General features: G+C 37.6%; 1 protein-coding gene across 2 annotated transcripts; it reads left to right on the top strand.

Annotated features, from left to right (window-relative positions):
• The first annotated feature begins 2,043 nt into the window (after positions 1–2,043).
• Positions 2,044–53,558, top strand: LOC131166396 (uncharacterized). Of its 2 annotated transcripts, none has more exons than XM_058124912.1 (9): positions 2,044–2,401; positions 4,060–4,121; positions 5,737–5,869; positions 18,241–18,502; positions 21,096–21,224; positions 21,304–21,353; positions 34,788–34,885; positions 34,972–35,259; positions 52,867–53,558. In XM_058124912.1, exons 2-9 carry the CDS (start codon positions 4,071–4,073, stop codon positions 53,353–53,355), a joined length of 1,500 nt encoding a protein of 499 aa, XP_057980895.1. In that variant the 5' UTR covers positions 2,044–2,401; positions 4,060–4,070; the 3' UTR covers positions 53,356–53,558. The 2 variants fall into 2 exon arrangements, with proteins under 2 accessions (XP_057980895.1, XP_057980894.1); XM_058124911.1 differs by having other exon boundaries at positions 2,060–2,401; positions 4,063–4,121.
• Positions 53,559–62,761: the final 9,203 nt, after the last annotated feature.

Below are 62,761 nucleotides of genomic sequence, written 5' to 3'. Positions count from 1 at the left end.
GAAAACCTTTTTATCTTCTAACCATTAATCTCATATTATAAGACTTTTCATTATCCATAGATAAGTCATTTCATTTTCCTTATCATAAGTCATTTCATTTATCATATGTAACACTTATCTTTCATGTGTTATTCATGTGAGACATATCCTTTGGGATATAATCCAACATTTGGTTATATAGTTTATATATCTGCTCCCTATTTTAGTTTGTTTAAAGAGTAAAGAGGTATTAATGAAATTAAATATTAAGTATTAAATATTAAAGTGGTGGTTCGGAACATGGATTTTGCGGTATGAGTTTGGACTTGTGTGGATTTAGAAGAAATTCAATATAATTTTGTATTGTATTTTATTTAAATTCACACAAAGTCAAATTCAAGATTCGAATTCTATATTCCTAAAATGCAACTCTAAAGTTATAAAAGTAAATCTTGAATAAGAGATAATGTCACCAAGTTGGTGGTCCAATTAATGGGTCATTAAAATTTAAGAAAACATATTAAAATCTAATATAAACTTAATATAATCTTCTACATATTATTAAGACAAAAAATAAGATGAGAAGGAAAATGTTCTAATTACCATTCAATCCACGCTTTCAAATTCTTACTTTCAGATTTACTAATTTATAAATTGTTTGGTATAATATAATTGTCAAAAACTATGAAAATGAAAATCAGAAACAAAAATAAATTTTTTTTATTTTAAAACTAGCAACTTCTTGTTTGGTTAATACTTATAAAACTAATATAATTTAAAATTTTATTGAACAATGCTCATTTTTGTCCTCAAATCAAATAATAACTGAAAAATATGCTAAATAATAAAAATAAAAAGTAAAAAGTTTTAAAATTTAAAATATTAAAGTTTATTAATATTTTTATTTTAGTTATATTTTATGTTCACAAAATCATTTTACTTGTTTTCAATTAAAAATTATGTATAAAATGAATAATTTAATATATATAATAGTTAATTTTGCATACTAAAGTTTTTGTTAACATGTTGGTAAAATAATTGAAAATTATAATTTCTTTCGAAGATTGATGAAAACTAGCAACATAAACAAAAAATTGGTGATGTAAAATAGAGGTATTATCATAATATGTTTCTTCATTATACAGAAACAAAAATAAAAAACTAAAAACATAAATAGACCTTTAGCTTTGTTTTATGATTATTTTTTGCAACAATAATATGAAAAATTGAAGAGGAAATTGAAACAAAAAAGGGTTAAAAAAAAATATTAAGGAATGGTGCCAAGTGCGAACCTATCATACGCATGTAGCTCGGTTAGTCTTTTGAATTTGATTTGATTTGACTAAATTGTATTCACTTTTTTAGGTTGGAATCATGTGGTTTTAAGGTTGGTTCATAATACATATTCGATTAGTCATTGAAATTCAATTTTTTTTTAAATAAATAATAAATTAATAAAAGGACTATGATAAACCACGGCAACTAAAGTAACTCAACGCCCTTACTCAGAAAAACCCCATTTCTTTTTTAAAATTTAGGAGGATTCTCACTAAGAAGATTCAATCTCTGGTTGGACCTACCAAAAAGGGCGAGGAGATGAACTAGGCCAAAGCCCAAGTTTTTTGAATTTTAATATTAAATTATTTTAATCCTTTAATAACTTATTATTAAATATACCAATATGAACAAATTTAAGAGATGAACAGAGGTATGGAGTATTGTAAATTTTATAATTTTTTTAAAGACAAAGCACTTAAATAGATTTATTATTCCATCAAATTTAATTGATACCAAATAACATATTTGTCAAACTTTAGACTCTCTTGATTAAAATATCAGGATTTGAGTTTTAAGAATTATAACTTTTTATTTAAAATTATATATTGATATTTAAATGAAAAAAGATAGAGGCAATCAACATTGAAGGGCTTGGATATCCATTGATTTTAAGAAAAAAGTTATAAATATATATAAATATATATTTGATATATATATATATATATATATGTATTTGTGAAACAAGGAAAAATTTTAAATCAAGCTTTAAACTACAAAATGGTATATGTGCGAAGTGGCGGGTGTATTTGCTTCTTTCCACTTGTTAAGGAGCTTTGATTCTTTGAATGGTTTACGCGAGTCCCTTAAAACGACGCCGTCCGATTCACAACGCGGCAACCCTTCTCTTCCTGCGTCAATTTTCTTTTTCTTTGTTTGCGAAGCTCTTCCTGCGTCACCGGAGTCGCCCGTACTTGGCCGTTGGCCGTCCCCCTCTCTCTCTCTCTCTAAAACATGCGCACACATTCCCACACAGGCGCATTCAAAACCCTAATTTCTGTATCTTGAACGTTTCTGAAATCTCTGGCACTTGCTCGTCGGAATCGAATTGTGCATGCCGTTCATTCACACTTCGCAGTTTTTGCAGGTAATACCTTCAGCAATTTCTAATTTTACGTTTTCTGTGTGTCGCGAACTGGCTCCTTATTTATATTCTTATCCCTTATGCTAATTTCATGAGAATAATTAATACTCTATTCCGATCGTTTATTTCGTTTGTGAAAAACGGTGAGTGCAAATCTTTTTTTTTTGGTTTCAGTTATTAGGTGATGTTGGGATGTACTGAAGATGAAAATTGTTATGTTATTATCGTTCTCTTTGTAGGGTGTTGTTTCATTTCTTTAAACAGTATGAACTGAATATTTCAGAGCTTTTGGAATAAAACTATGGTTTGAAAATAAACTGACGCGCTGATTAATTAGTTAGCCTGTTTTAGAACAACGGGGTTTGGCAGATGGTCTGGAAACATGAGGCTGATCTCTTACTAGATTAATTTGGATACCGTTTAATTACAGCCAGCTATTTGAACAAATTAGTCTCATTTCCAATTACTTATGTGCCAAAGACGCCCAAAATTAATTATAGATCGTTAATATATCAAAGAACCAGTTGTATGGTGTACTTATGTTTTTATTTTCCCTTTTTTAATCTCAAAGTATACAAAGTTGTTTCTACAAATGACGCTTTAATAAGTTTTTGACATCAAACCATCAACTGGCAGAAATTTCTTCTGCACATTAAATGAAAGTCAACAAATCAACTCCATGTGATCTTTGTTGACTTCAATAGAAGTCAAAAGCGTTAGCTATAGTAAAGCTGGGGAATGATGGAATGGTATGGGTGTGTCACGAGTGGACTTATTTCATGTAATCGTTCTTTTTTCTTCTTAAGAGTGGATAGATGATTTAGTTCCTAGGATGAAAAATGAGGCTTTTTAAAGGTTTTCTATTAGGAGATGTTATGCTCTGGAGTAACGAAACTAGGGATGGGTTGGATGTGCAATTGGAGCAGTTGTCAGAATTTTTAGGAGCAGAACATGTCTTTGTAACCAACAAAGGCAAAATTATATAAGCTATGCAAGCACTTATTTGTAGATTCTACAGTAACAAGGAAAATGGCTAACTCAGTAGCAGTTTCTGCAGCTACCACTGTTGGAACTGATAAAGCAAATGATTTTCCCATCTGATCATCTGAAGAAACAGCTATCTGAACGAACAGGAGAGGGGTTCCAAGAGTTTAGGATCTAAGTTTTTATTTTCAGAGTTGGATCAAGATAAGAGTGTACATTTTGCAAATTTAATTATTATTTACACATAGCAATCCAGATGTCTCTGATTCCATAATTATCTTGCAAAAATAATAATTTTTAGATGCTCTTGTAGCTAATGGTTATATGTGCACTTGGCTTGAAATAACTATATTGTATGCTATTATTTGGTGGAAGAGAACATAATCATATAACTTCATGTATCAAAAGCTATGTTTTATTATGGTTCATTACATCTCTTTATAGTCCTAGTTCTTTCTTTTGGCATACTCTTGTTTGATCTAGTTCTAATGTGCCGTTTATAGTTATTAATATAATCAAGCCAGTAAATTGTACACGAATTTAGGTTAAATATATGAACATTCACATCTTTCATTCCATTTGACAGTTCCATTACAACCTATCTATCTTTTCCATCTTTTTAATGGTATTGAACATACTTGTTAAAAAATCATCATGTATTTGCTTGTGGCTGTTAGAAGTCAGTTTTATGATGGAAGCTGAAAACCCTAGAAGCGAAGAATCAACTGCATCATTGCTGGTAATTCTACATCCTTTAATCTTCTAAAAGTTTCTTTCTTTTAGGTTTTTTTCTAAAGCATTCTACTTTTATTGTGCTTATTTATATATTATTATTATTATTATTTAAATGATACATCAGAATGCTCATGCTTTCAATTAACGTCTTCTGCTTCACTGGTTCATGTAAAAAAGCTAGTGAACTTGCTTTTGAAAATTTCATTATGAGTTTCCATGTGCATTTCATTCTTACTGATCATCAGTAATTTGTGAATGAATCTTCATGTTTACACTTTACAGTAATCATATTAGTGGGCTTATGTGAACATAATGGAAGACGGTGGAGTTCAAGCACTCTTTGAATGCTTCCCATTAGATATAGTAGTTTTTTGGTGATAATTGCTCAAAACCATTGCTACTTGAAGAAAGGAAGAAAACATGAAAATAAATCTTCTGCGTCTAGCATGGTCGTAAATTTCTACAATGTTGTGAACATTTCATCAAAATTTTCGCCTTCCACCAGCTTTGAAATTGAAATGACAATCAATTTTCTGTCTTACAAAATTTCCATTGAAAATTTTCACAAATGCTTCAAAAGTTACAATCTTGAAATTTCAGAATTTTATTTTGAAAATTTGACAGACAAAATATCTGTGAAATTAAATTTGAGTTATATATATATAAAAGCTAATGATTGTTGCAAGAAGGATATGATTGATAAGTTTTTAAACTTTCGAAATTTTATGCAAAATTGAACTTAGATTTAGATATACCTTTTTCTTCAACCTTTAATGTCTAAATTAACTATATTTGCATAATAATAACTAATATTTAATTGATTTATAAAGTTCATTAATATTAAATATGATTATTGTATTACAAATTGTTTGAATTGAATATATGTAATATGATTATTGTACTGCAAATTGTTCCCTATACTACACATGCCTTTCTTTGATGCATTTTATTTACAATATTTAGTTGTAAATATTGAACCATTATGTCTATTAATACTTTTTCGAATTTCATTAAAAAAAAATCTATAATTTACTACCAATTTTCATCAATTTTAAAATCAAAATCTGTATTGACATCTGAAATTCCATATTTTTCAATCCTTGAAATTTTTGTTGAAATTAAAAGTTAAAACCTTGGATCTGAGGAGAGTAGCAGTGTGGTATTAGAGATTTTTTTTCATGTTATATAGAAAAACTGAGAGGTTCCTCACTGTTGGCGAGCAAATATCAAGTGAAAATAAGATGAGGTTTGGCTACATTGAAGAAGCAATGGATACACACACACACACACACACACACACACACACACTTGTAGGAGAAGAACTATTATATTCGGAAATGTTTATCTAAAACAATATAATATTCAGAAATATGATTTATCACAGTTATATTGTAACATTCTGAAAATAATCCTTTTACAGTTAGTCACACTGTTTGTCCCTGTGAATTAGCTTATGAATTTTGCCCTAGTGCTTCTTTCATGTTATTTTCAGTTGTGTGTGAGACAGAGGATTGGGGGAAACATAGCGAGGGAGATCTTCATTTCTGTCAATTCTTGCTGAGCATTTGATTTCATAGTACTTAATACCATCAAATCCTTCAATGGATGTCTTGTTACAGGCACACAATGACAGTTCAAGAAATGATGGGCTCATCCCGCAGATTTTTACCTCGGTTCCAGCTCTGAATGAAGCTGCTTCTTATCTTGCAGAAACCACTTCATATATTACCCGTTGTTTCTCTGAATTTCCTGGTGAGTTTCCTTATACATTTAAAGTAGAAGCCTTTTATGGGAAGAAATTGTATCCTTATCATTGTATTTGTTGAATATATCTTGTCACCACTTTACATAAGTTTAAGCTGTTAGGTTGTGGGTCAACAATGTATATCAAGCATTCACTCGCTTGCATGTGCATTCCAATGGCATGTGGAGAGATAAACAAATGAGAAATCAAACTTATTACGGGGGACACAATAATTTTTAAACACCACATTATAAACACGGGCGACAAGACTAGAACCCAAGACCTCCTAGTAACCAGCTCTGATACCATGTCAAATTACCACTTTAACTAAAAGCTTAAGCTGTTAGATTGTGGGCCAACAATGTATATCAAGCTTTCACATATCTATTTCTGCAGCATAATGCCTAGAGAAATTTGAATCTTCTGTATAGTTACAGTACTTACAGAGATAACTCTTCTAGAGTGAGAAAGAATTTCCTGAGAAAATTATTTTCTTCAATTTTAATAAGCTTTTTAGTTGAAATAATCTTTTTCTATGCTCTTTTTGTGCAAACAGTAAAGTGGCAACATAAATATTTTTCATCAAATAGTAAAGTGGCAACATAAAGCAATTTGAAATAAAAAACATGTCCTCTCTAAACTGGACAAAGGAATCAGGTTGTCACCAAAAGAAACACTTCACGAAAAAATGTAACATAGGGATGAGAGAAACATTTACTTTTTAATTTCTCTGAGGAAGAATCAACACCATCAAATGCTTGTCTGTCTCCAGAATCCAGATTAGCCAGAAAATAGGTGAGGGAACTGCATCCCAAAGTATCTTGTCTCTCTTGCTGCATAGAGTCTCACCATGCATCATCTCCTGTATGACCTTCTCGGCCACCACCTATTTGATGCTCAAAGTTACATGGATCAAACTCCAAAAGCCTTCTCCTGCTTATTATTTAAAAGCAGTTGGCAAACTGCCTATTATGTCTCCTTGCCAAAACATGATCTATTTACAGTAAACAGGCATTTGTTTTAATCAAATTATCAACTGTTAAAATTATACCCCAAGTTGCCTCCTAAGAGAAAAGGCAAATTTTGAGGGCACCCTGCTTTTCCATGTTTCTTTCAAAGGAAAGTTATCATTGCCAGCCTGCCCTCTCTCCAAGAGAAGCTTGGAATATTAAGAATTGGCTGTGACACTCTTCAACTTTGAAAGAGTACTTTCAAATCTTATCATCCCTCTTCCCCTCACCCTACTGCCTTGAACTAGGCTCGAAAGACTAAAGAGACTTTCTCCATATCATTAAGATTCCTTCAAGTCTGAAGTCCTGCCTGCATGCATCCCTTTCCAAATACAACAGACTATTCTGTCACTTGTGCTTGATGCCAGTCTGAACATCCCTGGGAATTGGTCCTTCAAAGCTGTTCCATCACCAAACACATCCTGCTGGAAGTACATATAACCACCCTTTCCCAGTTCAAATTAAGTCTTGAAAACAAATCCCTTCACCCTCTTCTAATATCCTCCCAAAGTTCAACTCCATGCGGTTTCCAGCTCTTGTTTACCATCCAACCAATATAGGTCTCACCCTACTTAAGGTTCACTGCTGTTCTCCAAAGATTTTCTTTCTCCTACATATACTTCCACAGCAGCATAGCCTTCATCATGGTTTGAATATGCAATAAACGCAACTCCATTTCTTATAAGGGAGCTTAACCAATCTCCATCTTATCAGATTGTAATTAGGGTCTTCCTCACTTTCTCCCCATAGGAATCCTTTTTGTATATTTTTTCCGCCTTTTTGGCCCTTGAAGCTCGACAGGAAAGATCAATAAGTAGTAAATAGGTACGTTAGACACTTTGCTTTCCAACAGAGTTAACCTTCCTTCTTTTGACAAAAGAAATCCTCTCTAGCCTGCTGATCTCCTTTCAAAGCTCTCAACAACTAGAACTCACATCATCTTTTCCTCAAGCCTGGTTCCTAAAGGATGGCCCAGGTACTGGCATACCAAAGGGGAAGGGATACCAGAGCCCAATATGCCTGCTAGACACTGCTCATCATTTTCATTCCCAGCTAGCACAATGATGCTCTTTCTCAAATTCATTTTCAACTTTGAGACTGCTGGATTTCCATTCACTAGAACTGAAAACTCAGTGTAGTACTGCATCTTTTTAAATCCACGGTCCTCATCTCTTACCAAATTCCACATAAAGAAGGTATTCCCAATTCACATGATCCAAGGCTTTCTCAATATTCAGTTTACAAAACACTGCCTGATTTTGTTTCTTCAATCTAGCATCCACAACTTCATTAGCCTATAGAGCAGCATCTAAATGTTCCTCTTGTTCACAATTTATGCTGATATCTGCAAACTACTTCATCAATCACTTCATCCTATTTGCCAATGCTCAGGTGACAATATATGCACTCCCGCTAGGCTGACAGGCCTATAGCTCCCCTCTTTTTGGAAACCGGACTTAGGTCAAACTCGCAAGTGGTGTGGAATTCTCAAAAATTCTCCATCACACCAGCTTTAGTGTCCCCAATGATGTTGGGAAAAAGCAAGTAATCCTGTCAAGCCCCGGAGCTTATTTTCATATAACTCCTTTGGAGCTGTTACCACTGCCACCACCTCTCCGTCCTCCTCAAATGGAATCTCTAATGCAGCTGCTTCCTCAGTTTCAAGCGTAGCAACCTCCAAGTCATCCATTTTGGGTATGTCAATAGGGGGTTCTTTGAATAGCTGCTCATAGTAGTCACTTATCCTCTCCCTTATCTTCCCTTTAATGGAAGATGTACTTCCATAAATCTCCACTAAATCAATAGAGTTGTATCTTATGTGACTGTAAGCTACTAAATGGAAGAACTTTGTATTTTTATCCGCCTCTTTGAGCGATAAAGCTCTTGGTTTTCATCTCTAGAAGATTTCTTCCATTTCATTGGTTCTATCTATTTCCCTTTTTTAAAGTTACTCTCTATTTTTTTTCTTTTTTTCCTTTTTTATTGGGCCCCTTTACGACTTCTTCCGCATTTAGCTCGCTGATACCATCCAATCAATTACTTATTTTCTGATGATAACATTCCCAAAAGTCTCCACTTTCCACGATTTTAGTGTTCCCTTGAGGAGACTTTGTTGCTAGTATAAAAGTGGCTTTACTCTCCTTATCAATTGGCCCCACCACTCTTTAACCAAGCTCCCAAAATTCTATACCTGGAGCCACATAACCTCAAGTGGTGTTGATAGCTTCTATAAATTTCTTGTATACTTTGTATCCAAAAGGAGGTAATAAGGCCTAGAAAAAGTAGGTCTTTCCCTAAATGTTTGACTAGGTGAAACACTCCCCAACCTATCCTTAAGTGGAAGATCTGTTAAGGCCTATCGTCACGAGCTAAGCTTGTTCAGGGCATTATGCTTGTTGTCACCGCTTGTGTTGTGTATATGGTATGGGTAACCATCATGTAAATAGTAGTATAGGTTTTATCCATTTAGTGTGAGAATGCCTTAGTGTAAATGGGATTATGACTCGTCGGTTTGATGTTTCCTAGTGTTAGATCTAGAATAGCATAGAAAACTCTTTAGGAGAGGGTGAGTGTTCATCAGTCATTGTAAAACTTACTAGCATTGTAAACGTGTTTAGCCTACTTGCGTCCCTTGCTACAACACGTTGCATACTGAGGTGCTAGTAATGAATTGCGGTGCTTTAATGTTTACTATGCGACTCTTGTCTACTTAATTACTTGTTTACTGCTTTTGTTTAACTTTGTATTTGATGGTTAAAAATTTGTTCATATGGTGAAATTGTAGTATGCTTTTGGCTGACTACTTAAGAAAGTGTTCTATAACTAGTGAGACAGCCCTTCACAAGGTTTAAACTGTTCGGCGTGTGACAGTTTGTATCAGAGCCTAGCTAATTGCTTTGTGAATTCAACTGCCTTTGTATTGTTGGATTGTGTGAAGCATTGGTAAGAGACCATGCCAACCAGTATGAAGAGAATTAAGGCTAGAGGCAAAGGATGAGACTATGGCCATGGAGATGACCAAACTTGTTAAACGTGTTGACGTACTAGAGGGATCACAGAAACATCAACAGGGTTCCATTGTGGAAATGTCAGAGGACTTTCTTGCTATGGTAGAAGTTTTACATATTCAGATGGCAGATCTGATTGCCAGGATGAACCTGGTGGTTCATGCTGTTTGGAATTCCAATTCTATATTGGTCGAGCATAAAAAAACATGGGTTCCAGAACCTTGAGCATATGGGGATGTCGTAATGCGATGGAGTTTGATAACTTTTTATTTGACACGAAACAATATTTTTGTGTGACGAGGACCGACTTGGAGGAGGCAAGTATCCATGGCAACAATGTACTTGAATGGTGATGCTAAGTTGTGGTGGCTTACCAAGTACGATGAGATACAGAATCGACTGTGTGCAATTGATAATTGGGTAGACTTGAAAAGGGAGCTCAAGATCCAATTCTTTCATGAAAATATTGAGTACAGTGCTCGATGCAAATTGCGAGACCTTAAACATATTGGTACTATCAAGGAATATGTGAAACAATTCTCTACTTTGATGTTGGATATTTGGGACATGTTAGAGAAAGACAAGCTTTTCTATTTTTTGAGGGGTTGAAATCGTGGGGAACTTCATTGAGAAAGAGTTCAAGACTTGCCTATTGCATAGTTTGCCGTAAAGTGCTTGATTGACTATGCTAGAGAGAATTCCACAATGCCCAAAGAGAGTGGCATGTTGGGTGGAAGCAACGAAAAATATTTCAAGAGGGGCAAACCCAAAAGTGGGGGGAACTGACACCAAAGCATCGATTTCAAAGGAAGTTTCATCCTTTGGTTCTTTTAATACAACCGCTGGTAAGGGTAAGCTAGCATGCTTTTCATGTCGAGGCCCTCATAGAGTTGCTGATTGCCCTCACAAGTTGTTGCTCAATGCCTTGTAAGCTTCCATTGCAGAGGGGGCATCAGGAGATGCTAAAGGCGAGGAGGAAAACTTTGAGGATGGGTGCAATACTCAATGTGTTGGAGAGGTAGGCAAAAAAAAACCAAAAGTTACCCCAAGCAACGAAGTTAATGTTTGTGGATTTGCAGAACAATAGGAGGAGCACTTATGCTATGGTGGATGCTAAGGCTACTCATAACTTTGTCTCATAGGTGAAAGTGCAGAGACTCAATTGGAACTTGGTGGACTTAGTATGCATGAGGGCGGTTAACTCCACAACTTAGCCTACTTTGGGAGTAGCCAAGCAAGTGACTATGAAACTTGGATGGTAGATAGGACATGCGAATTTCACAGCGATGTTGATGGATGATTTCCTTGTGATACTTGGGAATAAAATTCTTAAGGGAGACTGAGCTGATACTGATGCTGTTTGTTGGTTCCTTTTGTCTGATGGGAGACCACCCTTGCATGGTGCAAGTTGTTGCGAAGAAAGTGGACGACAAGAAGTTCCTCTCAGTCTGCAACTCAAGAAGGGATTGAGGAGGAGTGAACAAACATATCTTGCCACGTTGGTGGTGAATGATGAAGTAGGCCAAGGTCAGGTGCCTACTTGCATCCAAGATGTGTTGGATGAGTACCAAGCTATGACGCAATAAAGCTACCGCATAAGCTGCCTCCACAGTGGAGTGTAGAGCATGAGACTGAGTTATTACCCAGGGTGAAGCCTTCTACTAAAGGGTCATATTGGATGGTGCCTCTAGAATCAGCAAAGTTAAGGAAGCAACTTGATGAGTTATTGGAAGCGAGTTATGTGCATCCTTCTAAAGCATTGTTTGGAGCGTCAGTGTTGTTTTAGAGGAAACATGATGGGAGCATGCAGATGTGTGTGGACTACCACATGCTCAACAAAGTGATGTGCGCAACAAATATCCCCTTTCCACTGATTGCTGATGTGCTTGAATGTGAGTTCCCCCCTGGTATCTCCTCTCTCCTCCCTTCCCTTTCGTTCCTCTCTTCTATTTCTTCTAAATTCTCTGATGGTTGAAGAAACTTGATGCTGCCCCTGTATCATTTGGTATCAAAGCCCAACCACGATCTCTTTCTTCCATTTCAATTCCTCCATCTTTTTCCTTTCAATCTTCTTCTACTTCCTTTTCTTCTCTTCTTCCTCCTTCCACTGTTCTGCAACTTCTATCTCTCTCTGCTGCTGCTTCTTCTTCTCTTCTTGTTGGTTTTCTGCTCTGCCTCTGTTCTGTTCTCTCATTCTCTGTTTTGTATCTAACCCTCCCTTCTCTGTTCTGTCTTTCTTTCTTCTTCTTCTTCTATACAATATTCGTTCGTCTTTCCTCTCTCTATTTCCCTTCCATCATCCTCTCTTTGATTCTTCTCTATTCTGAAATTTCAGTTTAAAATAAAAATAAAAATTGAAAAGCAATTCTGCAGTTTCTGAACTTTTCATAAAATTCCAGTCGTTTTCCCATTTTTCGAAACCATGATTTCCAACCAGATTTTGCAACACCACGCACGCCACCAAAAACAGAACCCCCACGAAACCCTTCCCTCAAAATTTCATCACCATCCAGCCATCGGAGGAACCCCCATGCGCTGGCCAAACATACTCCAGCCGTCAGCCTTCAAGAATCCCTAGTGTCTTGTGTTTTTCTCATCACACCACCACCACCACCACCACTACTGTGCTCCCCGCCCACTGATCTGCAGTCGCCTCAAATTCCATCGCCGGAATATGGCCGGGGACTCACATGCCCCACGTACCGGCGAACAAGGTCTTAAATTTCGATTTCGAATCAAATTTCGAAGCTCCAAAAGTACGGAAATTTCAACAGAAATTTTGATTTCGATGTCAATTTTGATTTTGTTTTGAAAAAATAATAGAAATTAGTAGTAAAGCATGGAATTCTTTGTGAAACTTTAGAAATAGTTAACATACATAATAATATAAGTTTTAGGACTAATATATCACAAATTAAATACATCTGTGTTTTGTATGAGGTGGAAAAGTTGTAAAATAGTATGTGTATCAAACATATTTGTAAGATAATGTACATTAAAAATATTTAGCTAATACAAATGAAATTCATAAATCATTTAAATATCATTTATTATACTAATAATGATAATTTAGACATGAATGGTTAAATAAAATGTTACTATAAGTTTATTTTTCATATAATTTCAAAAGCACTTGTAATAATATTTCATTTTGATCAAATAAATTAATATAGAAATTTCACTTCACTCCTAAATTTCTCATTTGAATTCTGACGAAATTTCATCGTATAGTTAAAATTTCGACAAGTTTCGCTAAAATTTCAAGATTTTGATAAATTTCGGATGATTCGTTGAGATTTCGACGGAAATTATGCAAGACGGAAATTGAATGCCATTTCGATTTTGAGGATGACCGAAATTGGAAATTTCGACAATTTCGTGGAAATTTAAGACCATGCCGACAAAGTGCTTGAGAAAGTCTCCCAGAGTCTTCTGCAATTTCCTGTCTCATGAGAAATTGCCTGCAGCCACAATGTTTTGAATTTCTCCACAATAATTTGATTTGCAGTTTGATATTTTGATCCCGGATAAATTATATTGTAAGCGCAATAATTTGGCATGAAACCCTAGAAATTGTCACTGCCAGCATCAAAAACCAGGTTTTGTTGCTGTAATTTGTGAGTTTTCTATGTGAATTTGTTTCATTTCAGCAGGACAATCAATGTCAAGGTGAATTAAAGGTTGTTTTGAGAAAGTGGGAGTAAGGCTTGTGGGACATTGTGTTAAAGGGTTGTGATATATAGCTGCAGCATGTATATGCATAAATTCAGCAACATGGTGACTAATTATAGGAAAAAGGAATGTCATTGGCCAAACTTTGGGCGCAATTTCAAGCTTTCTACACCTTTCTCAAATGCGGAGAAAAGGTTTGCAAAATCATCATTGATGGAAGATGTCCAATTAATGTGGTTTCCATAAATGGAGTCACTTGAATGCAGCTTCATCCAGAACCTCACCCAGAGCCCTACGTGGTATCTTGGGTTGATAAACCTACTATACATGTTTGCGAGAGATGTTTGGTTCCTATCGAAATGGGTGAATATTTGGCTAATGTTTCGTGTGATATCATACCAATGAAGATTGGCCATGTACTCCGTGGTTAGATGATTTGGGTGCAACTCAAGGACATGGGAACATATATGTCTTCCACTACAGTGGGAAGAAAATCATTTTGAAGAGGTTTATGTGTAATTTCATGTGAAGAGCTTTCTTATAAATTGCATGTGAAAGCCATGTTGCAGGTGGTTATTGATGAATGTGAATTGGAATTGAATGTGAACCCCCCCCCCCTCCGGTATTCCCTCTTTCCTCCCTTCCCTTTTCTTTCTTCTATTTTTTCTAATTTCTCCCATGGTTGAGGAACCTTGATGCTGCCTCTGCATCACGTGGTGTGGAGCTTATGAATTCTTGGTGATGCATTTTGAATTGACGAATGTACCAGCAACATTCTGCACACTCATGAATCAAGTGTTTCATAAGTATTGTTAGATTACCAATTTACCTAAAAGCTTAAGTTGTTAGGCTACAGGGCAACAATGTATATCAGGCCTTAACACTCCTCTGCACGTGCAGCTTGGCAGCATGTGAGGATATGAATCATGATAAATAACACCCATTACAAAGGATACATTGATTTTTTTAAAAACAACACAAATAAACACAGGCAACAAGACTAGAACCAAGACCTTCTGTGAACCAGCTTTGATGCCACATTAGATTATCACTTTACCTAAAAGCTTAAGCTTTTAGGTTGTGAGTCAACAATGTATATCAGGCCTTAACAAGTACCTTGGCAAGTTTGTTGTGGTATTCTTGGATGACATTGTTGTCTACAATTCCACTCTAAAGAAATATTAAGTGCATCTATGAAAGGTGTTCTACAGGCCATAGGAGAACAAACTTTACAGGAAGAGAGAAAAGTGCTCTTTTTCTCAAAGGAGTATCAAATTCCTTGGTTATGTGATTGAACAAGATTGTATCTAGATGGATATTGAGAAGTTGAGAGTTGTTCAAGATTGGAATATTCTTGCAAATCTTTTTATGGTTTTTTCATTAGGTCTAATTCATCTTTTCCTCTCTATAGATCCATTTGGAAGGCCAAAGTCTCCTTTAAAATCAAGGCTTTTATCTGGTTGGTTGTACTCGATAGAATTGTTACCAATAACTCGCTGCAGGTTAGGAGACCTTTGAAGACTCTATCTCTAGACGTCTGTGTTCTTTGTTTTAACTGTTCAGAATCTGCATCACATTTGTTTATTCATTGTGATTATGCTTGGAGGGTATGGAATAAGCTATTTGGTATTTTAGGCGAATGTTAAGCGAGTTCAGAGGCTGTGGAGGACTTTTTGGCAGCTAATTTTGTAGGTTTTGGCAGGAAAAAGGAAAGGCAAGCGCCCTGAAAATGTGCTTTCTTTGCAGTTTTTTGGGGGTTGTTGATGGAGCATAATGTGCGTATTTTTCTGGTTTGGGAAAAGATACATTATTTGGCTTCTCTTTGGGCTCAGTAGGGGAATTTTAAGGGGGTGAGCTTTTCTGATATCTAGTGTGACTGGCATTATGTGTTGGATTGTTAGTTTGTGCTGTTTTTTTTTTTTTTGTTTTTTTTTGTTTTCCGGTTTTTTTTCTTTGTTTTTTATTTAGATTTTCCAGACTCTATTAAGGAGATGTATTTTTCTCCTGAGTCCTGGCTGTATATTCTTAATCTATTGATGAAATTCTTATTTTACCATCCCAAAAAAATTACTTTGTTTGAATCCTTTGAGACTCCTTTGACCTGAAGAAGCCATTTATCAACTGATATCTTCACTATCACCAGTCTCATCTTGTAATGAAGAATTTCCTTCCCCTTTAAGACCAGCTCCTTCTAAGAACTGGTCCCTAACTTTGTGCATATCCAGCGCTTTGTTATGTCAGCTGAAAGGAATGGAAAAGGAAATGAGTATGAGTGTTTGCTCCTTTTCTTCAATTCCCTCCCAGACCTCTTAGAAGATAGCCCCAGAGTCTGGCAAGTGGAGCCTACTAACCTGCAGCCCAGCATCATTGTCCGGTTCTGCTGGCTTCTGTGAGAAAGAAGGGCCTGGTACATCAGCCCAATCCTCATTTGCAGCTTTGATTGTTTCTTTTTATTGAGTCTAAATTCCTCTCAGAAAATGTCTCCTGCTTGGCCTAACTTGCAGGATATCAAATTCAAATTTTCTTTTGATTTTTGAAATGGGGTTCCAGATGTCCTCCACATGTTTGCCACCCATTATGCTTCATTGCTTCCTCATACCTCACCCCTGCCATGATCCCTCCCCTTGCAATGACCACATGTGCCCCCTTGGTAATTGTAGTTGCTGACTCTGTCCATGATGTGATAGAATAACACCAGCCTCTCCATTTCACCTACCTCTGCTGTGGTGGTTCACGGTTCTGCCATCAAGCTTGATGTTCATCCGAGCACATCTAAACTCCACCCTGTGCTGGTCACAAGGCTCCCACATAAATAACCACCCTAAATGTTCTTTCCTCCAACTGATGGACAGAAAATTCCAATAGGCAAATCCAGATCTCCTTTAATCTGATCCTTTCTCTGTATGTACCAGCCTTTGGATGCCACCAACCCAGTAATCTCTGTTTCCTCTGAAACAACTTCTTGGCATCTTTCATTTTTCTGAGCACAAATAGGAACCGCAAACCATTAACATGAAACATTTTGAACCCTATGAAAACTCCAAGTTTCCTCCACCTGCTTTTGCATCTCTTTCCTGCTAGTAAAAATTCGTTCTTTAAGCTTCCCACCAATGCCAACTCCAATTCCTGCAGACTTTGGCTGAAAGTTTTCAACTCAACGAAGCCCCTTTCCTCTTTAAAGCACTTCCAATCCCTTAGCCACAATTTTTCGAGTGATAATTTCACCTTTGTCTGCCTTTGCCAGCCTATTAAAATATTTCTTCTCTTCCTCTTTTGCCTTATTTCACTCATTAGCCGGGAATATCCTTCATTTTGCGGGTTTTGGAACCCTAACTATGAGGTGTCTTCCCTCTTTCCCAAACAACTCCCAAAAAAAAAAAAACCTTTTGGTTTTGAGCACCATTAGAGACAAAAATGATTGTTCACTTTGAAGAATCTTCTCTGTAACAGACTCTGCAGATCATTCATTATGTAAACTTCTGCAATATAACATCCTTGATCCCTGATATGCTCAATTATTCATTCTCCTCTTTCCCCTCTGCTATCCAATCTTCATTGTTATTATTATTTTTGGATAGAAAAAAGCATGTTATTCAAAAGCAGGAGGAGGAGGAAGAGGAGAATGAATAAACAAGTTAGACACATCCTCTGAACTATTTCCAAGCATTAAACTCATCCAATGCAAAGATCTTCTAGTTTGCTGCAGATTGTTGGTGTTAACTCTATTGAGGACCACCAGCCAAACCAAAGCCTTCGTCTTGGAAAGAGACGACTATAAGACCAACTATGTTATCTGGATCAAAATGGATGACAAGGAACAACGAATCCGAAAAGTAAGTGTAGCTGAATTGAGAATCTGAACATTGATGAGTGCTATTACTCTAAAAGAAAAAGAAAAGAATGATTTTAATGAATATGTCTATAATAAGCTGATTGCCTTTGTCTTCATCTAATTTTTCACTTGTATATGTTATTCTAGTTTCAAACTACAGCTCATTATTTCACATTTCAACATTTTGAGTATTGAAGCGATGATTGCAATGGCCTGCAAGTCTGACCTGTGTTGATTTTTAATATTCAACCATAAATTTTTTTATTCAGTATAAGATTGAAGTGTCATTAAGAAACAATGATGAAAAAAGCATCATCATATAAAGTTTTATGCAACGGAATGTTTTTTACCCAACCATTTATGCTGTCCTATTGCTTTTACAGACATCTTCCTTTACTATCGTCACAATCTAGTGAAATTTAAATTTTGAATGAGACTTATCAGTTGCGGTAAGTATTCCGACATCTTAATCACATTTTTACTTGCAGACACAGCTTTCAGAACATAAAATGCAGTTTGTACGGTCAGGCAGTGTATGCTGAACTTGCATCATTTGTCAACTCCTTCAACTAATAACTTCAATTTAATTTCTTTTAAGATTTTCTGCTCTTTCTTGTTCCTCAACATCTGACATTATACTAGTTTTTTTTTTCCCCTTCTTTCTCAAAATATGGCATTACAATAGGTGTTTTATGCATCTATTAGTTGTTTGTGTAGGACTATATAAAAGGAAAAAAATAACTTTCTCTACAAGGCTGAGCTATTAAAGTAAATAGGTTGTTCCACAGTCTATCTTATTTTCAGTTACATTATGCATCTAAACTTTGATTGGTTGATAACTGTTGCCCTTTTTGCAGAACCTTCATCTTCAGATTATAGTGAGAATGCACAGGAATTGGTGACAATTTCCTCTGGACAGAGTAGAGGGTCTTGGCCTAGTGATAATCTGTCTTCAGATGGAAGTCATTCTGCATTTTCTGAATCATTGAATGTTGCAACTGCTGCTCCAGCCGTACATGATGGAATAAGTAGGAGCTTATCTCGGGATTCATCTTCAAATTCTAGTGGGCCCATGGAATCAGCTCTTACCTTCCAAAATGGAATTTCCATGTTTCAAGGGTATTATTTTTTATAGACTGACTATGAATGACTTTCTTGACAAGTGAATTGCAAACTCCTGTGAACTGCAAACTTTCATAACGATTAGCAAGCTTTGTTATTTTGATTGTAATATTTTCCTTTTTTAATTCTCTTTCTTCATAGGAGGATTTCTTATTCTCCTTTATGAATGTTCTTTCCTCTTTATTATGATATCTTCTTTTGTATCTATACCTATATCTTTATATATTGTGGGGGCTTTGGTTGGAGAGAAAATTCTTGTATTTTCCAATATCATATTTTTCCTATTGATTTGATATGGGATTGGATTGTCTTTTTTGCTTTTCTGTGGGTTTATTTGTCAAGTTGCTTTTGGATGTGGGCGTGATTGGCTAGCTTTGTTAGTTTGATGTTGCTGCTTTCTTCTTCTTTGTTTTTAATCTATTTTTTCTTTTTGTGCATGTGTTTTGGTTCTAATTAGGAGGATTATGAGAAGTTTTTTTCTTTAACCCAAAAAAAAAAAAAACACCTTGTATTAGAACTTTGGGGCTAGTACAACCAACCCTCATGTAACAAGGGTTGTTAGGAATTAGGGATTGCAGTGCGACAGTAGCAGGATTGGCAAGATAAGTAGGATTATAGTAGGATCATGGTTGGATTATATGATCCTACAATATATTATATTTTTTTAAAAAAAATTTACCAAACTACTTGTGCAATAGGCTTAATGTTTGTCTTATATAACTTGTACAAGGAATGGATAACATAGGAAATAACTTGATTTTTCTAATATTAACAAAATTATGGACTCAAAAGTTTGTTTTTATATTGGCGTTTATTTAAGTGGTACAAACTTCAAATGCGAATATTTAGTTAGGGGAGTCAAATAGATATCTAGTACAGTTATTCATTTGATGATAATGATTATGGTGGTGATGATGATTTTAATAATGGGCTTCCTAAAGTCACCCATGATTATCTTGGTAATACTAATAAACCAAATAGTGTGTTAACACAAATGTTAATGAGCAAGCTTGATAGTTTGGCCTTTGTTATTTGTTTGCTATTTATTTATATATATAATATATAACATGTATTTTAGATGCTCATGTTATATTGTAATGAAGGTGTTCATTGATTAATTTAGGTTGGAAATTATGTGTTTTTTTTTTCTTTTTTTTCTATAGGTAGTTATTCTTTTTCATTATAAGCTTGTTTACTTTAGGAATGCAACAATATGAACACGGAGTCTCATAGTTACATGAGGACTCTGCAATATATGCTAACCGCTATTTTCCTAGTCTTGAACACTTACTAGGTAATTTTTTGGGTTTATAATATTTTAATTTATGTAAATAACAAATAAATGCATCTTTTTATATATTTTTATAATGTTAGTAGAATCTTACGGTCTTCAATCTAATCCTACCATCTGATATAAAAACCTACCTGGTGGTACCAAAAGATGTGCCGACAATCTGGTTTCTGAAATTTTCTGCGGCCTTCTCTAATCATGTGAAGTCCCACTTTTCTTGTCTTAGAAGGATGACTACATTGCAAGAATGTAAGCTTTGAGCCCATTATCATGCGACTTACAAGGTCGATTTTATATTTACATTTGTTTTGGGGCGGTTTGACCTAGTTGAGGAAGTTGTAAACATTTCTTTAACTTCATAGTATGTCAATTGTATTCTTGGGCACTTCATGGATGCTTTTAGTTATTTATTCCTTTCTTTTCTTTTTTGTTATTTCTCCCTTTGAAAATGGAAAATTTTTTTCCTTTGATGGCATATTTAAATTTGAGGGAAGCCTTTTCCTTTGAGGATAACTTTAAATTTTGGGACTTGGAAATCCGTGGTTCAAAATATTAACTGATTCCAAGATTTAATGTCCAATATGGAATGGGTTGGATTTATCTTCAATAAGCAAATTAAATAAATGGAAGTGTTTTTGAGTTAAATGTGTTGAGTGTTGAATGATACCACGTCTTATTTTTTTTCTCCATTTATTAAACAAAGAAATACAAAGAAATTTATCAAGAGAGGAAAGGAATAATACAAAAAAATTTATCAAGAGTGGAAAGGAATAAATTACAGAATGGAGGTCGACACATCATCTTGCAATGTATATTACTCATATAGTTTTCCTCAACCAATTGATAATGCTGTGTTACATGCTATCTCATACTTTTCAAACATTAGAGTTATTAGTTGTTACTCAATGCAGTCCTAAATTTCATGTGACTGAACTTCTTTGACTGCAGAGTGCTGTCATTATATAAAAATTCATGATGAAAAAATTTTAATTGAATTTTGAAATGTTCATTTCATGAAATTCTCTACAAAAAGATAAAAAAAAGAAAAGAAGGAAAAATGAGCATTTAAATGGAACAAAAAATTTTCATTTTGACTGCTACAGCTGAAAAACACAATGGACTAATTGCAGATGCATTGCTTTTTAGCAGCAGATTATCTCATTTTTCCTTAAATAATTGGACATCTTTTGCTTTTTCTTTGTATGTGTGTTCCTGTATATGCTGCCTTTTAACATACACAACAGTACTTGTAATTGAGGTTCCTTCATATGCATGAATCATGCTGATGTTTGCTTTCAGACTTATTGAGCGGGCTCGGAGAACTGTTCGTGGATCTGCAGAAGATATCGGATGGCTACAGCATTCTCCAGGAATGCCTCCAGTTGAACATGGAACCCAAAGATTCACGGAACTTCTTGATAACATCAGGTACACTGCATATTGCTGCTTCTATTACATCTGCCTAGCATGGAATGTGATTGTTGATTCAGTTGCTCCTCCCTCTCAGGCATGGCGTGCACAAGTTGCCAGACTCAGTGGTTTATTTGTTGGTCCCAGGTAGGAACTATTATTTCCTGTAGAAAAAGGAAGAAATTCAAAATCAGTACTGAATTCAGAACATGACAATTTGGAGGAACTGTTCTTTTTTCTCTGCCATAACCTGCCTTACTCTTATGTATGTTCAAAATATTCCCTTTGCCATAGCACATCCTAGGCCAAATGAGATATCTGGGCTAGTGTACTCTTATTTATGTTCTTTGTTTGCAACTTATTTTCCATTATATATATATATATATATATATATATATATTTCTGAATGCATTAAGGAATTTCATAGACTGGACAGCATAGGCCATCTGTGAGGTCAGGTTCTTCCGGATTACTGGGCATAGAATATTTTATGGTCTTTTGAACAAAGCATTATCTTTTTATATGCTTAAAAAATAAAAGATTAACTCCTAGCTGAAGTGAAAATTGTTGAAAAATAAAATCTGGGCATATCACCACTGGATCAAGTCATATATACTTTTGTGATTGAGATGGCGAGATAGGTTAATATAATACCACAGATCGGATGCTTATGCAACACAGCAAGATTCACCTTTTTCTCTGTTTTGTTTCAGTGACATGGATTTTGTGTGGAAAAAAAACAAGGTGGTTGAAGAACCCCACAAACTTGGAAGGACATGAATACCAAAAGATTCCCCACAATGCTTGCACACACTTGCCCACCTTTCCAACCCTATTGTGAGGGGGTCATTCCCATACACCCAATTAAACAGAAGGAAGGAAAGAAAAGCCCTTCCCTAGCTTGAGGACACTTTGCTAGCTCAAGTAACTAAACTATTGAAGTGGTCTAACATAGATACTCATTTAAAGAAGAAAATGCCAGCACTTTATCAATATCATAATTATTTGAAGCTTTGCCTTTTAAGACACCAAATTTCTCTTCCTATAACCCTCAGACAATGTTCAAGGGGCTAACTTTTGAAGCTTCTACCTTTTAGCCCAAACACCATACTATGCTATTAACTTGATGAAGCTAGGGAAGTTGAAGGGTCACAGGCAAGAGAGTAGCTGAACAAGTGTAAATGGAAAATGTAGGAACTTGAATGCCTGCTATATATAATGCAAATAGCACTAAAAAAACAAATTGATATTCAGAGGTATCCAATCCTTTGGAGAGTGCATTCATTCCACGCCCTTCAAGCATGTCTAATCCTTTATAATCTGTCTGATTATTTGTCTAAATTTTATTCAATAGGGGTCCCTTCTTAGCCTTACTTTTGCAAAATATTTCTTGCCCCTCCTGTATTTGAAGTCTTCCCTCGTGCATTCGAAGTTATGGAATTTTTTGTGATAGCTGATGTTGAATTGAGCGATCCAAATCCTTCAATCTGCGATTAGACAAGGTGGGGGAGATCTTGTCCTTGCTTGTGGTCAAGGACAATCTCTCACGTAACAAGTGAGTTAGGTTTTCCAAAGAAGCTGTGGTTTGGTTCGCTGACGGGAGTTTTACGTCAAATGAAAAGGGGGGTTTTGGATTGGTTTGAATGGGTATTTCGAAGCTCTGGATGTCGCTTAGATGGATGAACGTGTGTAAGTTTTTGGATGGGAAGGGAAGAGTTTCTTAGTTTTCAAGAATTGGAGGAAGCCTAGGATGCTAGCAAATTAGATTTGAATCAAGATTGTGGTGATAAAATTGTGTCTAGTTCCGAAGATGTATAAGAAGGTGGTGTGAAAAAGAATAAACAAGAAGAAGTAGGGTTGGGGGAGAAATATGGTTTCTATTGTCTTTATACTAATAAAGTTGGAGGTAATAAAGTTTATACTTGTCGAAAGGCATCTTGTTTGGGTGCTGAAATGAAGAAGTTATTTGAAGATAAGAGAGAGAATTTTGGTGAGTCATCAACAAAGTTACTAAGGAGAGATTCTAAAGGAGAGTTTAGTATTGTGGAAGTCCCTCATGCTAAGAAGAATGTAAGATGTAGTAATGAGACTAGAAAAGGTAAGGTGGTTAAGAAATGGGGGGATTTTTCAAATTCAGAAAGTGATAATATTAGTGATTTTGATTGCAGTTGAGTGGTTGTATTTGGATAAGATTCGAGAGCAATGTGGGTACATTTTTTTATTCCTGTGATGAAAAAAGGGATTTATCTTATATCCATCCACCAGTTGGAAGTCACCAGTTGGAAGGTTTGGACTTTAGAGGGAGTTTCTATTTCTGATAATGATCGATTGGTGAATAAGTTTCAGTGTAGGGATGGAATTTGGCCTACACTAGTGGAGGAGATTTCGAAGGAGGAGTTGGAAGCTCAAAGTTTTTTGAATAAAATGGATTTCAAGATTAGTGAAATTGGAGGAAATGAAGTGCATTTGGATGGTGGTTGAAGTCAAAAATGAAGGGTCAAAGGGAATAGCGAATTTGTGGAGTTCGGTTAATTATGATGGAAAGGGCTTGAAAAGGGGGTTTCTTCTTGTTTTTTTTTCAAAAAAAATTTAAATCAGTAAAGATAGCGTATATTTAAGGGAGTCAAGCGGATGCCAACCCAAAGTACAAGAAATCAATCATCTTGAAGGGTGTCAAAAAAATCGAAAATTACATTGAATTCATTTGCTACAAGTCCACTATGCCAACTAGTACCATAGTGCATCCCTACTCTTTGCTAAACTAAAGTATTGAGATTAAATTTTTGAAAACTCTTCTATTCCTCTCTTTTCGAACACACCAGAAAATTGCGAGAGGAATGAGAGGCAAAGCCTTCCTCTTTTCCTTTGTTGCCCAAACCCCTCTCTCGGCCTAGAGCTCCCCTCCAACAAATCAACAGTAACCCACCATTGTCCGATAAGAGTCAGAGCCACATTCCAAAGAATTCTAGTCTAGGGGCAATTGAGAAGATTATGGTCAACTGATTTTGCCTCGGCCATACAAAGGGCACATATGTTGGCAATGGAGAACCCGCTTCTCTGCAAGTTGTCCAGAATTGAGATCTTACCATAAGCTGCTTAGTAGGGGTAGTTGTCTTCCATAATTGAGACCAAGGGGAGTGAATGTTGTTTGACTCTAGGAGAAAAAGTTTCTTGTAGAGGATCTGACAGTGAAGACATCCTTTTTGTCTAAGGACCAAATAGGAAGGCCATGAGTGTTTTGAAACTGGATCTTGTAAAGGTGACTACAGAAATCAGTGAGCCGGTGGAGTTTCAAGTCTTCCACATTTTTATGAAAGGGGATATTCCAAAAAAACCGTTGAATTGATGTTTGAAGTTCAGGCATCTTTATCACAAGCCATATTGTAAATGGTCGGAAATGAGACACTGAGAGCCTTTGGATAACTCCATGCATTGTGCTAAAAATAAATGTTGTCTCCATTGCCCACTTGTGATCTAAGAAGGGGGAAAAGTCATTCTAGCCTTTCCTAATGTATTTCCACACCCGTGTTGTGTGGTCCTTTGCTATACCAAGAGATCCACTCATTGTGCTTAAGCCCATATTTCATGGCAATGATTTCCTCCAAAGGTGATCTTCTTAATCATGAATCTCCACAACCATTTTCCAAGGGCTTTATTGAAGATGTGAAGGGACTTTAAACCCAAGCCTCCTGTGCTGATCGGCTGTTTGACCAAGCCCCATTTGAAGTCTGCCCCCACGTTCCCCCAAAGGAACCTCCTTTGAATCCCTTCTAGTATTTTGGCAATAGAGTTCGGAAGTTTCGAGTGACAAGAAGTAAACCGGAAGATTTGACAGGGTGCTTTAAATAAGAATGGGTCTCACACCTTTTGACAAAAATTTCCTTTTCCATCATGTTAGCCTTGAACTTCTTAATAATAGGGTCCCAAACTCTATCTTTAAATTTGGCTCCAAGAGGTAACTCGGGGTAGTTGATAGGGAAAGGTCCTAATTTGCATCCCAAGAGACCTGTAAGGAGAGGTCCTCTTGAATTGTCACCGATTGGAATAATTTCACATTTTCCAAGATTTACTTTCAAACCTAAAACGGCCTCGAATGTTGCTAAAATGTGTTGTAGATTTAGAATGTGGAAAGGGTCGTCCTCACAGAAAATGACGGTGTCATCGGCAAATGAAAGATGAGAGACCTCCAAAGACCTTCCATTTCTGTCAACTCTGAGGCCTTTATCGGTGGCTATTTCCAATTTGAGGCTCAGCACTTGCATCACCACAATGAATAAGAAAGGAAACAAAGGATCCCTTTGTCTCAGTCCTATGGAGGAGCAAAATGAATCAGCAGGGCACCCATTTATGAGCAATGAGAACTTGGAGTATTTATGCAATGGGCAATCCAACTGCACCACCGCTCCCCAAAAGCCATTTTTTTGAGAAGATAAAGAAGAAGGTTCCAGTTGATGTGATCAAAATCTATCTCTATGTCTAGCTTACACACTACACCTATTTTCCTTTATTTTTGATAGGTATCTACCACTTCGTTAGCAATGAGGGCTGCATCCATGATCTGTCTTTTGGCCACAAAGGCATGTTAGTGAATGGAGATGCTTGATAACTTTCAAAATGGCTCCTTCGATTCTTTTAGTGAGGACTTCAGCAAGAATCTTATACATACTCCCCACCAGGCTAATTGGAAGAAAGTTCTTGATTAAAGGCGCTAGATTTCTTTGGAATCAATGTAAGAAAAGTGGCATTGATGTTGTGCGCAAATCTACCTAATCTAAAGAAATCCTCAAAAGTGTTGATAAGGTCCTGTTTGAGAGTGTCCCAATTTGACTAAGAAAAGGATAAGGAGCCATATGGGTCAAGTTCTTTGTCTCCATTGCAATCTTTGACAGCTTGTAGGATTTTAGCTTCTTTGAAGGGTCTCTCTAGCCACTCTGCGGTTGGGGGGCAGAGAGGTTTGAAATGGCTGAGAGACTTGAAAATTAATGCTATCCACAATAGTTCTCCAACTTTCAATTTCATAGTAAAGGACTTTGTAAAACTCACAGATGTCCCTTTTGTTTTCGCCTTCCTCAAACAAGGTGTTCTCCCCAATTTCAATGCCGAAAATAGTATTTAGCATGTGGTGAGCATTCAAAGTCCGGTGGAAAAATTTAGTGTTCCAATCCCCCTTTTAAGCCTTAAGGCTCTAGATTTTTGCCTCCAAGTGATCTCTTCAAGTCTAATGATCACAGATAACTCCTTCTTCAACAATACACTTCTTGCCCTACCCTCCGTACTAATGCCTTGATCCATCTCTCTCTTGTCAAAATCCTTGATGTCATTGAGAATGGTAGTCTTTTTTTCCTGAATAATTTCGAAGGTGCTGTTATTCCACACCTTGAACTTTTCTTTCAACCCCTATAGTTTTTACGCTATCACAAAGCTGGCATTCCCCTTGGCCTAAAGCGAGGACCACTAGTTCTTAATGAGGTCTCCAAAACCATTATGCTTTAACCACATGTTCTCAAAGCATAAAGGGCTTGGCCCCCATTTGACGCCTCCTGTGTCAATGAGAATAGGGAAGTGATCGGATGTGAGATTGGGAAGGAGTCCTTAGCGGCTTTGGGGAAGTGAATGTCCTAATTCGCCAAGATAAGGAATCTGTCAATCCTTGAGAAAGTGGCTCTCTAGTGTTGAACCAAGTAAAAGCCCCTTCTGCCTGCACTTCTTTTATGGGAAAACGACACCATGTTGATATCTTCTTTGATAAGCCAAGGAGGTCCCATAGGCTTTTAATTTCCAAGGGCTCTGCTAAAAAAAGGTGTCTATGAGGTCCTCCTCTTGGGTTGTTGACCCCGGTGAGAGTCCCAAGAAAGTTGTCTTTCAGGTTTTTGAACAAACACGAGACTGAAAAGGAGTTGATAGAATGCCCCAACATCTCCACAACATTGAGATTTCACATAACAAGGATGCCGCCAGTTCTACCCACAGCACCAAGGGAAATCCACCCGCAGGTCTCCTGACCCCAAAGATCTCTAGCTATAAGATGATCCATATTTTCCATTTTAGTCTCTTGTAAATAGACAATATCGCTTCTCCAATCCTTGAGAAAGGGTCTGACAAGACTTCTTTTGGTTTTTTCATTAGCCTGCTCACATTACAAGATATGATTTTCCTTAACATGATTTAACCATGCCACCCCGGCTGCTACTAGCCTCCACCAAATTTGGACATCTCAGTTTTCATAATTAACTGGACATTCTAGATGTTTTAGCTCCATGTTTGTGTCCAGTTTCCTACTGCAGTCTGTGGGTTTTTTGGAATTGGGTTGTGTCTCCTTCCTTCTCTTTTTCTCAATTTCCTCTAAACAATATCAAAGCCCCATTTTCATACCCATCAAAGGACACCCCAATAGTTTTGCTAACCAATTTCACCTTCCATAACACCCAATCAGAAATTTGCTCCTTAAATTGTGTGCTCTCTGGATCAGAACCAATCAACGCCACAAAATTGGGGCTGACCTGCACATCCGTATGGCTAGGGCTGAAATGCAAAGCCTTAAAAGGGGGAGTGGGGGCTGGGATAAAGGGTAAATCAGAGGTCGCAATCTGCATGTTCTCAGTATTTTGGGGTGCCACTAGCTGAGGGGAAGGGTGGACCTATGAGAGTGTGTTCCATAGATCAGCCACCAACCCTGCAGTCTTGGCTGGACCTTCATGTTGAGTGAAGGAACTGAAAGCATTGGAATCGGCTGGTGGAGAAGGTTTTAAGGCTGGGAGCCCAAAGAGAAGATCTCCCTCGAACAAATTGCCATAAACCTTCTTCAAGTCCATCCCAAGACCGACAAAAGAGGAGAAAAGCTTGGGCTTGGCTGGCTTTAGTCCAGAAATACCAAAAACAGGGGAGTTCCTGCTCTTCTCAACAATTGCAAAGGATCGTGAGCCTCCAAACTTCTTCCCTGCCCCAAGTGGCTCTTGCAGCTCGTTGGTTCTGGTGAATAGTTGCAAGGATATGCCACAATGGGGGTTGACACAATGTGGACATGAGTGGTGTGCCACTGGCTTCACCAAAGCTGAAGGAGCTATAAGTGGGGCTGAAGGCTTTATGAAATTTAGGTTTGAACTGCGGGAAGTGGACTGAAGGTTGGTCTGGCCTTGGACTTCCAGGAGGAAGGAGCAGGCGTCTGTTGCTGACAACAGCTGCGTTGGACACTTTTTTCCATCTGGGAAGACTAGATGTCGTTGACCGTCGCTATTGGTCTTTATGAGGGTTAAGAACCTACTATGATGTGCCACTGGCTTCATCAGAGCTGAAGGAGCTATAAAAGGGGCTGAAGGCTTCATGCAATTTAGGTTTGAGGTGCAGGAAGGGGGACTGAAGGTTGATCTAGCCTTGGGCTTCCAGAAGGAGGAAGGGAGCAAGCAGACCTGCCAATGACAACAGCTGCGTTGGACACTTTTTTCCATCTAGGAAGACTAGATGTCGCCAACTGCTGCTATTGATCTTCATAAGGGTTAAGAACCTATTGTGATTGTTTGATTTCAGGGATTGCGATAGGGTTTTATCCCTATTACTCATCTTGTGAAACCAAGAGGAAGAGGTTCCACTTGCAGCCTATAGCACTTCCCATGCTCAAACGAACCAAGCAAACTCCTTAGGGTCCAAGAAAATAGACATGCGACAACCTCTATGATACTTTGTGAATCTAACAATGTTGAAAAGCTCCCCTTCTATAACAAGGTCAACAAATTTCCTTTCAATCCACACAGAATGCTTCGCGTCTGCGATTGGCGACGGTAGGATAGGAGGGGAGGGAGAGAAGATATAGGGGAAAGGAAAGGAATGGGTGGGACAAAAGGCAAGAATATGAGAGAGAAAAGGTTTAGGGATGCTAGCAAGGAGAAGAGGCGGGGCAGAAAGAATGTTAGGGTTACAGTGAGGAGAGGGAGTGAGGTCGAGAGGAGAGGAGAGGAGAGGAGAGGAAGAGAGAAAGTGTGGACTGACGGCCAATAGTGTGAACGATGACCACAGTTGGTGAATGACGGCCACCTACCATGGTGGGTGAGCCACCACCACCTACCATGGTGGGTGAGCCACCACCACCTACCATGAGATCGAGATCTTGCCACAAGCCAGAGGTTATAAATTGAGACCCCCCACCGAAGCTAAACTACACACATCTCAACTGCAAGTTGTGTCCTCTTCTGTTTTTCCATATTTTATTCTCTGTGTGCATGTTAAATAGGGACTCGAGTATGTAAAGAATACACAATTGAATATACAATTGATTCATTCTCATTCTCTACATGGTATCAGAGCTCGGGTTACTCTAAAACCTTAAGCAATCCATGGCTGCCCAAAAAGGAGACAGCCATGAGTCCAGCTAGTCGGCAACCTAGGAAGGAGAGTTAGAGATAACCTCCTCCATGGGCTCGGCTGGCGTATTCGAGAATTCCCCAGTCCATCTTATTGTTGAAAAATTCAATGGTAAGAATTACAAAGAATGGGCACAGTCAATCAAGCTTGTTATTCACGGTAACGGAAAGCTCGACTTTCTTACTAGCGAGACTCGACGACCACCTCCTACCGATGCAGTGGCATCCCAGAAGTGGCGGTCTGAGAACTCCTTGATAACGTCATGCTTGATAAACTCTATGAAGCCAGCCATTGGCAAAATATACCTGTTTCTCCTAACGGCGAAGGACGTGTGGGATGCGGTGCGTGTGACATACTCCGATGCTGAAAATGCTTACCAGATTTTCGATTGGAAGCCACAGCAAGGGCACAAAAATCGGGGCTACCAACCCACGATTGATAATTAAGCCAAGAGACCTCAAGGGGAGAAAAGTAGTAATAGTTCCAATTCAAGCGGTGCATTTAACTTTGAGTAGTTGGAACAACTCTACAAGATGTTCTCTACCTTTCAGACTTTGGTTCAGTCTTCACAAATATTTCTTCTGGTTCTTTGGCCCAAAGAGGTAATTTTTTGCAAGCCTTGAGTATAACCACTAGATCCAAACTCCTTGGATTATTGATTTTGGTGCCTCTGACCACATGACCGATGCCTATCATCTTTTCTCATCATATTCACCCTGTGCTGGAAATTTGAAAGTTAAGATTGCAGATGGATCACTCTCGTTTGTTGCAAGCAAAGGAAATATTTGACTTTCTGACTCCATCACACTGGAGTTCGTTATTTATGTTCCTAATTTATCCTGCAACTTACTATCCATTAGCCAGTTAACTAAGAATTTCAATTGCTCTGGTAAATTTCTTCCCTCTCATTGTGTTTTTTAGGACCTATCATCGGAGAAGATGATTGGCAGTGCTAAGGAGTGTGAGGGACTCTACTACTTTGAGGAGGCTAATGTGAGTGAACATCGTCAAATTGCTATTTGTGATTCTGCATCTGTTCCTAAGGATAGTGGTATTTTGTAATGGCATTTTAGAATGGGTCTTCCCAATTTCCAGTATTTGAGATAGTTATTTCCTTCCATTTGTTTGAATAAAACATCATTCGATTTTCAATGTGAGATTTTTGAAATTGCAAAACACCAACGTACTTCTTTCCCAAAGTCCAAATACAAACCAACCTCACTGTTTACTATGATTCACAGTGATGTATGGGGCCTGTCTAGCACTCTCAATCGTACCCACACAAAATGGTTTGTTACTTTTATTGATGACCGCACTTGTATTTGTTGGGTATACTTGTTGAAAGACAACTAAAGTGCGTTTTGTGTTTATCAATTTTCATTCCATAATTCAAACATAATTTCACGCAAAAATTCAAATTATTCGTACAGATAATGGCACTGAATATTTTAATTGTATTTTGGGAAATTATCTCCAAGAACATGGAATAATTCATCAAAGTTCCTGTGTCGACACCCCCCAACAAAATGGGGTTGCCGAACGAAAAAACATACATATCCTTGAAGTAGCTCGTGCATTGTTGCTTACTACCAATATGCCAAAAATGTTTTGGGGTGATGCCATTCTCACAACTACATATCTCATTAATAGAATGCCTAGTCAGGTTCTCTTTTTTGCCTCACCTCTTCAAAAATTCCAAGCATTTTTTTCCAAACTCTCGTCTCAGCTCAAATCTCCCTCTCAAAGTGTTTGGTTGTACTGCTTTTGTCCATAAACATCATCGACATAAACTCAATCCACGTGCCCTCAAGTGTGGCTTTCTTGGCTATTCTTCTACCCAAAAAGGGTACAAATGTTATGATCCTGAAACAAAAAAGGGTATTTGTTAGTCTTGATGTTACTTTCTTTGAAACTATTCCTTACTTTCAAAAGCCCTCGCTTCAGGGGGAGACTTTGAGTAGTAAAGAAGCTCAGGTTTTGGACTTCAATACCTTTATTACTGAACCTGAGCATGTCCCAAACATTGAACCTATCCCAATCACTGAGCCTGTCTTGAAAAGTGCTTCTAATATGCCAAATACAGAAGAAAACTTGAATTTAGGGGGAGATACAGGAAAACAATATAACAAGGAGATACTTGTCTACTCAAGAAAGCCAAAATTAAAGGACATAGAGAATCTCATACCTGAGGCACCAAAAGAGTCGGAACTGGTGATAGATCCAAGCAACCATGAGTCTTCATCCACTCCTGATCAGGTAATGCCTTCAAGTAATCTTGAGTCCTCCTTTGATAAGCCTGCACAGGCTGATCTCAATTTACCCATTGCTCTCAGAAAACAAACTCGGTCATGTATTGTCCATCCCATTTCTAAATTCATGTCTGACAATACTTTGTCTACAGGGTGTCATACTTTTACCTCTAATCTTGACAGGATAAAACTTCCAAAGAATATTCAGGAAGCCCTTGAGATCCTTGAATGGAGAGAGGCAGTTATGGAGGAAATGTGGGCCTTGAAAAAAAATGGAACGTGGGATGTGATGAATCTACTGAGAGGGAAGAAACTAGTGGGTTGCAAATGGGTGTTCACTGTGAAATACAAAGCTGATGGGACAATGGATCGGTACAAAGCCCGCCTTGTTGCAAAAGGGTTTACTCAAGCCTATGGCATTAACTACACAGAGACTTTTGCACCTATGGAAAAACTGAATACCGTCTAAGTTCTCCTAGCCTTGGCAGCCAACCTGGATTGGCCACTCTAGCAACTTGACATCAAGAATGCTTTTCTGAATGGCAAACTAGAAGAAGAAGTCTTCATGACGATACCACCAGGCATTTGTAAAACGGGTGAAGAAAACAGAGTATGCAAACTCAAAAAGTCCCTATCTGGTCTCAAACAGTCTCCAAGAGCCTGGTTTGATAGATTTACAAAGGTGATTAGGAGCCAAGGATATCAGCAAGGACAATCAGACCATACTATGTTCTTCCAGCAGTCTAAAGATGGGAAGAATACAATTCTGATTGTATATGTCGATGACATCATCCTAACTTGAGACAACATAGCAGAGATGGACAGGTCGAAGAAAGTCTTGGCCACTGAGTTTGAGGTAAAAGATTTGGGACAAATGCGGTATTTTTTGGGGATGGAAGTTGCTAGATCAAAGAAGGCTCCTAACTGAAACCGACATGCTTGGGTGCAAACCAAGCGATACCCCCATTGAAGCAGGAAAAAGAAGAGAAGACATTGGATTGTTGAATGAGAAAGGTATCAAAGATTAGTTGGCAAACTAATTTACTTATAACACACTAGACCTGACATCGCATTTGCAGTAAGTGTGGTGAGTCAACACATGCATTCACCAAGGGAAAGTCACCTAGAAGTAGCGTACAGGATTCTTAGATATCTCAAGGGATCTCCGGACAAAGGACTATTCTTCAAAAAATGTGAAAGCAAAGAAGAAACTTGGTGACTTGGAGAAGCAAAAAACAGAATGTTGTGGTTAGAAGTAGTGTTGACGTAGAGTTTAGAGCAGTGGCGCAAGGGATATGTGAAGTACTGTGGTTACGGGAACTCTTGGAGGAGTTGCATGTCACGGTAAAATTCCCTATCAAACTCTACTGTGATAACAAAGCAGCCATTAACATCTCTCTCAATCCCCATCATGACAGGACCAAACATGCAGAAGTGGACAGACACTTTATTAGGGAAAAGGTTGAAAAAGGAACCATTTGCATGACTTATGTTCCTACCAAAGAACAAACAACCAACATCTTCACCAAAGGACTACCTCAACAAAGTTTTGATGATTTCGCATACATGTTGGATATGGTCAATATCTATGATCCAACTTGAGGGGGAGTATGGGATGACGGCCAGTAGTGTGAACGACGGCCACGGTTGGTGAATGACGGCCACCTACCATGATATCTTGCCACAAGCCAGAGCCTATAAATTGAGACCCCCTACCGAAGCTAAACTACATACATCTCAATTGCAAGTTGTGTCCTCTTCTGTTTTCCCATATTTTAATTCTCTGTGTACATGTTAAATAGGGACCCAAGTATGTAAAGAATACACAATTGAATATACAATTGATTCATTCTCATTCTCTACAGAAAGAAATTAGGGTTACAACAAGAAGAGGCTAGAGTTAGACTGCTAAGGTGGGTTTTCCATGATCAGGGGCAAATAGGACTATGTTGGGGAAGGCAGTCGGCGAGAGAAGAGGCTTCGGCGAGAGGAGAGGCATGTGGATTAATTGATTTTCATGCTATACATTTATCACATTCTATCCTCTCATAGACAAGGAGGCTTCTTGGCAATTTTGTTTTAGTTTTATTTTAGGATCTTGTGTATTTTGTTTTATTTTATTTTCTCTATTTTCCTTTGATGAGTGTTTTTATATGGTGGACTCCTTGTCTCCGCACATTGTACCTTCTTTTCTTTCTATTTAAGGTGGGGGTGCAGTGGTGGGGTGTGTCTGTGTGTGTTTGGGCGGGGCCCGCCAGGGGGGGGTGGTGGTTAGGTGGAAGTCCCCCTAAAATAAATTTTTAAGGGATGTTACCTGTGCATGACATGTAGAGCTTAAACCACAAACTAACAAGAAACCCAAGAATTGAAGTTGCAACAAATGAAGTGGCTCTTCGGAGCATAAATATGTAAATGCCAATTAAACAGGACTAATCCTTTACTGCTAAACTGAACCATTTCGAAGCTTTGATTGTTTGTAGTAATCCATGATTCCATGCAAAGAGATTTGAATCAGATCAGAGAACATCAATGTCTTGCAGATAAAGGACCCTCAATTGAGAAGTATACATAGAAGTATAGAACAAGAACCTAGCAACAGAATAAGCTAATATGCTGGGAGATCTTTATTTGATTTAAAAAATAATTCATGGTTAGACTCCATGAAGATTTAGTTGAAAAGATGAGGGATCTCCCTTGGCCTGCCAGCCCGCTCTATGGAAAAGGTTAAATTGATTCAATTCAAATCTTATGGGTTCTGGATATTGAAATGATATTTTAATATTTGCACTTTGGACTGCTTTTCAATGATGCCTACTGTGACATTGTTGGCTTATCATGTGGAAGGCAGAGGTAGGGCGAGTTTGTTCATTGTCTTGCTTTGGATTTAGTCCCCCGTTTTTTTCTTTAGGGGGTGTGGCTAAAAGGTAAATACTTAAATTAATGTGCTCACAAGGTTTCTGTGTGTTACAATTTTCAGGTCTTTTTAGCAATCATGGACCACTTTATTTTGTTAGTACAAAATTGAGTTTTTCAAAGATGGGTCTGACCTGTCATATTGCCAAGATTCACAGTGAGGTAGTCTTGCTTATGTCTAATGGTTATGCATAATCTTGCTTTTGCTTTTTAGCTGTATTTATAATCATTGAATCATGAATGTTCAGGCTTCAGTTGAGAAAAATGCCAGGGAGATCAAGGACTACATCGAGGAAATATATTGGGGTTCCAATAAACGCATCTTGCTTCTTGGACATAGCAAAGGGGGAGTAGATGCAGCAGCTGCTTTATCAATGTATTGGCCAGATTTGAAAGATAAGGTTGCTGGGTTGGCATTGGTGCAGAGTCCATATGGTGGGAGCCCAATTGCTTCAGATATCTTGCGTGAAGGACAACTGGGTGATTATGTGAACTTACGCAAGCTCATGGAGATTCTGATCTGTAAAGTGATTAAGGTGTACTACCATTCTTTGTTCTATATTTCTCCACAGTCCATACCATATTTATGATTAAAATTATCTTTTTTACAATCTTTTTTCACTTTTGTTGCCTGCTAAGTGCACAAGGTTCCCACCAGTGTGGAGTCTTGTGCTGAAGAAAAAAGGAAAAGGAAGGGCAGGCAGAGGCGTTCTCTAGTTACATGCAGCCTTAGCCTTTGTAAAGAAGTTGTTTTCACAACTTGAACCCCTTCTTGCTCTATGTGATTTTCGTATTTGATATATGCTCATGTTTAAGGGCTTGATATCTGCAGCTCCCTATCCACCATGTTGTGGTGCTTGCTTTGATTAATGTTTGGTGATTCCCCATGGGATGGGTAATTTGTTGAGTCTTTCTGTTTCATCCTTTGCTTTAAAAATTACAAGACTGAACTTATACAGATGTGCTGCATCTTTCATAATATTTTTGCATAATATTATGCAACAAGTTGTAAGAGAAAACTCTAATCCCAACTCACCCCCCCCCCCCCTGGGTTGAAGAATATAGATAGAAGAGAGATAAGAAAAGAACATTTCTGGTAACTGGAGAATACTGAATGATTACGTCTCCGCACCGTTTATAAAATACCTCATATACATAAAAAGGATGGTATTACCCTTAACAGCATAATTACCTGTATCAGTCCCTCTCAAGATGGACCCTACATATCACCCTCCTAGCTTGTCATGAGTCATCAGCTTCAAATCACCTTGTTTTCTGCTGACTGAAACAATGTCTTAAAAGGCGAAGGCGTAAGGCGAGGCGCTCTAACCCTTAAGAGGCAAGGTTTAAGCCTTAAGGCATTGAGGCTTAAGCCTTTTCAGATTTTATTTTTAGACAAAAATATGTAAATAAATTACATATTTTAAAAATAAAGAAAAATTGAGAAAATCTCAAATATAATGTAAACAAAAATCAAATATAATTTGCAAACTACTTGTTGGCCATCCAAAAAAATTGCTAACTTAAATTCATTACGTAAATCATGACAGAGATTGCTATAATATTACAAAGTTCAAATTATTTTTCAAGATGTAAGATACAGCTCAATTGTTTTGGAAAGATGAGGTTCAAGAGTTTTAGAAATCAGCTCATATTATGACATTCTTTTTATGTAAACATGGAGTTAATATTTTCTAGCCAAATCTTACTTGAGAATCACACACTCAAAACGCATAAGCCTAAGTAAAAAGGCTCAAAAGGTGTGCCTTTTGTACAAATGCGTAAGCCTCAATGTGTAATGCGTTAGCCTTTTTGGAATTTGATATTTTAGAATGAACCTCAAGGATTGTCTTCGGGGAGCTGGTACTGGGTACAAATGCCTTTGATGAAGCCAATCAATGAGCTCTGAGAAGCAGTGAAGGTTCAGGGGGTGCAAGGAATGACACGATGTCAATGGGAAACAGCTTTTGGAGGGCCTACACTGGCCATCAATGTATGTGGCAAAGGTATATGACAAATCTGATAAGTGAAGAATTCTGAGGGAGCTGAACTGATGGAGAAAACAAGTGCACATTCAAACCATTTTCCCTTGTGGTAAAGAAGAGTTTTGTCATCCTGCTGGAGGTCTTAGGTAGGAGGCATTAGAATTCAAAGTCATTGAGGAAGGGCAGATTGTAGTCCCATGATTGATTAATTCCTCACAGGTCAATGGAGATTCTAGAAGTTTAACTGATGAGATTCCAGGAGGGCAGCAGCAGTTAGTTGGTGATGATTCGCTACTTGTCAATGGAGATGCAGCACAAGGGACATGGCATGTCCCAACTGATGTATAGGAAAAGTAGTGACACCGTCTGACAGTGATGATGAGTTCTTACCAGGGAAGTTAAGCTTTTAAGGATGTTCATGGGTAAGTTCAGTCCTATTCGTCCCGTGCTCTTGTCTAGATGAAACAAGATTATTGCTGGAAAACACTCCAGATATGAGGGAATAGAAGAGGCAGACCATAACCGATATGGTAACTGACACAGCTTTGAAGGATACTCCTTCAGCAAAACAACATTGATAGTTTACAGGAGGCTTTGGAAAATACACCGAGCCTTGGTAAGGAGGGGTAATCATTCTATCAGTAATCCTGAATTCCTGTTTCCAACCCTTTTTCTTTGATTCATTATCTTTTTTTTCCTATTTGGAATTTAAATGTGGATAAGAGATTTAGTTATGAGTGACTTCTTGTCCTCTGTGTTGTACATTATCTTCTTATTTCTTATTACATTTTTCTTTTCTTATAATATGAGATTTCAAGTGCTTGTGTGGTTGACAAATGTTCTGGACATTTGCCCATTGGTACAAGAATGGTTATATCAAATTCTCATAAGGAAGTCGGTCTTGAAAGGGTATGCCGTGACTGTGAAACCTCTAGGGGGTGAGAGGGACACCTGAGACCTGCAATCGTTGTTTGATAATTTGGCATTGAGATTATTTACTCCTATGTGTTGGGAGGTGTGGGTCGTTGTGTCCGTTGGGACTCATGTTAGAATGAAAAGGAGGGTGGAAAAGTAGTTGCAAAAACTTGCTGCATCCATTAATTGTCACGGCTTAAGTGGAGATGGGTAGGTAGTAGCAAAGTGTTGGATGAGGACTTGAGGGCGGAATGCAGGAGGTTTAGGGAATTAAAATTAAACGAATCATTTCTATAGCTTTTCTTGACTTGGTTATGATCGAGGAATCCAAGCTCAAAGTAGTTGATAGTTTAGAATGGTGGTGAGGTGATCTCACAGGAGATTGGGTGTCTGGATAAGTTATTGGATTAATAGGCTAGGATATACGGGTGCATCTTTTGAATGAGTTTGTTTTGAAGGAAGAGATTAGTTGGAGATTTTTTTTTTCCCCCAAAAACAAAAAGTAGAGTAAAATGGGTGAGGGAAGGGGATTGCAATACTTTTTTTTTTTAGGCTGCTAATAGTTAAAAGAGGAAGAATGTTATTAAAGAATTGAAGGCCGAGGGGGGTAGTATTGTTAATGATCATGTGGTTATTGGGAAGAAATTACAAAGTTTTTGTGAGGAGGAGATCAAAGATAAACCTGTGATATAAGGATTAGTTTGGTGTCTGGTTTCTGAGGATTATGCTTTTAAGTTGGAGAGTTTTTGAGGAGGTGGAATTGAGGAGAGCAATTTTTGGGATGGGAGAATAGAAGGCTGGGCCTGATGGGTTTACCATGGCATTTTTCCAAATTGCTGAGAGGTGGTGAAAAGTGACCTAGTAAAAGTTTTTTTTTTTCCTTTTTGTTTTTTTTTCCTCCCAATGGTGTGGTACGGAGGAGCATTAATTCCCCTTCATCACCTTTGTGCCCAAGAAGGATCAATCTACTAAAGTTAGCGACTCTAGGCTTTGAGCAGTGCTGATCAACATCATCACCAATGCCCATAATGGTGAGTTATGTTAAAAGAAGTAGAAGAGGGATTATTTTTAAATTGGATTTTGAAAAGGCTTGTAATTGAGTTTGTAGATGGTTCTTGATAGAGGCTTGGATAAAAAGGGGTTTCGGTGTAAGTGAAGTTCAATTAGGGGTTGCCTCTCTTCTGTGAAGTTTTTGTTTTAGTGAATGGGGAACCCTTCAAGTATTCATTTGTGAAGTTTTTGTTTTAGTGAATGGGGAACCCTTCAAGTATTCATTTATAAGGGTGTTAAACTAGGGATCCTTTATCACTATTCCATTCCACCCTTGTTGTGGATGTGTTGAGCAGGTTTTTAGGAAGAGGTGTGTATACAGAAGCCATGCAGGGGGTTGAGCTGGATTCTGAAGGAAGTGTCATTTTTTATATAGCAAAAGAAAAATTCATTGATAGGTTAAGAATATACAAACAGGAGAATAAGTCATGTCGGAGAATAAGTCATCTCCTTAATAAAATCTGGTAAGAATCAGTTGAAAACAAAGATAAGTTACAAAAAACAAAACAAAAATCCAGTGCATGCTAACAATTCAGAAAAAATTGCCAAACAGACTGAATATCCGGAAAGCTCACCCCCTTTAAAGTTCCTGTGACCCACACAACAAAGAGAAACCAAATAATGAACCTTCTCCCAAAACAGCAAATATGACACTTTCTTCCCAGAGAAAATATGTGTATTAGGTTCCAGCCAGACCCCAAAAAACTGCGAAAAAGGCACGCTTCCATAATGCTGTCCTTCCCTTTTTCCTACCAAAACCGAAAAAAGAAACTGCCAAAAAATCCCCCCCCCCCCCCCCCCGGGTCTCTTAACAAACCCAACATTTCCCAAAATAAAAACTGCGAAAAAGGCACGCTTCCATAATGCTGTCCTTCCCTTTTTCCTACCAAAACAGAAAAAAGAAACTGCCAAAAAATCCCCCCCCCCAGTCTCTTAATAAACCCAACATTTCCCAAAATAATTGAATAGCTTGTTCCAAACCTTGCAGGGAAAATCGCAATGGATAAAAAGATGCTAAGCAGATTCTGAACTGTTAATGCATAACAGACACATCTGGAGAGAGAACCTTCAAAGGTCTCTTAATCTGCAACAAATTATTGGTATTGATTCTATAAAGCACAACCAACCAGATAAAAGCCTTGATTTTAGGGGAGATTTTGGCCCTCCTAAATTCCAAATAGATTTGTAAAGAGGAAAGGAAGAATCAGTATTAATAAATAAATAAATAATCCCAAAAAGATTCACATTCTTAGTTTGCTGATGATATCATTCTTTTCCTGTGTGAGAACCTAAACAGTTTTTCTAAAGCATCAACTGTTTGGTAAGTATTTGATAAGATTTCTAATTTGAGATTTAATTTGTTTTAAGTTTGGGATTGCTGGCATTACTGTTGATTCTAGTTTTCTTTCTCATTATGTCTTGGTCACAGGATGTGGTACTGTAGAATGGACGCTTACTTATCTAGGTTCTCCTTTGGGTGGTCATCTTAATTCCATTTCTTTAAGACCTTTACTTGGTAAGGAGATCAGAATGGTGGAGGAGTTCCTATTTTACTTTATAGGGTGGAGTTCCCTTGGGTCAGTCCTGTCTTTCAAGTTTTATCTATTCCTTTGTATTATTTATCGTTGTTTAACACTCCTTTGTGTGTAGCTCATTAGTTCAGAAAAATGATAAAGAATTTTTTATGGTCTGTTGTGGGCTTTAGTGAGAGAGATCATTTGGTTAGGTGGGATATTGCATGTAGGTCTAAATAGGAAGGAAGGTTGGGCCTGGGTAATTTGGTATCTAAAAACAACTCCTTAGTATGAAAATGTTTAGAAACTGACTGCTTGTGGCATAAGGTGATTTGTAGTAATATGGGCTTTAACAAAATTGATGAGATGCTAAAGCTGATGGAAATGTTAGCTATGGATATTTATTTTTCAGGTTTCACATTTGTTCTTTCCACAGGCAAGATATAAAGTTGCTACATGTGAGATGATTCTGTTTTGGGAAGGTTTTTGGATTAAGGAAGCTCCTTTCTTTCCCTGTCTCTATCATTTATATAGTCTCAACAATGCACCCATTGTTAATTCTTTTTCCTACTTAAAGAGGTTTACCTTCTTGGAGTTTTCATTCTGTTCGTAACTTGAATGATAGGGTGACTAATGATCTTATTCTGTTGATGAATTTACTTGATTCTTTTCATCTTTTGATGGGAAGGATAAAAGATTGTGGGTTTTGGACTCTTCTAGGAACTTCCCTTGCAGATCATTTTTTATTCATAACACATGTTCCTAATATTATTCCCTTTTGGTCAGTCCTGTTGGAAATTCCTTCCAAAGGCCTTCGTGCAGACTGCAGCCCTTGAGACCATTAATACAAAGAGAAGGCCTAATAAAGCTGATTATCCTAATGCATGTGTGTTTTGCTATTAAAGTGATGAGAATGCTTCTCATTTGTTTGTACATTGCTCATTCCCTTGGAAGGTTTGAATTAAGTTGTTTGGTTTCTAGGTAACAGTGATTGCCACTATCTCTGCAAAGTTTTTGTTTTATTTCTTTTAGGGGTTGCCATAAAGCGAGGATGAGGACAGTGTAATTGAGAAATTTGGTGTTCATGGCGATTTGATGCATTTGGTTGTGACATAATGCTAGAGTTTAGAGTTCGTAGGGTTTCACATTTTTTGTCTTTCCCTGATCATTTACGGAATAGCATGGTGTATTTGACATTGTTTTGGGCTACAAAAAATGGTTTGTTTAGAGACACTTCTTCTATTGACTTGCAAAGGACTGGGGTACAGCTATACTTCTTCCATACTACATTTTGATCTTTTATGTTTATCTTTTTGGTAATACTCTTTATTACTAAGGGAACTTTTTCGCTTGTTCTGTACACAAGGTGAAGGTAAAAACTATAGATGCTCTCTCCTATCTTTTTTTCTCGTTGTTGCTCCTTGGCACCATGGCTTCCATAGAACATGAAAGGAGACAGTTGCTATCAATCCATTCAGATTGAAGGGAAAAACTTCAATATGAGACTGGATAAAATGGGTAAGGAAAGTTTTCTGCTTGTTCTCTAGCATAATCTGACACGTAACCAATGGGTGAGTCTTTCTTTGGAAGCGGTGAAATGTTTGGTAGATGGTATGGCTTCAAGTTTTGGCGGCTGGGAAGGGCCTCTACTAAGGTTCAGGAAGGTGGTATGAATGATATACAGAGGTTTGCTGCCAATGGGGAGGATAATTCTTCTGGTAAGAGAAGGATTTTGAGAAGGTTTCTGTTCACCAGGTGGATGGAGGAGATAATTCTTTGGCCACAAAAAGTGCTGAAAGTACTGTGTGTAGTGAAATCCCAGAATATTCAGAATTCAGAAGGTACAAATTCGAGTAGCAAGGACAAGGAGAAGGACAAATGGGGTGATGTGAGATATGGGTACAATAACTGTTAAAACTTGATATACATTGTCGGCCTATAACCTAATTGCTTAAGCTTTTAGGTAAAGTGGTAATTTAACATGATATCAGAGCTGATTACCAGGAGGTCCTGGGTTCTAGTCTTATTGCCCACGTTTATTGTGTGGTGTTTAAAAAAATTATTGTGTTTCCTATTGTGGGTGTTATTTATCATGTGTTTACCTATCCACGTGCCGTCGGGCTGCACGTGCGGGTGAGTGTTAAAGCTTGATATGCATTGTTGGCCCACAACCTAACAGCTTATGTTTTTAGGTGAAGTAGTAATCTAACAATAACATATCCCAGTAACTAGTTCGGGGAGAATCAAGAACGAACTCAACACTAGTTGCAAAAAAAGATATCTAGCATATAATTCAACTTCCTAACAAGTCTCTGGTACCATCCAGGATCAGCCAACAAGTTGACAACATCTGGCCCCTATGTGGCATTAGTTCACTATGAGGTTCCATGGGTGTATAAACAGCAGTGGATACCAACAAACCTTCCTCATCCAACCGATCAAGAAATATTTCCTCTGAAACAATACAGCCCCAAACAAGATCTAGATACCTCAAATCCTAGGAAGCATCTCAATGGTCCAAATCTTTGAACTTAGTCTGCAAAAATTTCTTTAAAATGGTGCATGTGCTGACTGTCATCTCTGATGATTACAATATCATACGGAACCAAAATTTACCTGCAGTGTATAATGTAGAATGCAGAATGATCTACCTTACATCTTGAAACATCAAAATCAATCATCACTACTCTAATTCTACCGAACCATGCTTTAGGAGAAGCCATCCAAAGACTTTTTTAAACACCACATCAACCCTGGTCTAAACCCGAAGTGGCCTGACTTATTAGAGGATCATCCTCTTCTAATAGTCCAGATGGCCCAAACAAATTGTTCTTTGCCAAAGAACCTCCATGGCCACTAGAACTGAGAATTCCATCTAAGAATATCTGCATAGGTTGGTTTACTCTGAAACAATGACTCAGACACTGAGTCCTTGTTCTTCTCAGAAGCTTCTTGATGATCAACATCTGAAAATTCTTCTGTGAACTGGTGATATTCCTGGAACCACAATCACGGTAAGTGTCATCCTGTGAACCTACTGCTTTTCAATCCACCAATTCTTGAACTGCTTGCACAAAATGACACCATCTCTCATTGTTCTCCTTATCAGGGATTGTCAGGGACTATTTTCAACTCAACTCAAAAACCTTCTGCAGGGATAAAAAATTCCTCAGGGATTAACCTTCAGACTCTTCAGACTCAAAAAATTTGTAATACCATAGCTTTAAATGTATGCAGGGGATTCTATTCTAGTGAACCAAGACCTACATTAGTTTGTAGATCTCATCTTCTAGAGAAAATAGAGAACAATGAGCCTGAGTTATGGGATTTAGTGATGTACCAATCTAGATCTTCAATTTTTTTTGAAGTTGAAATCCTTCTTCTCAATAGCTACCCTACATAGCTCACATCCGCTCATTAATCAATTAAAACTGATTGGAAACAATGAATCGCCAGATTAAGAGAAACAGCATCAGGAGCATATGATAGTTCCCTTTCCTTTTTCATTTTCTCCTTGTTTTTTCCCTCCAAACTAAATGTAGAGCAGATTAAGGTGTTTTATCCATAAGTTAGCAATTTTCATTTGATATGAAACCTAAGCTGTTTACTTATTCCCTTCTTGAATGAGGAATCAAACTTGTATTAGTTCAAAGCTCGATATGAACAAAGGGGACAAAATACCAAGCATACAACACTCCATAGAATAAATGTGTTTTTCATCATGCAATCCAAAGAGAGAGAGAGAACAACATACCTAGATCACAGACAACAAGAAGATAAACTTATTCATCATTGAAAAACAAAGAACAACATACAAGATCACAATCAACAAGAAAAATAAGTCCTATTCATACTCCGACTGGTCAACCATACAAATCCAAAATCCAAAATACTCATAGCATACCTCTTGTGTAAATGAGAAGTCTTAGAATAAAAACTCAATTCATGGTCGAAACAAAGGTGTTTAAAGCATAGGGTTCCATTCTAGAGAGAAAAGAGGGTGGAATGTGCAAAATGAGGAAATTGGGGCATGGGTGGCACCTGAACAATGTGTGTGGCACGTGGGTCCAAGTGGTGTGCGCCACCTATCTGAGGGTGCATACCAGCGGCAGTGTGGTTTTGCTGCTTTACCCCTATTCGCAATTTGATATTTTCCTGAATTCTAGCACCTTCACTATCCTGAGTGATGCAGGGGCAGTGACTCGCTCTGAAAATGAGCAGCTCGGAAGCTATCCCAAGTATAGGAGTTCAGTCGTGTAATAATCAGCCGAAAGGCCAGATCGTCTCCTCAAGGAATGCAGTCTAATTCCAAATTTCGTATAATTCCAACAAAAAATAAGAAACAAAAGGGTTACTGAACACAATTCAGATTCGGGTTTTCTGGGATGTTTGAGATTTTTTTGACGAATTAAAACAACGTGTAATTTAAATTATGAATCCTAACATGCACTAAATTTAACAGCGAGAAATGATCCTACATTTAATTAGCCAAGCAAGAATTAAATCCCACGTTTGAACTTCGGAAAAAAGACTAAAGACGATAATTTTACTACGTAATTTAAGCATGCAATTCTAAAAAAACTCAATCAAACACAAACTCAAACAAAAACTAAATTTTAACGCAATCAAGAATGCAAACCAAAATTAACTCTTTAACAATAACACAATAACAATTCATACTTTAATTAAATTGAAGTTAAAATAAATAAAGCCCAACAAAATTTAAATCCTAAAGAAGATTTTTTTTTTTAAGAGATCAAACCGAACTTAACAATAATAAAAAAATAACGCAACCAAAAATTAACTCTAATAATAATATTAAATATGAAGAGGGAGAAAATAAATCGACTTTAGTAATAATACCTAAACAAGATTTAAAAGTTAAAACTTTAATTGAAATTCTAATGAAAATTAACAATATTCAATCTAGTATTTAAAAGAAAGAATAAAGAGAGAGAGAGAGAGAGAGCAGTTTGGCTGGCCGTGAGAGAAAGCTGGAGGTGCAGCCTCGGGTTGGTGCAGTTCAGCAAGGCACAGCAGCACCTCATGAGGAGAAGAGCAGCAGGGCTTCGGGTTGCAGGTAGCAGCAGACATGGCAAGGAGGCACAGCAGCAGACAGCAAGAAGGGCTCTGACAAGGTTGTTCTCGGGCAGCAGCAGGAGGACAGGAGAGTTGAGAGGGAGAGGAGAGGGAGAAAAGACAGAGAAAGGAAGAGACAGAGAGGGCTGACAGAGAGGGGAAAAAGAGAGAGAGAGAGAGAGAGAGAGAGAGAGAGAGAGAGAGAGAGAGAGAGGAAAACTGAGAGGGAGAGAAGGGAAGAGAATGAGGGAGAGAAGAGTTGAGAGGGAAAGAGGAGAGGGGGCCGTGAAGAGTTAGAGCGGGAGAGAATGGGAAAAGGAACGAAAGAGAATGGGAGAATGAATTTTTTTGGGGGGGGGGGGGGGGGGGGCGTTGGATTGATAGAAGAGAGCCAGCCACTAGGAGCCCTACACGGCCCAAGCACACACAAACCCACATGCTGCATGGCCGGGTCACATCAACCCGGCCCAAAATATATATATATATATATATATATATATTTTTCTTTCTTTTCTTGTTTCTTCTTTTTTTGTTTCCTAGCGCACAAGTCTAATTTTGACCTTTCTTCAGCCCGTAGCTCTCAAAACTCAAAACATGAAAGTTGTAGAGCATTTTTTCGACTTTCCACAACATTTTGAATCATCTTGATCGGAGCTCGGAAGAGAGAATTATGCTCAGATTATGAAGTAATGTCGGCTTTAATATCCATAAATTACCCTGCAATAATAAAATACCAAAAATTCATAAAATATTCAATAAAACCCAAATATTATAAATAGACCGCAATGTTAAAATATTGAGCATAATTAGGCATTTAATTAAAAATATAATCATTAACGCATGATTTTAAATACCTAATCACGCCATTTAGGCATGTAATCACACCCCTCAATTAAAGTTTTGCTAGTCCCTAGCAAATATTAAAAAAAAAAAAAAAACTAAGAAAACTACCAAATGCAACAAGGCTTTAAACCCCTACGTCGATCCTAGTGGACGAGTTGTAGTCTCGTGAAGGTTTTCAGGGCGACACCCACAAAAACCAATTCCAATGAATATTAAATGAATATAAATGCAACATGAATATACGATTTCACATACATGAATATCACCAAATTACACATAAGCTCGTACACGATTCACGCGATTCTGAAGCAAGTCATTAATGCAAGTTTCATCATTAAATAGCCGTTAAGAACAACATACTCACATAAAGTCAACTAGCAGTTCAATTCAGAGTTAATGTAGTCGTATAAATTCAAGCATAAATAGGCGAAATCTCGAGGCATGTGTAATGTGTATGACTCGTTATACCCAGAATATCCATGGACACCTACAGAACGGTCATTTTGACTTGACCTAACTGGTATACCCTCAAAAACATTCAAAAAGGATGGGTTCACTCGTCATATGTAAAGAGTGTTATGATCAAACATCCTACATATTGTAAGGAACAAACGCTAAATGTATGGAGTGGACTAGTCTGAAAAGGATCCAGCCTATTTGTGAGGTGTAGGGTCCTTCACCCTAGCATCTTCTCACCTACTCGTCATATTCAATCAAGACCATCCTAGATCAACTTATTCACAAACCAGGCGTGAATACATCTGAGGCATTATGTGGTTGAAGAGTCTTCATATATGGAGAACATGTGTCATGTCCATGACTTTTTATTATAATTGTGTGGAGCAAGTATTATTTTTTTCACTTCATTCTTGTGCATTTCTGTTTCTCTTTTTCTTTGTTCTGCTCATTCTTTAGTTTTTGTCTTTTTATAGTCAATTAGGACAATCATTATACTTCTTTTGTTGTCTTCATACCACCCATGTGAATTAGGCTCGAACAGGAGTCCATGAAATAAGTCTATCTCTAGGGGTGGCTCAGCCTTCACATCTTGAGTAAGCTATAAGACTTAGGTTTCTATCTCCTCACTAGATGTCACCTTTAGACTAGCAAGTCAAAAACCGAGACTAGTGTACAAAGAGTATCAAAAAAAAAAGAAGAAGAAGAAGAAGAAGAAGGTAAGTTGAGTTTCATGAGCTCTGAGCTAACATCAAAAACTTAAAAGAACAATAAATGGCTCAGCAATACCTCACAAGGTGTCATAGTCGTCACGGGCGCCCTCTCAGTGCTCACAAGGAATCCTAAGTGCTACAAGTCACGTGAACGTGTATTTTCAGTCTCATGCGATGCCATGTAAATACAAGAGTTTATATAGCCAGATTAATACGAATGGACTACTAGTCAACTTACATAGAGTTACAATTCCTAGATTAGCCATATAAAGAAAAACTATACATAAATAACCCACTACACAGCTTATGTGTGTAATTCGTAGGTTATATGCAAGTATGTAAAGGGTATAAATCAGTGTTAATCATGACCTAATCATCCATATTCAATTTTTTTTTTCAATGTAATTTCTCATCCCCCCTTCAACTAAAGTGCAACATTGTCCTCAATGTGAAAGCTTAGGGGAGGTAGAGCGTACCTGGGTGGAGAAGTAAGGGAAAAGAAAGACTGAAACTAAGAAAAAATGTCCCTAAAAATTAACTAAAAATAAAACAAAGTAAAAAAAAAAAAAAGGAAAGAAAAACATCACAATCTGTCTGGCGGAGGCTTTAGAGGAATTTCATCTGGTGGGTGCAGGTCTATAAATTGAACCGGCAAGTCTCCAAATTTGAGTCGCCACAATGTATCTATCTTGTTACCTGCACAAAAGTTAGCCTCAAATAAATCAATACGTTCTAAGGTACTAGAAAAAACATGTGTAGACTGCCTTCCTTGTCTTAACAAGAAAGGATCTTTATTCAGTATATTTTTTAGGAAATTCACTTCTTTAAGAACCGGTCTTTGAGGCAAAGTTGTCAGAGCAGTAGTTACCTTTGGTTCTTTAGAAGCATCAATATTAAAATTTTTACCTGGTTCCTTGAAAATTAAACTCTCACCAGTCTGCTCACCCTTTTTATCGGGCGTACCCTTCAGCTTACTATTGCGAGGATTTGCTTCAACATTGCACTCCTTGACATTTACTCTAGTAGGGAGTGATGGTTCCACGACTATCAATCTTTGAGGGTAAGGTACCACAGGTTAATACTCCTTACTGGTCTCGGTCTCCACATTAACTGACTTCTTCAATTCTGAGCTCGCTTCCTCTGATTTTTCTTTGACCTCATCTATCTCAGTTGTAACTTCAAGTGTCGAGCCAACTGTTGGTCTGTCAATAAGTATCTCAGGTTAGGAAACTTCTTTTCCACTTCGCGAAGTAATAATGGCCTCCGCTGTCTCAAGAGAAACATTATGTATTTGTTGCTGTTGGTGCTGGTATTCTTGAGGATTAGGCTAAGATTCTACTGGAAATTCCCTTTTTTCTAAGATATTCAACTGCGTGCTCATCTCATTAATGGTATCCCACAATTCATTCATGGTCTGAGTATTGATCTGCATGAACTGCTGAAGAGCATCCTCAATAGACTTTTCCAGTGGAGCAGGTGCTGCATTAGATTGAAATCCTGAAGGTGCATAGCTCTGAGAGATCTGTTGTGGTCGATATTGATGTTGAAAGGCAGCTTCATGATATGACGGCTGATAAGGGGATGCATAGAACTGGGAAGGATGATTCTAAAGTTGTTCTGTACTTTTCTCATTTTCCATCTTCATAGCCTCCACTCTTCTGGTGAGTTCAATCAGATGTGCCTCAACATAAAAATCATCTTTCAGTTCATACCACTCTCTGTACTGCTCTCAATGGTTGAGCTGCAATTGGTCTTCTGTCAATCCTAGTGTTCCACTGCTGAGCATAGTCAGCTAAATGATCCAGAAAATCCAATGCCTCATCAAGCTCCTTGTCGAAGAAATATCCTAAATACATAGTATGAACACAGCTGTTTCGATTCAGGAGTCAACGCAGTGTAGAAATAGTTGACCAGGTGCCATGATTCAAATCCATGGTGGGGACACATGTTAACCAAATTTCTAAATCTCTCACAGTTTTCATGAAATGTCTCATCAACTCCTTACATGAATCGACTGATCTATTCCTACAAAAATTGAATTCTCTGTAAGAAAAAAAATTTATGCAGAAATTCGTTTTGCATATTAGCCCAAATAGAGATAGAATTAGGCCTAAAAGAATTAAACCACGTTTTAGCCTTATCTTTCAATGAAAAAGAAAATAGACGCAATCTAATTACCTGATTAGTAGCATCCTCATCTATGAATGTAATGCATGCAAGCTCAAAATCAGTTAAATGTTTATACAGATTTTCACACTCCATCCCATAAAATTGAGGTATCACAGATATCATTCTAGGGTTAATGTTAAAGTTCTGTGCATTCTCAGACAATATGATGTAAGATGGTTGTGTAGTTCATGTGGGCTGCAAAAAATCCATAAGCATGCGTGGTGCAAGTGCAACCACTTTTTCTTCAAAACACTTTTTTTTTTTCTTTTTCATGAGAAAAATTAAAATAATGGGAAAAATACTAGTTTGAAACTAAAACTGACATTCCCCAGCAACGGCCCCAAAAACTTGACTCACTCTGAAAATGAGCAACTTAGAAGCTATCCCAAGTATATGAGTTCAGTCGTGTAATAATTAGCCCAAAGGTCAGATCGTCTACTCAGGGAATGCAGTCTAATTCCAAATTTCGTGTAATTCCAACAGAAAATAAGAAACAAAAGGGTTATTGAGCACGGTTCAGATTCAGGTTTTCTAAGATGTTTGAGATTTTTTTGACGAATTAAAATGTGTAATTTAAATTATGAATCCTAACATGCACTAAATTTAACAGCGAGAAACAATCCTACGTTTAATCAGTCAGGCAAGAATTAAATCCCACGTTTAAACTTTGGAAAAAAGACTAAAGACATAACTTTACTACGTAATTTAGGCATGCAACTCTAAAAAAACTCAATCAAACACAAACTCAAACAAAAACTAAATTTTAATGCAATCAAGAATGCAAACCAAAATTAACTCTTTAACAACTTTAACAATAAATTTAAACATGATAAAAATTCAGATTTTAATTAAACTAAAATTAAAAAAAATAGAGCCCAACAAAATTTAAATCCTAAAGAAGTTTTTTTTTTAGAGATCAAACCGAACGAAGAGCAGCAGGGCTTAGGGTTGCAGGTAGCAGCAGACACTGCGAGGAGGCACAGCAGCAGACAGCAAGGAGGGCTCTGGCAAGGTTGTTCTCGAGCAGCAGCAGCAGGAGGACAGCAGAGTTGAGAGGGAGAAAGGACAGAGAAAGGGAGAGACAGAGAGCGCTGACAGAGAGAGGAAGAGAAAATAAAAAGAGAGAGATAGAGAGGAAAACTGAGAGGGAGAGAAGGGAAGAGAATGAGGGAGAGGAGTTGAGAGGGAAAAAGGAGAGGAGAGGGGGCGAGAAGAGTTAGAGCGGGAGAGAATGGGAAAAGGAACGAGAGAGAATGGGAGAATGATTTTTTTTTGGAGCACACACAAACCCACACGCTGCATGGCCAGGTCACATCAACCCGGCCCAAATATATATATATATATATATATATATTTTTTTTTTCTTTTCTTGTTTTTTCTTTTTTTGTTTCCCAGCGCACAAGTCCGATTTTGACCTTCCTATAGCCCGTAGCTCTCAAAACTCAAAACACGAAAGTTGTAGAGCATTTTTTCGGCTTTCCACAGCATTTTGAATCATCTTGATCGGAGCTCGGATGGCAGAATTATGCCCAGATTACAAAGTAATGTTGGCTTTAATATCCATAAATTACCCTGCAATACTAAAATACCAAAAATTCATAAATTATTCAATAAAACCCAAATATTATAAATAGAGTGCGATGTTAAAATATTGAGCATAATTAGGCATTTAATTAAAAATATAATCGCTAATGCATGATTTTAAATACCTAATCACGCAGTTTAGACACGTAATCAGGCAGCATCAAGGTTCTGCAACCATGAGAAATTAGAAGAAATAGAAGAGAGGAAGGACAGGGAAGGGAGGAGAGAGGAGATACGAGGGGGGAACTCACGTTTAATCAACAATTCAAATTCATCAACAACTGTCTACATCATAGCTTTCACACGCTATTTATAAGAAACACATACCCCTAAAGCTAAATGAATTACAAACAAATGCATACTTTACACAAATATTACAAACAAGCCCTCAAAATACACGTAATATTATAATAATTAATCTAAATACATAATAAACTACTAATTAAACCCAACAATCTCTTAACCCAATTCTTCTTAATTATTCTCCTACATAGCTCCTCCCTAGATCTTGCTTCTTGTCCTACTTCACCGAACCACTCAAAAATTAGGTTAAAACTTGCCTTTTTAAATTACTCTTGCAAGGTCAATATAATTATGAATATGTTATTTTCTTAATGGCCTTTGGCTTATATCTATGCAATTGAACTCTGAGCTTTCACAGTTTTTGCAATCTTAAACGCTCAGTGCACAAGATGAAAATAGACTCTTAGGGTGTGGGTCAAAATGGGGTGTCTTCATAAAAGGGGGGGTACCCTCTCTTCCCTTTTCTTTTTATTTTGAGGATGGAGGTGTGGATCGTGGTTGATTACAGGATTTTTAGTTGGAAGATAGTATGAGACGTGAGGGTCGTATCACACTTGCTTTTTGCAGATGATACTGTCATTTTTTGTGGTTCAGATCTGACTAGAAGATTGAATTGGAGATGTGTATTTCTCTGTTTGGAAGTGGTTTCAGGATAAATGTAACTTGGGGAAGATACAGCTAAAATCTTTTGGGGATAGCGCGGAAGGGACCTGTTGGCTAGTATCTTGGGTTGTAGAGCGGGGGTCGACCTTTATCTTACCTGAGCCTTCCTCTAGCAACCTAGTTTAAGGATAAAGGGTTATGGGAACCGGTGGTGGAAATATTTGAGCAAAACTAGTAAGATGGAAGAGGAGTTGCCTTTTGAATGAAGGGAGGCTTGCACTCATTAAAAGTACCTTTTTCCGGATCTGCCTATGTATTTCATGTCTCTTCCCTATTCTGGGTTTGATGGGAGCTATTGGTAGGAAGACTCAAGCAAAACTAGTAGGGTTACCCTTCGAAAGAAGGGTACCTAGGAGGTTGGTTCCCTATTCTGGGTTTGATGGCTGTGTCACTTGGTGAGGTGGGACGTGGTGGAAAAACCTGTCTCTAATGGAGCTTTGGGACTTAAGATTTTAGTTAGTTTTCATAGGGCCTTGTTGGGTAAGTGGTTTTAGGAGGTTATGGTTAAAAAGGAAAATCTCTAGTTATGTGAAACAAAAAAAGCAAGCAAATTAACCTCTCTTGGATTGGGAAACTGGGTGCAGAGCCAAAAAAGAGAGGAGAAAAAGGAAAGAGCAATTCCACAACATGAGATGCAACTTATGTGGAACAAAAAATGGCTGGCAAAGACGATTTAAATGTCTGTATTATGGTAAATATTTTCACATATCAAGTATTATTTTTTTTTGGCTATTTCTGCTATTATTAGAAATCTCTATATTTCACTATTTTTGAGAAATTAATACAAAAAATCTAATGTCACGTCTCAATCTCTGGTCCAAAGAGTGGTATCATAAATCTAATTTCACATCTCATTTTCTGTTTCAAAGGGTGAGTTGCAAGCTCTGGAAGACTTGACTTATGAGAAGAGGAAGGAGTTCTTGAGGAAACACTCTCTGCCAAGAGAGCTCCCTGTTGTTTCATTCCACACTGAAGCTAGCATTACTCCTGCAGTTCTAGCTACATTATCTCATGTTGCACATGCCGAGTTACCCATGGTTGCTCCTCTGTCATCAGGCGAACCCACAAAGTTCCCAGTGGTAATTCCCCTCAGTGCAGTGATGGCTGCCTGCGCCCAGCTGCTTCAAGTCAGGTACGGAGAGAAGAGCGATGGGCTCGTCACATGCCGTGATGCAGAAGTCCCTGGATCTGTTGTGGTGCGGCCACAGCGCAAGTTAGACCATGCGTGGATGGTTTATTCAACATTGAATGATGACCCTTCTGAAGAGAATGCTTCTCAGGTGTGTGAAGCTCTTCTGACGCTGCTTGTGGAAGTTGGACATAAAAAAAGACATGAACTTGCCATGAAAGATGAATGAGGCCAATGCTATTACTTATTAGCATTGATATTAATATCACAGCATTTTTGCAATATCTTCTAATTTTCTGTCTTTAATTCATTTGTTTTTTCTGTGCTTAATTCATTTGTTTTTTCTTGCATATAAACTCTGCACTCATGTGAATTCATCTCTGTTGAATTCTGTTATTTCTTTACTTGACAGTAAAATTTTCTTCTTTCAAATTTTTTTTTTTTTTAATGGTCCCTATGGCACTGTTGGAAAATATTAGGGAAAGGAAAGAAAAATTCGTAGGAATCCACCTTTTTATGTTTGATTATCAAGGAAAGTGAGAAAAAAAATAAAAAATGATAAATAAAAATTTGATTTTACACATCATTAATATTTTATTTTAAAAAAAAAATACTATTTAGATTAAAATATTTTTTTATTTTTAGTAGTATTTGATATGGGAAGAAAATATAATGAAAAATGAGTGATTTATTTTAAATTTTTAATTGAAACTTATTCTTAATAAATGAGTTTTTTATTTTTTCAAATAAAATAGTATGGGGTCGAGCAAAAAACAAATTTTCTTTTCATGACAATCGAAGCAAATAAAGTAGAGTACTAAGTGTTTGAGTAATTAGAAGTCTGGAGTCATCCCAAACCAAAACAGAAAAAAAAAAAAGTTTGTGCTTATATGCAATGTTTTTAAATATATTAACAAAAATCTACAGATAATAGATTTTTTTAAGATGAGTTTTTTTCTCAGGGGCCTTCTTTTTTAATATAAAGAAAATCTTCCGCTACCTTGAAGTAAACAAAGTTCATAATTTATGGCTGCTGAAAAAAATATGATGTGATTAAAAGAATCAATAAAATGGTGATCAAATAATAGAAAGTCCTGTTGATTTAATTTAGCAGCCAAAATCTTGAAAAAATTCCTTGTTAAATTGCATTGCACGTGTACAAATATTCCATAATAATGACATCTTGGTCACAAAATTTTAGCAAAGATTTGATTCCATTAGAAACTGAAAAAGGGAGAGCAGTATATGTTTTTGAACGATAAAATAGTGAAACTTACAAAAAAACAAGAGCAAAATGGAAAGTGTGAAAAGGAAATAGAAGAAACCTCTTGAATACTATCTTCCAAGCTATTGAATGTGACATTAGTTGAATCAAAAACCAAGTGGGAAATAAAAAAGAGAATAAATCTAGGGAGAGAGAGAGAGAGAGAGAGAGGAGGCAAGTGATTGGAAGGACAAAGTCCACTGTACAAAGATCTGGCTTCACTACCATTTTGGTAAACCCATCATGGACCCTAATCCATTAATCCAAAGCTTACCAGAGCCTCAACCCTTGCTCCCTTTGCAGCTGTTTAAAGTTTTAACAAATCAATTCACCACCGCAAAAGCCAAAAAATAAAATCACTGCCGCTCTGTTCACACCGCTAAAAGATCAAAATCCCCAAGATGAAATTGGGTAAAATCTCCCTAACGTTGAACTTCTCTTATCACCACTGTGCTTATCCTTTTGTCAAATGCCACGACGATAGCAACATGTGGCTTATATCAATTAGGATGAGAGAGAGAGAAAAAGATTTTATTAACTTTGATTTTGATGATAACAAATTCCTTTGTACTAATAACTTTGTTTTAAAGTGTGATTCAATAAAATTTTAAGCCACTAAAGTTGGAAGAATATTAAAAGAGCATGATGATTTTTAGGTCGTTATTTATATTTGTTCATTTTTCTCAATAGTAATGTTGTGTATATTTATATTGCATATGACTATTGTATTATGGCATTAAAAATGAAAACAAAAAAAACATATTGACCAAGGGAGAATGTAAAATAACTAATGATATGTCAACCATTCTAAGTACTTGATATTTTCCAACAAGCAAAAAACTTACTCATTTGGCCTCGAACTCTATACATATGTGCCCTTAACCTAAAGAAATATAAGAGAGACTATTAATAACATCACTTAATTTTATTACTTTCAATCTCTCACTAATCTTGTTGGCTCAAGTATGCCACCAAAGAGGGAGGTGAATTGGTGTTCTAAAATTAATTTATGCAATTACAATCTAAAACAAGTATCAAGGGTGGAAGCAAAGGTAATCATCCAAACACAAACACGAACACAACTGCGAGCACACTAGATTTATAATGGTTCGGTCCACCTAACTTACTTCCAATCCCCAAGTAACCTTCTTGAGTATTTCCTAATATCAAAAATAGCTTACATCAACATGCCCACCACAAACCAACAAGCTTGCCTAATCACAATAGGTATACAATCCAATTTCAGCCACAAAACCAACGACTACATTTGATATACCAACTCAATCTAACTAGATCATGGAGGATACTACACTCTCTACAGGCCAGATGATATCAACCTCAAGCAAACTTATCTTAACAATCTGCCTGATCCACTAGGATAGGAAGTTCTCCGAGAACTTCAAATGAGGGGAAGAGACTTCAAAAGACTTCTCTTGGTAAACTCTACCAAAGTCCTCTTATGAATATGGATGCACTTTACAGAAAGTATGACATGTACAAGAGAATCCAAAAAGTAGGCATGAAAATAACCAAAGAATGCAAGAGGAAGGATCTCTCCATCAAATGCAAAGGAAATAAGCAATGCTCCTGTCCAATGGGAGAACAGAAGGATGTTTATCTTCCCAGAAAATCTAGAAAATCGAAGTACAAGGAGAAACGCTAGAAATATTTGAGAAAGAAGAAGCATAAGAGTCATAGCCACCCACAGCTAGACAAAGCTGAGTACAAATCGAACAACTTGTCTATGGATCATTTGATCTAATCTTGCCACAAGATATATGAATAAACAAGATTACAATGATGAACATGTTGGAGATGTGGCTCATATTTTGAGTGGAAATACATGCACTGGGAAAGCTACATGAAGCGAGGAATAAGAGCAAGATAGGAGGCTGTAGGCAGAGGGATAACCGTCGACGGTTTCGGCTATAATCGTTGACGGTTTCAGGCAGCACACGTCACGTAATTCAAATTGGGAGGCCAATGGATTGGATAAATTAGAGGGTTTCCCTCTTGGGATTGCTATAGGGATGGTTTAGATTGAATCTAAGGTTCCCGTACACTTAGGGTTTATATATAATCTATGTTTTGTAACCTTGATGTAAGCCTGACATTGTTCATAGTGAAAATCAAAGTTGTTGCTCCTGTGGACGTAGACAAATTGTCGAACCACGTAAATCTTGTGTCTTTTGATTATGCTATCATTATTCTCATTACTGAGTGTTTTCTTCTTTAGTATTGTTCATCATCGAGTGATTGCATTGGCTGTTTGTTGATTAATTCATGAGTGTGTGAGAGTGCTTCCGCTATGCATCCATGAACAACAAGTGGTATCAAAGCTATTGGTTCTCAATGGTTGGGGTCTCCTCGATGAAGTTCGATGTGAACAAGTTCAATGGAACTAGTAATTTCGGGCTTTGGCAACAGAGAGTGAAGGACTTTCCAGTATAGCAAGGGATGATGAAGGCTTTATATGGAAAGAAGTCGGAGGACATGAACAACGCAAGTTAGAAAGAGCTAGAACCAAATGTTGTGTCCACTGTCCAACATTGTCTAGCCGATGACGTGATGTATCACATCATGGATGAGGAATCGCTGGCTGCGGTTTGGCTGAAACTTGAAAGCCGGTACATGTCTAAGTAACTTATTAACAAGTCGTTTCTTAAGCAAAAGCTTTAGTGGCTTAATATGGCGGAGGGTTAGAACCTGACTCAGCATATCAACACTTTCAATAAGATCATTAGTGATCTAAAGCGAGTTGATGTGAAGTTCGAGGAAGAGGATAAAGCATTGATGCTGCTAAATTACCTACCGACGTCTCCTACATACAAAGACCTGGAGTTGGAAGACATCACAAGTGCATTGCTAGGGTTCCACCAAAGGAAGAAGGCTAGCAATGAGGGTTCACATGCTGAAGGGCTCATGGTGAAGCCTAATCAGGATTGTGGGAGGAGCAGTTTCTGGGGTGGATCGAGCAGCCATAGGGCTCGATCCAAATCCAGGAAGAAGAAGGACTTGCGATGTTTCAAGTGCAAAAAAAAGGGCACATAAAACCCTGAGTGTTTGGAGAAAAGGAATGGGGTTACTAAAAGCAAAGAAGGTTCATCAACAATAGAGAATGTAGTAGAAGAATGAGCTTTTAAGAGTAGTGACGGTGATATGCTCTCGGTTTCATCGGGGTCAGATGACTTTGCAGATTCTTGGATCTTGGACTCGGCGTGTTCTTATCATATGACGCCCAACAAGGACTAGTTCACTACGTACTGATTGGTTAGTTCTGGTTCCGTTCTAATGGGGAACGATGCTGCGTGCAAAGTGATCAAGATGGGAAATGTCAGAATCAGAATGTACGATAGTGTGGTGAGGGCATTGTATAAAGTGAGGCACATACTAGAGTTGAGGAAGAATCTGATTTTGTTAGGCACCTTGGATTGTAACGGGTTTAGTTACAAGTCCGAAGGTGGGGAAATGAAGTTGAGTAAGGGAGTTCTAACCATGATGAAGGGGAAGAGAGTGTTGGGTAATATTTACATACTGCTGGGTACCACGGTTGTAGGTGAAGCTGCAGTCGTAGAGTCTGATTCTGACAGTACTATTCTGTGGTATATGCGTTTAGGGCATAAATGTGAGCATGGAATGAAGGAACTTCACAAGAGAAATCTTCTGAAGGGGGTAAAATCATGTAAGTTGGAGTTCTGTAAGTACTGCGTGCTTAGGAAGCATAATCAAGTTCAGTTCATGACAGTCATGCACAAGATGGAGGGAGTACTGGATTACATTCATTCAGACGTTTGGGGACCAGTGAGAGTGGCATCACGAGGGGACATGTGTATTTCATAAGCTTCATCAATGACTACTCACGAAAGGTCTGGGTTTACTTCATGCATCACAAGTCAGAGATATTTGCCAAGTTTAAACTGTGGAAAGTTGAGTTGGAAAACCAGACCGAGAGAAAGATCAAGTTCCTCATGGTAGACAATGGAAATGAGTTCATAACTCGGGTTTAAGAGAGTTCTATGAGCAGTATGGCATAAGGAGGCATTTTACCGTACACTGAACACCGCGGCAAAATGGTGTGGTGGAGAGGATGTATCGAACCCTAGCTGAAAGGGCTCGATGCCTCAAGTTGCATACTGGGTTCACCATGAATTTCTAGTTCGAGGCAGTTAGTATGACTTGTTTATTGGTAAACATATCACCAAGGGCATCATAGAATGGAAAAGTTGCTGAGGAGGTATGGACAGGTGACAAGGTAGACTACTCTGGACTAAGAGTATTTGGGTGTCCAGCCTATGTGCATATTCCTAGTGATGAGAGATCTAAGCTTGAGGCGAAGTCTAGACATGGTTTTCGATGAGAAAATCATGTTGTGGAGTACTTAGGAAGAAATAGAGAAACAAGTGTCATAAAAATGTAGTAGCAACGAGCATACAATTCAAGTGGAGTTAGAGGCTCAGGGCAGACATATAGGGAGTCCTAGCCTATGAGATCAGCTAGCGGTGCAGGTGGAGTTAGAAACTTAGGTTGGAGATGACGATCATCAGAACACAGGGAGTTCTAGCTCGAAATGACCAGTAGCCGCATTGTAGCATACTTGTAGATAGACCCAAACGCATCGTCAAACCACCGCTTCAAGTACAGTTTTGATGCTCTGGTGTCTTTTGCACTTATCACCAGTAGCAGGGATCCTACTACCTTTTAGGAGGCTGTGCATAGCCAGGAGAAGGGTAGCTGGGTATGCGCTATAGTGGAGGAGATGAAGTCGTTGCATAAGAATCAGACGTGAGACTTGGTGGAGCTTCTAGCTAGGAAATGGGCAATTGGATGCAAGTGGGTATATATGAAGAAGGAAGCAATTTCAAAAAGGGAAAGAGAGAAGTACAAGGCTCGCTTAGTAGCAAAGGGATACTCCTAAAGGAAGGGAGTAGATTATAATGAAATCTTATCCTTTGTGGTCAGGCACACTTCCATCAGGGTTGTGTTGGGACTGGTGGCGCAACATGATATGCATCTTGAGCAGATAGATATAAAGACAACATTCCTTCATGGTAACCTGGAGGAGTTGATTTACATGACACGACTAGAAGGTTTTAGCCAACCTAGACATTAGCACTTATTCTGCAAATGGAAGAAGTCACTGTATAGGCTAAAGCAGTCTCCGTGGTAGTGGTACAAGAGGTTTGATGACTATATAACCTATATTGGCTACAGGAGGTTTGAATATGATTGTTGCGTCTATGTGAGGAGTCTTATGGATAGGTCTCTCGTATTTCTACTGTTGTATGTTGACGATATATTGATTGCTGCTAATACATGACCGAGGTGAATCAGTTGATGACTTTGTTGGGAATAGAATTTGACATGAAAGACTTGGATGCAACCAAGAGGGTACTTGGCATGGAGATTCGCAGAGACGGGCTTGTAGGGAGACCATGGTTATCTCAGGGCAACTATGTGGGGAAGGTGTTGGAGAGGTTTAGCATGGCTAATGCTAAGCCGGTGAGCACGCCTTTGGTGAGTCATTTCAAGTTGTCTACCGCCTAATGCCCAAGGACAGACGATGAGGTTCATAATGTGTCGAAGGTCCCCTATGCTAGTGTAGTGGGGTGTCTGATGTATGTCATGGTGTGTATGAGGTCGAACCTGGCACATGCTATTAGCATGGTGAGCAAGTTCTTCTTAAATCCAGGTCGACATCGCTAGGATGTTGTCAAGGGGATTCTCGAGTGCTTAAGGGGTCCGACCGGGTATGACATCATGTTCAGTGGACAATAGAATGATCTGTCGGTGCTAGGGTGTGTGGATGTTGACTACGCAGGAGACTTGGATAACAGGAGGTCTACCATAGGGTACGTATTTACCCTTGTGGGAGGACCTATTTGTTGGAGGTCTATGGTGTAGTCGCTTGTAGCTTTATCTACTACTGAGTCAGAGTACATAGTAGTGGATAAGGCTTCCAAGGAAGCTTTGTGGCTTAAGGAATTGATCAAAAAGTTGTGTATCCAGTAAGGTGGAGTTAAGCTGCAGTGTGATAGTCAGAGTGTCATCTACTTAGTGAATAATCAAGGTGTACCATGCAAGGACAAAACACATTGATGTGCGGTATTACAGGGTCATGGAACTGATTACTTCAAGGGAACTTCTTTTTGAGAAGGTTCATAAGTCTAACAATGCGACTAATATGCTAATGAAGTTGGTCACAACGGAAAAGTTCAAACATTGTTTGGACTTGATCAATGTCTCCAAGTGCTAGACAGGAGATGAGCCCAATCTACTGTCTCGGGTGGAGCAACGGTTATGCTTTCAGATTTCCTAAGTGGTGAATATTCGCCAAGGTGGAGATTGTTGGGGATATAACTCATATTTTGAGTGGAAACGTATGCACCGGGAAAACTACGTGAAGCTATGAACAAGAATAAGAAAGGAGGTTGTAGGCAGAGGGATAACTATCGATGGTTTCAAGTAGAATGCAAAGTGTTACTTCTCGGCTTCTAAACCGTCGACGATTTCAGTCGGCGCACGTCACGTAATTCAAATTAGGAGGCCAGTAGATTGGGTAAATCAGAGGGTTTTCCTCCAAGGATCGCTACAGGGATGGTTTAGGTAGGATCTAAGGTTCCTATACGCTTAGGGTTCATATATAATCTATGTTTTGTAACCCTAATGTAAGCTTGACATTATTCATAGTGAAAATCAGAGTTGCTGCTCCTATGGACGTAGGCAAATTGTCAAACCAAGTAAATCTTGTACCTTTCGATTGTGCTTTCGTTCTTCTCATTATTGAGTGTTTGCTTCTTAAGTATTGTTCATCATCGACTGGTTGCATTGGTTATTTTTTGATTAATTAGTGAGTGTGTGAGAGTGCTTCTGATGCACATCCGCGAACAACAAAACACATATATTTTAGTCTTCTTTACTAAGCTAACTCCAAAGATGAACTCAACAAGAATTTGATCAACTAGTGAAAGTGCGAAACTTTCAAGCTTATTGAGGAGAATGAATAAGATAAGAAATTTAAAGTATAGAGATATTCTCAACAAAATATAGTAGCCTTAAACTTGAGAGCCTTGCACACACTAGATCACTCAGAATGATTTTATAATACTCGAAAGCACTTTTTTCTGTTGAAATTTGCTTCTCATTGCTTGTCTTATAATAGTACTATGACAATGTGTATTATTCTCTTCTACACGTTGTCCTTCTCTCATTTACACTTCAAAAAGTTTCTGACGCATATATGGAATTTGCTTCGATGGCTATCTTGTTAATAAATCTTCTAGTAAGTCAAAGATTGTAGGACAATTAATGACTTAAGATCAATCAACATGAGAAATATAGATGAAGCACAAAGCATATCAGCATATGTAGAAATACACCAGCTAAATTTAAATTAAATGGGCGCCCACACATAAAATAATAAGGAGAATAGTGTAAGAAAACCCAGCAATTCAAAATTGTATAACCAGCAGATTTAAAGAATAACCAGCAAGTAAAAAATATCTTGCACATAAAAAGAGATACTACCATACATAAAAAGCCTTAAAATTCATCTCATGAGGAGCTTGACTAGCCTATCTCATGACCCAGAATTTTCAATTCCTGCCTTTGTTCAGCATGATAATCCGAGTATACTAACTTGATAATCTAGATGTAAGAATTTAGTTTTGAAAATTATTTGAACTCCAAGCATATGAAACAAATTGAAATTCAATAAAACAAGCAATTAAAACTTGTTTTCAACATATTTCAACAAATCTCATGCTTTGTCAATCTTCCTTCAAAAATACTAAAAATATATTATGTCATAACTTGATATTTGTCTAAAGAGTTTTTGTTTTCATATTTGTTCTTTTAATTCTAAACTAATCCTTGTGAATGTCATTTTCAATTGAATTCATTGTATTTTGTGTTCTTTGTTTCGTGCAAGTAGGGGATTGTATTTGGTATCTTTGTAAACTGCACTTGTTGATAGTAGAACCTCAAAATAGTTGAGACTTTGAGATAGTTTTTATGTTTGGGATAGTCGAATCACTATGTAAGCTTGAGAATATAACCTTAATTTTAAGGACTTGAAACACGGTGGATATGGGCTTGAGATATTCTTTAATTGCTCTCACTCATGCGATTTTGTTTGAGCACATTGGGTTCACTTTAAATTAATAATTAAATACTTATTTTTTAATGAGACCAATTCATCTCCTCCTGAATAGCTTTGGGATATCTAGATCAAATCAAGCAAACATAGATATTCAAAGGATAATGATAGCTTGCCATGTGTCACAAACAAAATATTTCACACCTTTGTGAAAGGACCGTATGGCGCTTGCTAAAACCCTCTTGTTTAACTATCTAGCCTAACGTTTGCCATAAT

This window comes from Malania oleifera, chromosome 10 (assembly GCF_029873635.1).
Source record: "Malania oleifera isolate guangnan ecotype guangnan chromosome 10, ASM2987363v1, whole genome shotgun sequence".
Classification (NCBI taxonomy): Eukaryota; Viridiplantae; Streptophyta; class Magnoliopsida; order Santalales; family Ximeniaceae; genus Malania; species Malania oleifera.
Note: the sequence above shows the minus strand (reverse complement) of the source record. Positions and strands in the feature narration are given on the sequence as shown.

Excerpts from the sequence above, each read along its gene's own strand:
- LOC131166396 (XM_058124912.1), top strand. The coding sequence starts at position 4,071 with ATGATGGAAGCTGAAAACCCTAGAAGCGAAGAATCAACTGCATCATTG. Across the intron at positions 4,122-5,736 it reads AATCAACTGCATCATTGCTG|GCACACAATGACAGTTCAAG; the intron begins GTAATTCTACAT and ends GTCTTGTTACAG. Across the intron at positions 18,503-21,095 it reads GGAATTTCCATGTTTCAAGG|ACTTATTGAGCGGGCTCGGA; the intron begins GTATTATTTTTT and ends GTTTGCTTTCAG.